At 42.1% G+C, this 72,089-nt stretch overlaps 1 protein-coding gene across 1 annotated transcript; it reads right to left on the bottom strand.

The window, feature by feature from the left end:
- Positions 1–15,336: 15,336 nt before the first annotated feature.
- PARP1 (poly(ADP-ribose) polymerase 2) lies at positions 15,337–59,461 on the bottom strand. The gene is made up of 20 exons (XM_087388152.1): positions 59,080–59,461; positions 58,694–58,743; positions 58,340–58,553; positions 41,771–41,951; positions 41,312–41,687; positions 40,999–41,194; positions 40,427–40,597; positions 40,257–40,317; positions 40,097–40,169; positions 39,769–40,020; positions 38,918–39,155; positions 18,625–18,737; positions 18,434–18,510; positions 18,025–18,179; positions 17,671–17,868; positions 17,478–17,586; positions 16,718–16,800; positions 16,476–16,613; positions 16,062–16,244; positions 15,337–15,757 (listed from the first exon to the last, which is right to left on the bottom strand). Exons 1-20 carry the CDS (start codon positions 59,221–59,223, stop codon positions 15,710–15,712), a joined length of 3,060 nt encoding a protein of 1,019 aa, XP_087244278.1. The 5' UTR covers positions 59,224–59,461; the 3' UTR covers positions 15,337–15,709.
- Positions 59,462–72,089: the final 12,628 nt, after the last annotated feature.

The raw sequence follows: 72,089 nt of genomic DNA, 5'->3' as shown, positions 1-72,089 counted from the left end.
TAACATTGATGGTTGCTGCCGTAGATATAACCATCGACCTAAATACCTTCCAAGGACACAATTCTGCATGACCCTTGTGGTGTTATCTCCACGACCTGAAAAGGGCCCATGAAGATTTCTTAACTTTAAGAACATGAAGCATATCATCAATGATGGAGAAATTTACAACTACTCACAACGATACAGCTTTTGTAGTTTTTTCTAGTTCATTTAGCAAAGGCCTGCTTTGATGGTAATGAGACGACTTCCAATACCAATGAGACAACCCTCAATCCAAGTAATCTAGCCATTGTCATCTTCACCAAGCTAAATACTACGAACAAACCAATATCATCATATCTAGAACTCACAACAAAACTATAGAAACCTTCTACTACCTTACTCAACAAGCAATTCGAGGTCACCCTAGCCTAGTAGACATCTGCCATCGATATTTTATTTTAAAATTTAAGGGGTTTGTATCTTATTCTTTGTTCGTGATTTATGGTGTGCCCTGTAGTTGTGCCCTCTTTACTATTGGGGGATTTTGCACTAAAAAGGGCCTCATAAGGGGAGGATTAGGGAATGCCTAATCTCCTTGATTTGAGGGGGAAATCCGTTGGTAAAATTCATTAAATGGAGGACGTTTATGACTTATGGTTGTCAAAACGTATGTGCCATTGTTTGGATGGTCGAGATGTATCAAAAGATTTGATCCAAGGGATCAAATGCCTAAAAGGTGTGCATGAATGGAGGCCATTCGATCTTTTCAATCTAAGGTCTCCTAAGGAGCACTGGATTAGATCCCTTAAATCAGAGTATTAATCTAAGGGTGGAGAAATGCCACCTTGAATGGGGCACAAGAGGTGGGCAATAGAGTGCAATAATGCATTGCAACATGTGGCACCGCAGTATTGGACCTTCTTGTGTGGAATACACATGTCCATCAAATACAAAATAGATCAATGGTGCATGCATAATGCTCAATTTCCACCATTATATATTTTTTCTTGATCTAATGGTTCATGAATCACATCACATCTCATCCATTAGATCTTTTCTTGATCTAATGGTTGCTATGCTACCACCGGTGCAAACTACCACTTGTACACATGCCATTAAAAGTACCTCATCATGGTCATTAGATCATACATGTCCAATGACCAAAACAATAGATCATATAAGTCCAATTACTAAAACAAGTAACTTACCATGTTAATCGTGTTATTTGTGAGTGGGAGTCAGTGTGACCCCATTTCTCTAGCAAAATGAGGAGGAAAGAAAAAATTTTCATGTTTTTAATGCTCAAGCCTCCTCATTGGCCTAAAGCTTAATCCAGATTCCTAATCCCCCAATGCAAGTGGCTCTTTTTTCCTCCAAAATTCCCTTATAGGATTTTCCTCTCCCTCTTCATATTTCAACATGGTATTAGTACTTCTTCATGCCTTTTGTTGAGACATTCTCATGTGGAGAGTGCAAATCTACTTGTCTTCTTCACTTTGCTTCTTAAATATCCTCATTTTGATAATGAGAGCTCAAGTTATGAGACCTTGAAGCTTTATGTATTTTGTGAGAGCACCTTGTGAGTGAGTGTGAGTGTTATGAGAGAGATAGAGATAGAGACAGAGACAGAGGCAGAGACAGAGACAGAGACAGAGAGAGGAAGAGAAATCTTGTGCAGTTCAAGTGATTAATTTCTTGTAAGTTTACTTTTTCTTGATCGTTCTTTAAGGATTCTTTATTTCCACTCATTTTTGCTTCAATGCTTGCATCCTAAATATCCTATTCTAAGCCTATTCTTCTTTCTTGCCTAAATCCTATCTTCATTAGCCAATAATCAGCCAACATGGTAGAATCAAGTAAGTTCAACTACGATGCACAAAGAAGAAACACCAACAAGACTCAAGGCAAGAAACAAAACACAACTCAATGTAGCCACCTACAAACTACAGTAAGGCAAATGAATCTTACCATGATACCTGAGCAAATTTCAGTGCAAGATAAAAGACAAAAGCACTAGCAATAGGTCAAACATATGCAGCAACATCGACTGCAATGCAAATGCCAATTTCTACAACAACTATGCATTACGCAAAATAGTCAGATCTAGAGCCGTTAAAGATAAGATTCAAGCAAGCACACAATAATAGAAAAGATAGAAAATCTATAGATGCCATGAGATGCAATGATAGATGCAAGTGGCACACAACTAAGGTCCACACCTCATTCACTAGAAGAGGATATGCCACATTGCATCAAGCCACATGGTAGTAGATAACATGTGGTAGATAGACCATAGGGTAAGGCTATTCATAAAAGTCTAACATGTGGGATCAACCCACATAGAAGATTAGGTTCACTTAGTTGTGACACATTGCAAAGGACAAGCAAACACATGATAACAATCACATCACTTTCCATGTTAGCATCCAAGCTAGCAACCTAGTCGACAATCTATTGACTCATCACTATCACATGGCATTGCCACATCATCACTATTGCGTGACAATGCCATAACATTACTATGCCACCTAAGTAGACTTTGTATATACAACACATGACATAGTATGCCACATCAACACGATGCTTCACAAGCACACCCCTCAACTAACATACACATGCATGTGCACATAAATGCCACATCATCATTTTCCATGCATATGGACTTTGCATGCAATTTTCCAATTCATTTGACACCAATTTAGGCCTCTAGGCCAATCCAAAGTACCAACTCCACAAATCACGAATCTCCTAGATGGAATGAGACACCTAGTGTTTGTGACTTTATTTACAAGGACTATCAGGTGCCTCAACTACATTTGCATTTGGAATCACTAGCACTCTTTTTCATACCCTCAATCACAAGATACACAATGCCTTCTTAAATACTAGCATGTGCAAAATTTTAGCCCCACATTATTAACAAGGCACATGCTACTATACTGATTAGAGAAACAACTTAGCTAGATCTTGAATAGGTAAAAGTCTCAACTCCTTGGAATGGAAGAGGTGGATTTGTTGGGTTGAGGAATCTCAAAATTTGGTACACCTCTCTCTCATGAAATAAACCTTATCTTTCCTCAAACAATAATGGTTGAGCCTCCATAAGCCTTGTAGGTCATTCTCTTCCTCATTCTTGCCCCTCTTACTACCTCATATTTCAATGAATCAGATTGGCCAAATGTGTGTGTTCATGGGTTGCTCTCGAGTTTCAATTAGTTTTTCACCTACGAGATGGGAGAACTAAATCCAATAGCCCAAACAAGATGTTCAAATAGAAACATCCGTGCTTACATAAATAAAATGTTTATACCAAGGATTGTAACCACCCATTAATATTATGAAGAATACAATCGTAGATAATCTCTCCCTTCTCATCATATAAGTAGAGGATTCATTGAATTGAGCTACTTTTCTGTGCCATCACAAGCCATGTCAAACTAGGGCATAACCAAACTAGTTTGAGGATGATATTTCTTCTCTCTTTCCCTCTCTTTTCCTCTCTTTCCCTTCTCTTTCTTCTCTTTCCCTCTCTTTTCCCTTCTCATTCCCTTTCTTTTCCCTTCCCTTTTCTTCATCCCTTTTCTTTCCATTTGCCTTCTTTTCCCCTTCTTTTTTCTTCCCTTTTGCTCTCTTTTCTTGTCATTTTCTTCTCTAACATGATCTCTTTTCTTCTCTTTTTTTCATCCCCTCTCTTTTTCCCTTCCCTTTTCTTCCTTTCACTTGTTTTTCCTTCTCTTTTCCCCTCTCTTTATTCATCCCTTCTCTTTCCCCCTTCTCTTTCCACATATCACATTTTCTCTTCTCTTCTTTCCCATATTCCTTCTCTTCTCTTTTCACGTACTGTATTCCATCTCATTTTTCCTCTTTTTCTCATTAATCATTCCTAATCTTTTGCACATTCCACATCCATCTCCTCTTCTCTTTTTCTTCTATTTTATGCATTAGCATTTTGCAACCCGCATTCCCTCTGTTTTTCATATTTTGATTTCCACATTATGCATCCCGCATTCCCTCTTTTTTTTGTATTTCGCTTTCTGCATTCTACATTCCATCTTTGTTATACATTTTCTCTTCTCCATTAGTGTTTTTCATTCCGCATTTTGCATTCTCTCCTCTCTTCTTTTTTTGTATTCCCTCTTCTCCTCACTTTTCGTGTTCCGCATTCGGTATTCCACTTTTTCGCATTCAATGTTGTTAATTTGTTTGTTGTTCAATTTTGTTAATTTAATTTTGTTTTTTTGTTTGTTTGTGTCTTTTTAATGTATTAGTTATGTCTTCAATTCAGTCATCTACATCATAGTTGAGCCATCCGACATGCATCTGGGGATGAGCCCTAAGGAGATTGTCAATAGCATGAGTCCAGACTGGCTAGAGGCATTATAGCGGGCTCTTCAATCTCACATGCCCTCATATTATACCTCTCCAATCTCTCCATATAGCATGCCCCCTCTCCCTAGTGGAGGGGGATTCCCTCTCCCTAGTAGAGGGGGATTTCCTCTCCCTAGTAGAGGGGGGTCACCTCTCCATAGTGAGGTATTGTCGGCTAGGGGGGCCAAAGTTGTTATAGGAAGAGTAGGGGATGTAGTAGTCTAGGGTAGACTCATGATGCATATGGGACACGTTCTAGCTGAGGTAGATATGCTAAGACACAACCCCCATTAGAGCCACCCCTCGCTTTATCCCTCACTCCACCTCCACTCCTCCCACTACCACCACCACTCCTCGCATGACCTCCACCCCTCCCACCAGCATAGTCACCACTACATCTGGCACCCGAGGCCACTTTTATATTCTCAAATAAATACACACACTATCATATCAATCCCTTAAGGGAAATCATTGAGAATGACAAAGGGGTTGTCATAATAGGTCACATGAGGCAGCTTATGGATATCACATTTGTCTCAAATATAATGGATGAGTGGCACAAGCAAGAAGGATAGAAAAACATTATATCATAGACCTGCTCAAGCATAAGTACCCAACCCCAAAAGAACACGAGTTTGATACTCGTTGCATGCTTAGAGGCATGGGCAATGTACTCAAACATTGCAAGTGAGAGGGTAGGCCCAAGCTGCCCCATGAAATAGCTAGATTGAAAGAGGGCAAAAAATGAGCATCAAGACAATCGAGACATGTGGGACAACTAGTAGAACATGACAAGTGTACGTATGTGGATTTGTGGTACTTTACACCTTGAAAGTGGTGGTAGGAAAGGCAAGTATATGTGTGCTATAACATACCTCTTTTGTTATTTTTAGTTTGCTTTGGATACATTGTTTTGCTCATTGCACTTCATTTAATGTTTTTAATTTGGGTTCACAAGCTTGTTGGGATTGGCTGATTGCCTACAAATGAGGAGTATAATAATGCATATAGACATGGACCAAAGGCTTGACAAGGTGGACCAAAAGGGAGTACCCTCAATTGGAATACAGTGGCGAGTCATCATGTAACTCGCCAATCCTCCTTGTTCTCAATCATGTTGGACCTTTCCATTCTTACAATTAGGCTTTATTTATATTTTCTAAATTGTTTCACATAACATTCTTAGGGTGGCATATCCAAACCAAACGATGACATAGGCAAGGAAGGAGGTGAGGGAGGACGCAAATGGGGAGAGCAATATTAGGAGGACAAGTAGTTTAGCTTACATTTAGCCACTGTTCGAGCATTTTACCATTTTGTACCTCTCATTCATTTTTGTGTGACGACCCTGTTTAGAAGGATAATTTTGTAATATTACATGATGTGAGAGTTTCACGCAATTTCACAGCTTGAATGGGATATATTTATTTTTGCTTTATCTTATAATCCTTCAAAATTGCACTACTTGAGCTTCTTCTCAACCAAAGGACACACGTGAATGAGAACATTTGGTATGGTTTAAGGAGCCCCTAATGTTGTGCTAAACTTATTGGTGACACGCTCCATAAATTCTTCTTGACTTGTTGAAAACTAAAAAGGATTGAAACCATGGAATCCACACTTATGGGGTATCCATAGGGTCTTAGATATTTGGTGATATTTGTATCATGATTCACCCTAGAATAGATGAATTAGGAAATATTCAATTCATGTACGTGTAAAGATCTTTGAAAAAATCCAACACCACTTATAATTTTCATTGCTTCATTTTCCATGCACTTCCTTGCTATAAGGATCATAAGCATGTTAAAGGTCATTGCATTTTATAATCCATGCCTCAAACCTGCTAGTATGCCCTTTAGCCTCTCTTTTTTTTGAGACATTTTAGGCAACATTTCACTTGCTTGAGGGTCACCGATATATTCACATCGTTGCCATGTATTACAAGAGGAGGGAAACCCAATTTCACATGACCCCAATGGGTTTGAAACTTCATGCCTCCTACTCTAGGAAACCTTGAATACAGTACATAAAACCTCGTGTCGCACTACAAGTTGCAATAAGTTGGACTCATTGTCTTTCCTTCTTTGTGCTTGCTTTAGATAGCTTGTATCTATTCTAGTGGTTCATTGATAATTGCCATGTCATCATAAATATATGGCAAGTTGTAGTTTGTCATGGCTTGCAAGACAAGGAGATAGAGGCTGTGAGATAGGAAAGCTTTTAAAATTGGTCAAGGCAATAGCAAGCAGACTGTGAGGCATAAGATCAAAAATGGCAACGAAATACATGTTTGTAACTTTTGCAAAGGAAAAAACGTGAGAAAAAAAGAGAGCCTAAGTGAGGAGGTCATTACTATAGTTACATTGTTTTGGCAAAATAGCACGAGAGTTTCTTCAAATAAGGTCATTTGCAAAATGAAAGTAGGATGCAAGTAGTTTGAAGAGCACATCATACACATGCTTCGCACAAGACAAATCAATAAGCTCTACATTCCTAGTGATTGGTTGCAAAAAAATACCATTTAGGAGTTGTGATTATTTGGGTTGGCTTGGACCTCTTGTGGTTTCCCTAAACTAGCTCAGTAGTTGTGTTTGCATTACTTTAATTTTTGTTCTTAGCATGCTTGAAACTTGATTTCCCACTCGGTGGGTCCAAGTCACCTGATTGTCCTAAACCAGCACCTCATGTGCTTATCCTAAACTAGCCTAATGATGCAAATATGGTGCCCAAAACTCGATTTCCCACTGGGCTAGGTTCAAGTCAAACACCTAATTGTCCTACACTTGCACCTCATGTGATTGTCCTAAACTAGCCCATTGATTGCTTGAGTTATGATTGGGCTGGTTCAGGTCAAACTACTAATTTTCTTACACCAGTACCTCATGTGATTATCCGAAACTAGCTCAATGATGATCCTAAACCAGCCCAGTGATTGAAATAGTGGTGCCAAAAACTTGATTTCCTACTAGGTTGGTTCAAGACAAACACCTAATTTTCCCATATAGTACCTCATGTGATTTGCCTTAAACTAGCCTGATGGTTGAAACAATTGTTCTATAATAATTACAAGGATGGTTTAGATCAAGCATCACCCTCTAGAAATACATTAAAATATTTAAAAAAATAGCTACCACTGGGCTTGTTGGGAAAGCATTTTGGGTAGGCTAAGAACATTATTTAACTATAATAGTAACAAAACATAGTACATAGGAAATTAAATTGTAACAATTAAAATGGTGAAACATGTAGATCATGGATTTTTTCATGCTTTCAGACTAAAATTTGCATACCTAAGTGAGATGTGATAGGCATTTACTTGCCAAACTCAGAGTAGAGGGGAGTGCTAACTTGGTGCATGGGTCTCGATGAGATAACTCATCTCCTACAAGGATAGTGCTAGTTTAAAACACAATATATTGTTGTTCCAACCATAGTTCATAATCCTAAAATTGTTTTCTTTCTCTTTGCATCGAAGAGGTAGCTCTTGTAAAATTCATCCCAAATCACTATACCCTTTCTATCAATTTGCAGTAATTTAAGGAGTTTTGCATCCTTAAACCATTAATACTCTAAGATAACATAATACTTGATAAATTTGTTGTACATAGCAATGATCTATGTATGCACACTAGTACATTAGGAAAGATTTGGTAAATTGAAACTAGTAGTTACACTTACAACTACACCAATGTAAAAAATTGCAGACCCTTCTCTACCTTTTATTATGATGAATGTTGTAAAATAATATTGTAGTAGGATCTACATTGAGCTAGGAAGGCCAATTAGATGCCTTTGAAAGTAAGAAACTTGGTAGCTTGCAACATAAGTAGCCCACATGTGAACTTGAGTTTTATGCAATGGTACATGCACTCAAGGTGTGGAGGCATTATTTATATGAGGTTGAGTTTAAGGTTTATAGTGATCATGTCATGTTAAAATATATTTGTATCCAGCTAGATCTAAGAGACTATTAGGCAAGGTTGGTTGAGTTGATGCAAGAGTTTCACATGGAAATCTTGTATTGGTGGGGAAAGATAAATACTATAGTAGATAGATTATTTTGCATAATACATCAAATTACAAACCAGGGGAGGTTTTAGTGCTATTATTATGATAGTGGATTAACTCATTAAGATGGCACACCTTATTTCTTCAAGAAATAGAGTTGAAACTCCTCATGTTATTAACCTTTTATCACTCTTTCATATCTTCACATTACATGGGTTACCAAAATCCATTGCTATCGGATAGAGATCCAAGGTCTTTTGGAAGCATGGTATTAGTAACCAAACATGCAACTTCTTTTGAGTAGTAAGAATCATCCATAGATTGGTCGTCAAATGAAACAAGTCGACCAAATCTTGGAGGATATGTTACAAGTCTATGTAGGTGACCAACAAATAGATTTGGAACTTTCACCATTTGAATTGGATTTTTGGAGTGCTACATGCCAGGTTTGATTGGTTTATTCAAAAGGCACCTAGTGCTACATAATTTTTATCTCAAGTATAGAATATCCGACCAAGGCCTGTGAGAATGTATTCTCCAATGGATAGATCAATCAAGTATGTCAATCCAAAGTGGTCATCCCCTTCTTTTAAAGAGAGGGAGAAAGTGTTTTTGGTCATCCCTCAAAGGGAAACTACCGTTTGTGAAAGAAATTATTTCATTATTAGCAAGATATTTTACAATTTTGAAACAAGTCAAAAATGTGGCACATAAGTTAGGCTTACCATAAGAGTATCGTATCCATCTAATTCTTCATGTTAATCAATTAAAGCAATACGTTCATGATGGAGATAAGTTCTGGATGATATGATCACATCATTCGATCATGGTGTAGAGAATCGTGGTCTAGAATAGATTCTGGAATGAAGAAAGGAGCGTTTAATAAATTGCACTCGTCAAAATTTCCTTGTAAAAGTGGAAAAGACATCCATTGACTAATGCAACTTGGGGAAAAAACACTATTTTAAGTTTATTATCAAGGATGATGATTCATAAAAGGGGAAGAGAATGTTATGCCCTAGACATATGGCAACACATGGTATGACACATGGTCACATGTGGGATGCACAAGTGTGTGTTGGACACATGGTAACCATGGGACAAATGTTAGATGCATGGGAGTAGGTGGAATACCAATGCACACCACTTCTCAAAAGATGGAGTGTGAATGGTATGTTCATGGGAGATGCATGCGAATGCCCAAAGACCAAGCTTTAGCAATATTAGCAATCATGGGGGCATGCGAGCATGGTGTGAACTTACAAGGTTCACACTAGACACCCAAGTTTGTTGACATATACATGGTTGGGTGGATGAGTTAGGCTACCAATAGTTAATACCATTGTGCAAGGGCTTTGGAAGCATCAATGTGTCATGGGGATCAATACATTTCCATTAAAAATCTCACCTCTAACCACGAAAATCCAATGTCATTCATCTCTTTAAAACTGTGATATGATGGCTGTGAGGGTTTTGTAATCAATAGCATAGCTACACCATTTGCTCTAGTGTTGGGGCCACAGTTGAAGTTAAAATCAAGCTCCGATTTCATGTTTTAAAATTGTTCCTCGTTGCTTGGAAGCACTTCATAAGTTAACAAAATTAATAGCTTCAAACGACTGAATCATATAACAAGGACTGCTGGATCTAGAACACTTTGTACTTTGTCACAAACTCATCCATTTTCTTACAAAATCTCAAGGCCATTTTGGACTTTAACTAGATGGAAAAAGTGGGAAAATTGTAGAGCATGCTAGATCCTATTGCAGAAGATGCGTGAAATGAACCCACGACCACCTCCTTTGGAGAGGCATGTATTAGGAAACACGGATGGAGGTTGGCTACTATGTAGACCTTCCAATGTTTTGCATTTTGCAGGTCTGATACCCTCCACCACTATTGAACTCCCATCACTATCTTTGTGATTTATTGTACATCTAGGTCCAAAGTTTTTGCTTCTCCCCTTGTTCTCCATGGCTTATGGACACAATTTCTAGTTCTTTGCATAGACTTAGGCTAGTAGTTTAAGACCTGGTTCTATTTTCATCAAATGGCATCCTCTTCCCCTGCCCAATTGAGAAGTCATGGTTCTGAATAACAAGTGTCAATCAAGATCCAACCACCCCCACTTCTTCGATGTACATAAAAGGTGGTCACACTCTTCCTGCTTGTGTATATCATTGAGTAGTGGCTCATCATTGCTCCCTCCTACCTGACTCGATATAGCCATGTCTAAAAGGATTAAGTGCTAAGTGTGTGCTATGGAGGTGCCATGGGGGTAATTGTAGATGAGTGGGTTAGTTGAACTGTCAGGTTAGTCAGTGGGTCCAGTGTTAGTACTATCAAGTGTAGGTGTGTCATATGTAGTATCTATATCTTGCCCCCATTCCTTTGTGGAGAGTCGTTTCCCCCTAATAAGTCAAAAATAGAATCAAGAAATTATATGTCCTCTATAGTGATATTGCTGGATAGGCCACATATGTATCATCAAAAATTAATTTTGCTAACCCAAGTCTTGGTGGAGTGCTTCAAGGACTCCACTATACATAGTGATTATCTTCATGGGGTGATAAATTGCTGACTCCTTTAGGAACAAAATATCATGGAATTGAGAATCTGATTCTTGGCCATCCATTTCCATCGATGCCCAAGCACTCAATAGGGTATTTGGATTTGATGGAAAATCAAGTAGCAACTTAGGTATAGATAGAGGTATGATATCTTTTTTGTCAAAATTGATAATACTCTATATTATTAGGCTTGGAAATTCAAGATGATTGGATCGATGGAAAATATATTATCTACAGGGTTATTTAAGGTATTCCCCTTGGAAAAATAGCAATGTATAGATTGGATGAGCATGATTCATCATCTTCTCCAACATGATATCAAAATGGTGCGGGAGTATTACCTCTATTAGTTCTACATTGTGCTACACAAGTGATAATGTGTGTGCATTGTCATAGGTGAGAAATGTGGAGAGTGGCGTGCATGCATGGGCTCATTTTAGAAGGGTGGTCACTAGTTACAGACATAACTAGGTCACTGACAAGGCTTCAATGCACTAAGACTTTCATATGGCTGTGAAAGATCCAATATATGATTGCCACTAAACCTAATGCACACAAGATCAGCGGAAGAACTAAGAAGGCTCAAAGCACACTACATAAGACATGAGAGGGAGATAGAAAATGTTTATCTCTATATCAATCAATACAACATAGGCTTCTTATATAGAGAGAGCCCTTTGAATAGTCAACATCTGTGAAATCGTCTAATCCACATCTCTCCTTGTGGATGTCCTCGATCCACATCCTCACACCATGTAGTCCACATCCTAGGGTGGCTACTTTAATACATTACTATACCATACCTTAGCCTCTAATATGTGCTCATGGCACCATATCTCAACACTGCCCCTTGGTGCCATGATCCATTGGCTACCGCAAGGTGGTCAGATGTGAGTACAAATCCATCACCTCCCCTTAGTGCATACATTGCTACTTAAGGTGGTCAAGTGTGGGTATTACAGGATCAAATCCATCCTTGGGTGCTTACATGGCTACTCTCAAGTGGTCAGGTTTGATTACAAGAATATAGGCTAAAGGTGAAAAGGCTTTTGCTTCTCAATACATGTTGTTCTTGTCATTCTGCTCATGGCTTGATGATGACTCCATGTAGTTAACTTGCTGGTTCTTCAATCTACAATCTTCTTCCTTGTGTCCCAGCTTCTTGCAATGGTGACACTTTGGTTTGTTCTTCAGTCTGCAGTCACTTTGATAGTGACCCATCCTTTCGCAAATGGTAACACTTCGTTGATGTTTTACTGAACAATGCTCGTTCTTCATTATTGTTGTTGCGTATTGATGTCGATGTCGATGCCGATGCCTTCAACTCTCTTTCTTTTTCAAGAAGAGAGGATACACATTCCTCAAACTTAGGATCTAGGATATTCTTCAAGGTGATTGTCAGTGCACTATACTCTGCAAGCATGCTTTTAAGAAGGATTGCAAGTGCATCCTTTTTCCCTACTTTTGCATTTATGCCTTCTAGTTAGGTCATAATGCTTTTGATTTTGTTGACAAATTGTGCCATCAATTCATTGAAGCTCATGTGCAAACCATAGAATTCAATCTTAAGATGAATTTCTTGGTTTTTGGCTTTTGCACTAAACACTATGTTCAACTCATCCCATGCATCTTTGGCATGATCCTTGGAGTCTATATGATGAATTATGTTTGGACCCAAATGCAAACCAATAGTATTTCTTCGTCTTTTTCCTTCATGCATCATTTTGTATAGTGTATATGTCTTCTTTTATAGTCTTCCAAATCTTTTGATGCATCAAGAGATACCTCATTTGTGTAGACAAGTGTGAAATCCTTCCCCGGTGAACTTCTTAACAGTTGGGGTACATATTGCCATTGCAAAGGTCTTACCAATTAAAGAAACTTTCAAATCTGGTAGTGTCTAATTGCATACAATGATTCTAACTTGACAGGCACGTAGAGCTCGAAAAGGCAATCACTTTTTCTTTTTGGAGTGCGTGCAAATTCTTCCTGGATTGAAAGTTACGACTTGTCGAAATTTTTGTTAAAAAAGGAAATCATTGATGATGTGGCATATGGATTCACATGATGCATGCAAAGTGTGCTTGTGAAGGAACTGTGTGCTTAGTTGACTGAGGTAGCATAGTTAACTAACCACATAACTTAACCATGGCTATTGTCATTAACTTGACCAGAGATAAGTCATATGCCACGTGGCAAGACTTTGACCCCACTGCCTGACTAACCAAACCCAAGCTTGTGGAAAAACTTGACTGGTGAGTTATCTTAACCAAATGTACTCAACCAAGGTTTAGAAACTAAACCATGGTTGGTTTTAATCCTGCCACGTGTTAGTTAATTATGCTGAGCCTTTCAAAGGACACGGGCGACGAAGATTGAGATGTGGAGCAAGACGCATCGTTGAAGCTAAGCCAAAAGTTTAACCAATTCAACAATGATACAATAGTTTAACCAACAATTTAATAGTTGCATGTAATTTTGCAAATGTTGCAACTAAATAATGGGAACACAACACTAGCATACACTTGTTTAGAGCTCATGCTTTAATCTTTATTGTTCAAACCTTTTGGAGGCTTGTATCGTTGTCAAATTTCTTAATATTTTGGTTTGTACTCTAATGCTTTCCATTCATTTCTTATGCCTTCTCTGTTCTTAACATTAATAGAAATCAATGTTCCACTCTCATGTAAGCCCCCCTTTATGAGAACACGTAGAATCAATGCACAATAAATCCCACTTCAAACATTGGATGGAGGCCGTTCGTGGCATTATGCTCAACCTTTGATGTTTTCATCATTTAATTATTTGATGGTCTTCACCATTTAACCTTGTCCATATGGTGCATAAATGCCAAGAAAGAAGTCATTTCATGTAAAGGAATGCAAATTGTAGGCGCATTGAAATTACACATTGAAATTCATTAAAATTACACGACGTTGAATTTTGTCATAGTAATTTTGGATGTTTTGCCCTTTGAAGAGCCTGGATTACAACATACTTTGAAATTACATCAGACCAAATCGTTCACTCCTCTAGTTAAAATTCATTGTTTTGAGCTCAATATCTTTGATCATTTACTTTCTTTCATCAAAGATTTGGCCAAAGGGGGGCGTAAGTTACTTTAGATTGTATTCTATTTCTTGATCTCTAATAAACCTACATGCTTTAACCTTTTGAGAAGTCATCTGCACGCTGCTTTTTAACTCTTCATATATATCTGTGTTAGTCTTTCAAAATCTGATGAATGAATTTCAAATTGCTTAATTAGGCGATAACACATCACCTGTATTCCTTATCATAAGTTTAAACCTTGTTTACTAGTGAAATTTAAAACTCAATGATGCATCTTTTGATACATGATTTAACTATAAAATGTATAGCTAAATGTACCTCTAAATATTTAATCCACTTCACCAAAACATCTAGGCGGACTAAAACCAATATATAGTGGTAGTATGTCAAAATTTTTACCATATCGAATTCAAGATGGTAAGCCTCACTAAGAGCTTTCAATAGAAATAATTTAGAAAAATATGTAGAAAAATGAGGACCAATTAGAAGCAATCACTTTTTGGGAGGTTGGCAGAGATATCCTGTCATCTCTCAAGGATCTCTTTTTACTCATGCTGGGTCCAGCATTAGGCTACTATAAGCACTTGGGAAGCGGGTTATGGGTTCATGACAAAACTGGAGGCTTCATAAGGTGGAGGTGATTTTGTTGTGTGGTGTGGCAGCTTCTTATTTTGTTCAATCTAAAAGTTTCCTCTTCACACAGGGTTGTTCCATGTTTTGCAGTTATGTTTTCCAATGGAGTGCTTTTTGTGATTGAATAGATACAATAACTAAACAAAAAAGTTTGGATGCATGCGGATGCTGAGAAGGAAAAACTGGCTATCTAAATATTGACGAAATTCACAGAAAAGGCAATAAAGGATTCTTATAGAACTCATGCTGCGGATTCACTTCTTTTAAAAATAGATTAAATTTTCCTGACTAGTGAGCACAGCCTAGTGGTGCCCTAGTTAGGGACTGATGATCGGTTGCGGGGCAGGGGGGGGGATATAAAGATTAAACTTTAAAGAATTTTCAATTACCATAGAAAATGTAGGACCAAGCTTTTAATATGATTGGTCCATTTTCGTTTAAGTGGCTGTGCACCTCACCGTGTGTAACCAGCCTAGGATGGATTGGGCCTTGTTGGAAGGGACCCCCCCTTGCGTGCATGCCCCCGCCCCCCCCGTCCCCGCAGAAAGAAGAAAGAGCAGATGGTTGCATTGGTTGTCCAGAAGTAGCCCTATAGCATAGGCAATAGGAGGGGGGCATTTATAAGGGGAAAAGGGGTTCCAGATAGCTTACACCTTGGATTTTCGTCTCATTAAGCAGATCCAGCATGAAGATATTTGAATATTGGAAACCAGATGAATCTCAAAGGACATAAAATAACGGATAGTCAATAAAACTATAATCCAAAAATATTTACACCACTTCCTACAGGGGCAATGTCCAGCCAAAAAGAACTCCAGGTACTGTTCTAAAATAAAACCACTGTTTACATGAGAGAAAGAAAAACTCTTGCAAACTCCAGCAGAATTATTCTGAACTCAAAAATATATTCCAGCACTTTCACTTTTGATGATGAGTGCTATCAAAACTTGGAAGAAAGTGAAGCCATGCTTGCTGAGGTACTAAAAGAGTTACCGTAATATAGAGCAAACCTGGTTCCCACATCTAATAGAGCATCCTTTGTACAAGATCAAAACGGTGCAGCAGCAGTCACCCTAGTACTTGTGTTTGAATCGTACCTTTAGTAAAAACCGGAGGTTTACCTGTGCATAGTGAACAAAGCCACAATCACATTAATTATTGGAATTACTTTATAGAACACTTCAAATTGTTTGCCCGCTTGTTTATTGGCAAAAATGGTTCTTTGACACTTTTCCAGCATGCCTGTATTGAGCTATTATCTCTGAATGTTCAAATCTGCGAGGTTTGATTTTCTTCTGAAGAAACATTTTTATTTATCTTTTTTGTTTTCATTTAATTTGTTTCTCTATGTCGAACCTGGGCAGGAGCATGAGAAACAAACACTGAAAGACTGAAAATGTCTACATAAGTCACATGCTCACATACCTGGTTTGTATCGTATACAATATACTCATTATACATCAACTGTGTGTTTCGTACTCCAGAAGGGACTGGACGACCACATGGCACAGTCACCTGATCATCCCAGGTCTCAAACTCTGATTCAAGCGGCATATTTTTCCCTAGACCTTTAGTTGAGTTCTTTCCAGGAGGCAGTTTTTCGATGTACTGCATATCAAAAAATGGGTGCAAATATTTCAGATACGATAAGCAAAAGTGTGGCCAGTTATATATAGATAATGCACATAAGGATTGAAAAGGCACTAAATTGAGAATATGATGATAGACCCGATTAAAGACCTCTTTTCAAATTATGCACATGGCCATGGCACTAGGAAAATATCAGAGATACATTGTAAAAAAGAACATTTATCAAAGGCCCAAAGAAGATGTGGTGACCTTAGCTCCTGTCAACTCATACATTTCTCCAAGAGCTACCTCCGAGAGTAACATCAGGCCAACTGGGCTATTCTTTGAGGTGTAACAATACTGGGCACTTTTGCTGACCAAATCTGCGAAGTAAATACCCTTCCCAAACTGTCCCCACAAGAGATAACAAGTCATTATATGTTTGGAAACTGCCTCTCTTATTCTAGCAATCTACACTCACTGGCATCATCAAGTGAAAAGCCAGAAAATACCATGTATCCTGTAACTGGGGCTTCTGGAGGAGCGATTCGCAGGCCCTGGCTAAGAATACCAACAAAATTTGTTGTTCGAGACCCTGTTTTGATACATAGGAATTAGATCCCATGAACCTAAAAATGGACCAAATAACATACAACCCTGTCAAAGCTTGAATCAAAAATAGTAATCATATGATGATGTATTTGTTATAACTTTTACGTACGAGTGAGCACCCATTAGACAACATGATTCTTTATAGCTATGATTTGATCCATATTTCTGCATTATTTCATGATCAAAGGAATGGAAGATTTACTTCATACAAATCCTGTTCGATTATGGGAGAATTGACCAATTCGAGCATATATGGGTATGGGCCTGGCAATGTGCCTCCCCATCTCTTAAAGATGTGCAGTTTTAATTCTGTGCAGACGTTGGCATGGGGACCTGTGGAGGAGGACAGGCAAATGCAGTGTGTGCATTTCAGACCTCCTTAGTCCCTGTGAGCAAGGATTGGTCAAGTATAGCTCAATGGTCTGGCACTTGCAAACATGGGAAGGTTCCTCGTGACATGCTTTTGCAGAACTGAATTATGCTGAAGCATGTGGCCTTAGATGGCTAAGTACAACCCACCTAATCTCAACGCTTTTCAAACCTCATACTATCCTAAAGTAGCATGTGGGAATGATCACATGGAGCATTAGATCCTTCAATTTCTTAGGCAATCAATTAAAGTGCCACCAAACTACTCTGAAGCCCTTTTGAACCTCATACCATGCCAAAGTAGCATGCGATTGGCAAGTTTCTCCTTTTGAGATGCAAACGCGTCATACTCCCCTTCTCTATCAACAGCATACACATCCTCAAGCTCTAGGCTCCAATCCTGCATAATCATGAAAAGCAAGTCTTTTATTATTGACATCCACAGTGCACAAAGGTCTGACCATATAGGAACTAGAAATTCTACCTTGTGAGTAGGAGCATGTGTCCTCTCCAAATATGTTTTCACCAGCTGGAAGTCTGCGCTGTCATGTGGTATCGGGACTATATTACAATGGAGCTTCTTATAGCTTACATCCAATGGGTCTTCGTCAGTGTCTTCTCCAGTAGAGCCAATAATCTTTGAGGCAATTTCAATGTCCCTCAATGCTTCCAACATTTCAATCTGAAAATTGGGAAGATTAATTATAAAACAATTAGCCAGCTAATTTTAACAACTATTAAACTCCATTTACTTAAATTTCCACAGAAATCGTATGGTTAGAGAGATGCAATGTCATTCTTTGATTCCTGTTCTAGGTAAGGAATGGACAATGTATACCTTTATCTTGAGAGCTTGCTCATTATGTATAACCTGAGGATGAACATGGGGAATCAGTGTAAAAAAGCGATTGCTGGCATCTGTAAGGAGGCTATCCATCTTTTCTGAACTATCAGAGCCAATAATATTTTGGATCTCTGTCAGAACCTTAAAACCTGTCACAATATTTTCAGTTAGTTGAAGGCTAGCACTGTAAAAGAAGGCTACTCATCAATAAACCATCTTCTCTTAATACTAAGGCTTCACTAAGGGAAACAAAAAGCATTCAATAGAAAAATAATTTCCTATCCTGCCCCTTCCTAACTTTGTTGGGTTGGTTATTCAAATAAAAATAAGATACTTGAAAATGGTCTATGGTTTCTTGCATTCACTTAAGGAATCGAAAAGCATTCAAGAGACATGAAAGCACCTTGGTCAATGTTGCGTTTGCTCAATTTTCCAAGTGGCATTTCATTCGTGTTGATCTCAAATTCCATCATAGCAGCTCTGATACACAATGTGTAGACCATTCTGGATTAGCATGTAAGACCCTAAAAAATGTTACCATTGCTAAGAAACTTCAGAAAGTGATACAAAGCATTCAAAAATTTGGCATCCCACTTGTATGTCTCAATATCAAAGAGCATCTTCATCAAGCTTGTAACCCGAGGATGGAGCGTGCTTTTAGACCCAAATAACTTCATATCCTGTGGAGACTTCTCAACTCCATAATCCTGATAAAAGTATGAAAAGTCTTTCATTAACAAAAATACTAATGCAACAAATTTTCCCCTCCAGAACATTACAAGCAGGTGACAAATTGTAATTAAAAACACAGCATGTTCAAACGCTTCTCAAGTGTCTTTGACCTTATGCTAAGATAAGGAATTACCTCAACCAGCCAAGAAATACAGAAAAAGGTCAGAAGAACGTATATAAGGTTTCTTAAGGACAAATAGTCTGAACAATTTTTCAAGAAGCTGCATGCAAACAAATTCAGATAGGGGAAGTAAAGTGGGAAGACATGATGGTGTTTTCTTAAGAACTCTGTGAAAGAGAAGGGGGGGGGGAAGATAAAAGCCACAAATTGATTACAGAAGATGACATTGAGAAGGGCCTGAAAAAATAAGGCTAACGGAAAGGCTCCTGGACAAGAGGGCCTCTTAGCAGAAATGCTGAAATATATCAAACAAATGCTAACACTCATAGCGAGAGTGGCAGATCAATTTCAAGGGGGGCCACATCTTGATGGCCAAGCTCTAGAGAAGCCACGTTCAGTTTGTATGAAAATAATTAGCTGGAATAGCAAGGCCGCTAACAGATGGATCAAAAATTATCATAAGCAGTAATATACGAGTCAAACACGACAAAGCAAGGTCGTAAGAGGCACGTAAGGTACGAGACTCTTAAATTTTAGAGGAGTAAAAGGCGTTAGTTATGTTTTTTTTCCCCCCCAAGGAGGGGGAGTAGACTTTAAACCATCACAGATTCACAAGACATGTATATGTACTCATAGGAAACATAACCATCATTTGATCAGCCTGCATCATAAAATTTAAATTGCCTTGATCTGTGAGAGTGGAAGCTAAAGAAGTTTAACTCTCACTACAATTGCATGAGAGGCTTAACATCGATGAGCATCAAGCATGAGATCACAGCCGTGAGCAATAAAGATGTCAACGACTCTATCTCTAGTTCGTCAATCTCTATTCCTTTCTTTGATACAAATCACGGGCGATGGCATTTCTTTTGTTCCACCCAGCCTAACTCTCATGGATCACAGATATTCCAATTTTTTTTCGTTCCTTTGTTTTTTTCATGCTTATCCACGAGACCCTCATTTCCCTAGATAGTTCTCCTTGCCAAATGTCATCATTTTAGCCTCTCCACTTGGTGCACCTTTTTACCCCTCTCTTGGGGCACATTAAAAACCACTTGCCCCTTGGCATTATTGCACATTTAGGTGCACCTAGGCCTTAGCACTCAGAACTACCTAGTCAATGCCATTTCACCCTCACCTAGGACCTTGGCAGTTACTTCTCTTGACCATTTCAATTACGCACATTAACTATTACAAAAGTTAGTCATCTAAGAGAAAATGCCCACCGATCTTTCCGAGGTCATGCTATCTCGGCTAGAGCATAACATTCCTTCCCTCTTCAAGCATCAGCGTCCTCGATGATGAAATCTGGGAACACTCCGTAACTGGTATACGGATTCCCAGCTAGCTTCCGATAGAGGCTGACCATGCCATGCAACCAACACCGTGGGTATCTTCCAATTTCGTATTTGCATTGTCCCCCGATCCAGGATTCTTGTTGGCTTGCGCCTTGCAATATCCTCTATCTCCTGAAACAAAACCACACCTTCGATTAGTGAGTCACCTGTATGCAAAAATTTCTTTAAGCGCAAAACATGAAAAACCGGGTGCACCTTACACCCCTGTGGCAATTCTAATTTATAGGCTACACTGCCTATTCTCTTTAGAATTAACCACGGCCCACAGTATCGAGGTGATAACTTAGCACACTCTCCTGAAGTCAACGACTTCGAGTGCGAAGGAACTCTAAGAAAAACTTTTTCTCCTTCCTTAAATACTCTTATAGACCGATTTTCATCCGCATACACCTTGGCTCTATCCACAGCCTAGCGGATATTAGCTCTCGCAAGTGCTAGCATCTCCCGCATCTGAACTACAAAGTTCGCGGCACTAGGCACTTTCTGAGGTACTCCAACTATAGTTGGATTGGCTGGTCTATAACCATAATTCAGTTCAAACGGACTGAACCCGGTAGATGAATGTTTCCTATCATTGTAGGCAAACTCCAACAATGGCAACCACTTGTCCCATGTATGTTGCCTCAATGACACATATGCCCTCAGCATATCCTCTAAAGTCTGGTTGACTCTCTCCGTCTGACCATCCGTCTCAGGATGATCCCCACTACTCATTCCCAACTCAGTCCTTAGTGTCTCAAATACCGCTGTCCAAAAATGACCGGTAAATCTGACATCTCTGTCTGACACTATGGATCTAGGCAATCCATGCAGACGAAATATATGTCTAATGAACAAATCCGCCACTTGCGGGGCACTAACAGACTCTCTAGTCGGAATGAAGTAAGCCATCTTGGTTAGACGATCAACCACCACAAGGATAGAATCATACCCTCCTTGCGTCGTAGGCAGTCCTACAATAAATTCCATGGAAATGCTCTCCCACTTACTTAGTGGTATTTCCAAGGGCTGTAAAAGTCCGGGTGGCTTCACCCGCTCGGCCTTACTTACCTGACACGAGAAACACCGTGTCACATATTCATGAATATGCTTTTTCATCTTTGGCCAAAAGAAATCTCGCTTCACGAGATCATGTCTTCTCGACTCCTGGATGTCCCGCACACGGGCTATCATGGCACTGTCGAATGACTCTCTGCCTGAGATCATTCTGACTAGGGTCATCCTTTTCATTTTCCCCGGGTTTTAACACATGAGCTTTAGGCCATAAGCTCTGGACAAACTCGTCCACCTTTTGAGTTTCTCTTATCTCGGTCATTAGAGCACTCTCTAATACCGTGAAACTCAGGTTGTGCATAATGCGAGACAACGCATCAGCAACCTTATTGTCTTTTTCTCTTCGGTACCGAATCGTTAGATTAAACTCCTGCATGAGCTCTGCCCACCTAGCTTGGCGGCCCCTCAAGTCAGGTTGTTTACAAAAATGTTTCAGAGTATCATGATCTACATCCACATAAAACTCTGAACCATACAAATAATGCCTCCATGTTTTCAAAGCATGGATGACAGAAAACGACTCCAATTCATGAGTTGGTCAATTCCTTTGAGAGGGAGAAAGCTTCTTGCTTTCAAAGGCTACTGGCCTTCCCTCTTGAAGGAGGACTGCTCCTACCGCAATGCCACTTGCATCGGTTTCTAGGAACAACGGTTTCTGGGGATCAACTATTTTTAACACCGGTCCTGAGACCACAGCTTGTTTTATGGTGTTAAAACTTTCTTGTTGATTCTGTACCCAAATAAAAGGTACTTTATCTGAGGTCAGGTCAGTCAATGGCGATACTATTCCGGAATATCCTTTGATATGCCTTCTATAAAACTGGACAAATCCCAAGAATGATCGCAACGCGGTCAAACTCTAAGGGATTGGCCAAGTTAGTATCGCAGCCACTTTCTTTGGATCCCTTTCTACCCCCTGTGGAGTAATTATGAACCCTAAATATTCAAGCCTAACCATACACAATATAGTTTTCTTTTTATTCACATAAAGACTGGCTTTTCTCAATATCCTTAAGTGTTCACGATGCTCAGTAACACTTTTACTGAATATCAAGATATCGTCAATAAAATGTACTACGAACTTTCCGATATACGGACGTAGTAAATCGTTCATAAGCATAACGAATGTCGTTGGAGCATTGGTAAGCCCGAAGGGCATCACCAAAAACTCATAATGACCAAACCTGCTTCTGAAAGCGGTTTTATGCACATCCTCGGCTCTAATCCGGATTTGATGGTAGCCACACTTAAGATCTATCTTGCTGAAAATCACGGCTCCATGTAATGCATCTAGCAAATCATCAATCCGAGCCATCCGATACCTGTGCTTAACAGTGATATTATTCAATGCTCTGTAATCTATACATAGGCGAAACGTATCATCCTTTTTCTTCTTTAATATCACTAGCGAAGCAAAAGGTGAGAAACTTGGTTGAATCTGCCCCAACTTGAGGTATTCTTCCAGTTGTCTACGCACCTCCGCCTCTTCAGCAAAACTCATTCTATAGGGAGGTCTATTTACAGGTTCTGCCCCCGGGATCAGTTCAATCTTATGTTGAACTTTCCGCTCTGGAGGTAACCCATAAGGTAGTTCATCCCTAAAGCATTCAGAGAACTCCTCTGTTATAAGATTAGCCAGCTTGGCCATCTCATCACTTTGCGTAGCGTCAGTGCTAGCCGAAGAATCATCCACCGGCTCTACCGATGCTGTGCAAAGGAATAAAAACTCCACTTGAGCTTTCCTGATTTCCATTACTAAAACCAACGGTCCCTGAGGTATATCTTTTTCACCTCGCAAGACATAAAGCACATCATTCATCTTGAATTGATATACGTGCTTTTTCCAATCAATGGCTGGATTCTTACTAGAATGCCACGCCATACCCAGGGCTATATCTGCATGAGCAAGCTTGGTCATTTCAAAATCAAGCTTCTTAGCATAGTCCTGAATCCGAAGCTCCAACTGGGTAACCCTTTGGTCCCATACTTCAGTTGAACTTCCATCTGCCATTCTGACCGTATACGCATAGTCAGATGGACTTGTCTTTAATTTCAGCCTCTTCACGAGCTTGGAGTTAATCACATTGTGAGTTGACGCTGAGTCAAACAACACAATGACATCATGACTGGCCACTTGCTCTTTCATTTTAATTAATCATTAAAGGCCGTATACCCCGTTGCTGCGGGCTTAGATAGGATGTTATCAGGTGCACTCGTCACTAACTTATCAACAGATACACATAACAAACAAGGTACTAACCTCTGAGAAGGTCCCGCCAGTTGCATCTACATATGTTCCACATTGGGACTCTCCTGCATTTCCACATCGCATTCAGATATTATCATATTACCCGTGCGACGGTCTTTATTCAGTGGACAATCCTTCCATTGATGTCGCTGAAGGCAGCCGAAGCACAATCTTTCTTTTCTAGCTTTCTCTTTTTGTTCAGGGGTCAACGAGGACTTTGACCAAGCCCGGGCTGCCATTGGAGTTATTTTCCTTTTCACCCCAATAGTGGTACTTGTTTTTACTAGTCCCTCAACCGGCTTCACCTGCTTGGTTTGGCCACTTGGCTGCGAGACACTTGTCTTTGAAATCCATTTCCTCTGAAATCCCCCTTTTTTCAGGTACTCATACTGAGTCCCTACCTGCACAAATCCACCAAATCTGCCTCTGACATCCTCATAGTTCAGGGCTACTGCAATAGATTCATCTAATGTAGTCACATATTTAGCCCGAACTTCCATTTTGATCTTGTCGTTCAGTCCATAGATATAGTCTTTTAACTGAACCGACATAGGGAGAGGGTCTGTTATTTTCATGACACATTCCCTGAATTTGTCGGTGTACTCTGCCACTGACTGACTCCTCTGACGAAGATTTCTATAAGCATCCCAAGCTCGGGACTCTTCATCAGGTGGGAGAAAGTGTTTCTTAAATTCAGCTTTAAACCCTTCCCAGGTGGTTGGAGCAACTTGATCCTTCTGTTGCTTTATCCACCATCTGTCCGCTGCCTCAATAAACAGGTGTGTGGCCTCCCGGATTTTCTTTAGATCGGATCTAATTTCACAAATGGCAAAGGCTTCTTCCCACTTGTGTAACCAAACCTCGATCACATCAGAGCTGCGCTTGGTCATCCGACCAGCGTACTTCTCCGGTCTATAATTAGCGATATTGGGCACTTTGACCCTTGCGCGCTCTAATGAATGGATACTGGGCTCTGGCTCTGCTGGAGCTTTGCCCTTATCAATTCTCGACGGTCTAGCCGACAAGGCTTGTACCATCTCCCTTATCTCATTTTGACCAACATTCACTTGAAGCTGCTGGTTCATAATCTGCTGTAAAGCATCTTCTAATATCGAAATCCTACCAATCAAAGTAGGTGCTGCATGATGTGACATCTGTTGTGTAGACTGCACTCTAGACTCGCTAGGATTCACCCTAGAATTTTGCCCTTCTGCCTCCATAGTTTCACAATGGAAGATGGTTTTTTTTTTTTTAAAGTCTTTTCTAGAACCCAAATAAAAAATATATATACCCTTCTTTTCTACTCTGCTTTCATGTTTTTTTCTTTCTCCTATGTCCTAAACTCTCAGTTATAAAACACTCTGAACGTCCCTTTTTTTCGGTGCAGAAATAACAGGACCATATTTTAAAAAAAAATTGTATGGAAAGAAGGGGCTCCCTGATTTCTCCTCGAAATCTCGATTGGTCCTCTTTTCATCCACCGTTAAAGATACCAAAGCGCTCCTAATGCGCGTCGGTTCACCTGCTACCTTCTGGACCTGTAATATCAATTAAGTACGACAAACTGGCAGATAATGTCGATGACGACTCTTCCTGTTTTTCTTGTTACCCCGTCGACCACTCAAGATCACGTCCCGTACAGTCTTCGTTACGTTCCACCTCCTAAATCTGCACGCAGTCATCCATCAACACCCCACGAGGTAGAATATGCGCTGACTAGAGGAGGTCCCGCAACTCTTTGATTTACGATCCTACGCCTTCGCCGACGAATGTCCACGTCACGACTAGTTGATTCACTTCTTGCATCACTTCTGCGCTCAACCTGCCACCAGCCGCTACCTTGCATGACTCCTAAGTTCCAGCCACGAAACAGAAGCCTCGTGCGTCGAAGGTCAATTACCCGTCGTCACCACGTTGCCCCCTCAGTCAATTCGTCAATTTGACGCTAAGGTCACTCGACGATCCCGCTTCCATCTCCTTCATAGCCTCCGCTCTGATACCAACTGTCAACAACTCTATCTCTAGTTCCTGAATCTCTATTCCTTTCTTTGATACAAATCACGGGCGATGGCATTTCTTTTGTTCCACCCAGCCTAACTCTCATGGATCACAGATATTCCAATTTTTTTTCGTTCCTTTGTTTTTTTCATGCTTATCCACGAGACCCTCATTTCCCTAGATAGTTCTCCTTGCCAAATGTCATCATTTTAGCCTCTCCACTTGGTGCACCTTTTTACCCCTATCTTGGGGCACATTAAAAACCACTTGCCCCTTGGCATTATTACACATTTAGGTGCACCTAGGCCTTAGCACTCAGAACTACCTAGTCAATGCCATTTCACCCTCACCTAGGACCTTGGCAGTTACTTCTCTTGACCATTTCAATTACGCACATTAACTATTACAAAAGTTGGTCATCTAAGAGAAAATGCCCACCGATCTTTCCGAGGTCATGCTATCTCGGCTAGAGCATAACAAGAGAGGCTTTGCCTAAGGGCCATTGAGATCACGGCATAGACAGAGAAGGTAGACTGACTAAGGGCATAAGCATATCAATGTACAAGCAGTGTGCATGTTTCGAAAGATTGGAAGTCTTGACAATGCAAGGTATGAAATGCTTTGACCTAAGCTCTTATAACTGGTAAATGCAACTTACAAACATCGATACCCTACGTCCCAAATCCCACCAACCCAATCCCCTACCCCCACACCACAAAAAAATTAAAAACCAAAAACTTTTTTTTTGTTTTTTTTGCAAGCCTCTTACGGGTAAGAGGCATCATGAGATGCCCTTTAGCCTACTATGCTACAAAGACACTTGGATGCACTAAGTCACTTTATAAGTACTAAAAAATACAAGTAAACATTACATAGACAAAGATCATGATCATTGGAACTGAGACAAGCAAATATCTTTTACTTTTGAAGGGAAAAAATTGAAAGGTGTTTCATCATAGAATTGGGTCTAGAGTTTCAAAACAATTATAAAGGGAGCACACGTAGACCAAGAGATGGGTGATGGGAATACTTCGACTAGTGGCTGGAAGTCACAAACAGCACAGTGGTTGTGAACTGCATGCAAGCTTTTTTATTTTGATTAAAAGTGCTTTTCGATGATAAATACCAGACATCTCAAGGAGGGGCTATACTTACCCTTGTCAGATGAATCAGTATCAAGGTCACAAGAGGCTACGTCAGGCACTTAATAAAAAGAACAATGCAAAAAAAAAGAGGTTGGTTTTGAAGAGTAATCAATAGCTATCAAGGAAGATGAATGAAGTTTAGATGTGGTGTCTTCATTGCCTTGTCCATCTTGGGACACCTACGGACAATCTATAACAAAAGACATAAGCTCCATTGGCGATTTCACATCTTTTGTTTTACTCCCTAAATGCAAGTTTTTCATCTGACTACATAACAAATATCTAGCCTGGTGATTGCCTCCCTATGTATCCTCTACACATCCTCGTGCAGGCATTGTGCAAAACAAATCTGTAACTCTGACATTGGAAAGCCCCCTTTTTTCAGAACATATCAAATATCTTAATATACCTTGAGCTTCTCACATGTTTGATATTTTCTCACCCTGATATTTTCTTTGACTTTAGCTCCTTGGTCCTTGCAAGTTCGGAAGGCAACAGCAGGCGAGGTTCTTCAATTTAAGTGGTCTTGTACAGGTTCAAAAGCAGTTGCAGGTGACACTGAGGCTGCTACAGCAGCTCCTATGACCTGGGATAGGCCCAGACATAGAGAGTACTTGTTCAGGATACAGAGGCGGGGTCAGGGCGCACAGCCACACTCTACCCAGAGTATGATCACTGAGTTTTTTCAGCCAGATCCTACGGACCAACAGAACCTACGGCCAAGATGTGTCTGGTGCTTGTCTTTCCTCCTTGGTGCATCTTGAGTATTCTTACTTCCTTGGGGATGTTCATTTTCCATTTGCTTGTCTCCATCTCAAGATCATGTGAGCTGGTCCTTATCTTGCATATGAACTGCCTTTTGAAGACAAAGATGTCCTGCTAAGGTGGCTTGTATGAGTTACTTCTTGGACTGTAGGCCCGCGAGGCCTCCCGCAGACATTGATATATCTTTCTTTCTTTCTGTTCAGAGTTGGGGCTCCACCAACAGGGGTTACTGTAGCCCTTATCAGACATAGAGCCACAACCAGGAGACGACACAGGACCACGTCGGGAGCCAGCCGCCAGCACTCTATCTCTGACTTTATGCCCTCACTACCTCGTCCCCCTTGACACTCTGATGATGATGATGAGGATGTTAGTGTTATGTAGACAATCATCATTCTGACATGACTATGTAGTACCCAGCATTTATTATTTTGCATTCTGTATTGGAGTGGATACTTGTTTAGTAGCTCCACCCACACAGCTTGTTGTATCAAGTTTTTTTAACAGTCTCGTTGAAGACTTTAATAAAGTCTCTCTCTCTCTCTCTCTCTCTCTCTCTCTCTCTCTCTCTCTCTCTCTGTATTGGAGTGGATATTGCATTCTGTATTGGAGTGGATACTCGTTTAGTAGCTCTACCCACACAGCTTGTTGTCTCAAGTTTTTTTAACAGTCTCGTTGAAGACTTTAATAAACTCTCTCTCTCTCTCTCTCTCTCTCTCTCTCTCTCACTCTCACTCTCACTCTCACTCTCACTCTCACTCTCACTCTCACTCTCACTCTCACTCTCACGGCCCCATCTCTCTCTCTCTCTGTCTCTCTGTCTCTCTCTCTCTCTCTCTCTCTCTCTCTCTCTCTCACGGCCCCATGTCAAGTTGTAGGTGATAGCCCCATGTCAGATACCAAAATCCTCTTCGACAAGATGGGAGTAAACCTCACTTGTGAATCAGCCTGGAGAGTGGGTAAAACAGATGCACCAATGAGGCCTTTTGTTGTAAAGCTGCGAACAGCCACAGATAGATCCACCCTTATGAGTACACAGACAGCACTGAAGGGGACCAGGATCTTTCTAGATGAAGATCTCACTCCTACAGCAGGAGCATAGAAGGGAAGGAATGGTACGGGTGATGGCTGCAAGACAAGAGGGGAAATGGGCAGTTTACAGAGATGGTAGGGTGATCATTCGAGAGAGGGCAGAAAAAAAAGTACGAGATGCAGCAGGAGAAGGGAACAGCACATGACGGTGTCTGAACGACGGGGCGAGTATGGAAAACAAATTGAGGATGGCAGTGTGGAATTGTAATGGCACCCTATGGTCCAACCCAAGGGGGTTCTTGGAGACATACCATAACAGAGATGTGATCTTCTACACCGATACACATGAGAGCCGAGAGAGAGGGCTACCCACAGTGACAGGATACACATGGGAGTCTACCCACAGGAGGGAATTCAGGAGGGATAGTGGGGTACGAGGATCCAAAGGCGTGGCTGTCCTTTTCAGATCACATCTGAGGCCACTCCTCTCTATGATACGAAGGGAGGAGCATGCACAACACATGTGGATTCGGGTCCAGTTACCAGACACACAGCCGACCTTCATTGTAGTATGCTACTTTCTCCCAGATACATCATCCTATGAGCAAGAGGTCACCACTGACGGGCACAGCCCATATGAGACTATTCATGATGATATCACGTAGTTCTCCAGACATGGGGACACTCTCCTCCTTGGTGACTTCAATGCACGTACTGGGAACAAACAGGTGGGCCTGTTAGATTTTGATGAGGATTCCCTCATAGTACCGGAGATGGATGCAGCAGAGCTGCGGATTGTGAGGCAGTCGGCAGATGCAGATGCACCAGTGAAAACGTATGGGAGACATTTTACTCGAGCTGGGTGCTATACATGACTTGATCATATATAGCAGTCTTCGAAGATGGCCATCATCTGGCAGACTCACCTATTTCCCACATGGAGGGGGGAGTAGTACGGTAGACTACCTACTCGGTCCACTAGCATTGGCCCCACGGATACATGATTTTATTGTGCCGCCTCCTCCACTCGGAGCTGACCACTCATATCTCACTTTTTGTATATCGGTCGCCACACCTGCCATGAGGAGGGCCCCCACCACCCACTCGTGTTCAGATCCATTTTGACCGTGCTCTTGACCCGGTGTGCGTGAGCTTCTGAGCTTCCAGTATGACTTGGCGATGGGATGGACCTCACACATGCATCAAACACTCTAATATCGGTGATACAGGATGTTGCAGCCAGATCCTTTCCCACGACACGATCTGCACGTGTTTCAGATGGGGGGATGCCCCAAAATCCCTGGTTTGATGATGAGTGCAGAGAGATGAGAGCCCACCTTACACATGAGATAGCACTGGGACATGTGACTTCACCAGAGGTGCAACGAATCTCACGCTGAGTGACACAACGTAAGAAGCGGGCTTTCCTCATGCACAGAATGGATGAGGTGATTAGTTCCTTTGGCGGAGGAGATCCTACTATGGGATGGGGACTCTTATCAAAAGGAAAGTCACCCATTCCCATCACAGATCCTGTAGTCTGGCACACATATGCTTGCTCTCTATATGATGTCACAGGTCAAGCACCACTTGATATGTCCTCTATGCCCAGGCCCACCACATGTCATTTGTTTACTTCGCAGAATGTACGAGCTGCCCTTCTCCGGCTTCATAACCGACGATCACCAGATCATGAGGGATTACTCACTGACATTTTGCGCATGGGCAAAAGATCTTGACCCCGATATTAGCACAGCTATTCAACCATGCCGTATACCATAGGCCTGGGGATAACTCTAAGGGTCTCCTGTTTGTCTTATGCGGAGCCTTGAATAGTGTAGGACCCGCCCTTCCGACGGCCGGAAAAGATGTGTGCGCTTATGAACAAAAGTCTATAGACATTTAGGGATCGAACCCACGACCTGTCCTCAACCATTCATGAGCTCTACCACCAGGATACACATTCGCTTATGCACATATGTTGCGTAATCATACACATATGTTTATATGCAGTTTTCCCGATCACACCGGCACCAGAAAAGAGCTCCGGCAACGTCATGCCCCACCACATCCGCTACGGACAAACCACACCCCCCTAAATCTATCTTCATCCCCACCATAGTACCGATACACAAGGCAGGTGATCCCATGGACACTGGGAAGTACCATACTCTTATGATTGGCCATACTTTGGCTAAGATATATGGGTCGATACTAGAGAGGGAGATCAGCAACCACACAGAGGGTCACGGACAGCGGGCACTTGGGCAAGCAACATTTCGGAAACAACACTCCACCCTGGATCACATTTTCACCCTGAGGGCTATTATTGAGGAGGCGAAGTCGAGGCATCAAAAAGTCTACACTTGCTTCGTAGATTTTCGTAAGACATTTGACACTGTCCCACGCTCTCGCCGGATCAGGAGGTTACAAGAGCTACAGCTTCCAGATATCATGATTTGGGGGATCATGAGTCTATATTAGTCTGTCAGAAGGAAGATACGCACCCCAGGAGGCTTATCAGACTGGATTGAGAGCACCGTCGGAGTAAAGCAAGGCTGCCCCCTATCACCAACTCTCTTCGGGCTCTATATCGACGAGATCACTTCTTTTGTCGATCGACTAGGCGGAGAGGGTTCGCTCTTGGCTGACCTGATGGTGCAGATACTGATGTATGTCGATGACATAGTCCTCATATCATCCTCAACAGAGGGGCTGCAAAAACATCTAGAGGCTCTAGAGATGTTCTGAAGGGAGAGAGACTTCACTTGGGAAGACCAAGGTTATGATCTTCAACACCTCGCTAGCAACAGTGTCTCGTCACCATAGTTTTCACATACCGTAACGAGCCTATGGAGATAGTGCAATCCTACACATATTTGGGGGTAGTGTTCACTGAACCAGGTTTCACGATGATTCATGCGGGTACGGCACGACTCACACGAGGACGAAGTGCCATCTGGCCCGACTAGAGAGGCGATCCTTCCAGGCACACTTCCAAGACCCCCGACGAAGGGCTCGCTCTTTGACACGCTGGTGAGACCGTCTGCCATGTACGGAGCACCTTTTTAGAGGAGTGATATTTCAGCGACGGAGTGGGAGAAATTTGAGAGACTACAGGTGACCATGGGATCCAGGATGATTCGGAGTAAACCCTTAGTCCCTCATCAGATTATACACGCAGAGTTCGCCATGACCCCTCTCCAGGTTGATGCCATCTTTCAGACGGTGATGTTCCTCTACAGAGTTTGGTCTTTACCCCAGTGGAGACTACCGAGGTTAGCATTAGAGTCCTCCAGGCGACTAGCAGAGAGTGGTGTTGATACGGCATGGTACGCACAGATATCCACGTGGTTTGGTAGTCACGGCATTCAGATGGATAGACTTCCCCCCTTTCGAGATGATCCCACGAGATGAGATCAACCGTATCATACGGTTGGACCTCCTCCAGCTCCATATATCTAGGGCTTGGGGGGGAGAGGAGCTCTCCACCAAGATCAAATTCTACCATGATCACTTCCTGAGGATCTCAGAGCACGGTCTTGTCATCAGACCTCAGTATCTTGAGGATAGGAGAGTTTCACATGCATTGAGGATCGTCATTGGTCAGTTACGAGTCTCATCACATCAACTGCAGATTGAGGCAGGGAGAGCTGCAAGCATACCCAGAGAGCACAGGACTTGCACACTATGCCAGATGGGGGAGATCGAGACGGAGGAGCATTTTCTCTGTGTCTGCCCAGTCTACTATGAGATCCGAGGACGATATCAATCCCTCTTTTAAGAAGGACATGGCTTTGGCCCACTCACACGGTTGATACATTTTCACGATCAGGTCTGTGTTGGGCTCTCCCTGCTTCAGATGCACCGACAGAGAGACACACTGATGCGACACGCCAGAGAGCAGCATGGACTGATGTCACAGGTCACCATCGACAAATCACAGACTCTTGTTACATACTTTTATGCATCTGAGTCAGCTGCCAGTGTAGCTGAGGGAGAGAAGCTTGATGAGATGAGAGCATCGTGGATCTGTGGTAGGAGTGTCCACCACGATACGGCCAAACGAGGGGCACACACTCCACATGTGACACGGAGAGAGCCCAGAGTACGCGCACGATCGAGGTCCGATCTATCTCATTCCTTCTCAGAGGTGACCGCCAGATACGAGGCATCACCCTTGACGTAGCCCATCGAATCCCGAGATCAAAAAGACCACGCCCTCCCCCACATCACAAGACAGCTCGACAAAAACAAATACGAGAGCTTCTCACATCTCATCAGAGTGCCACCAAGTTACTTCGATATATGGAACCTGAGCATGTACTAGGAGTGCTAGCCCTGAGCGCATGACACGCTTCAGTTACTTTGCTACTCTAGTATTTTGTTCACTAGCTGAGCATGTTAGCATTTTAGCTTTTACTTTCAGTTTTCAGTTCTCAGCAAGGGTCTTAGTAAACCCTCTGCCTCTGTTACGCTCAAGTTGAGGCAACATGACCTCGGAAGGGTCAGTCGACATTTTCCTTTAAAGGATCAATGTTTGTATTATATTTGTTTGGGCTTCACGTAAATGATCAAAAAGGAATCAAGGTCAAGGTCCTTGGTAAGGGTGACATGACACAAGACTAGGTGGATCTAAGGCTAAGGGGTCTAAATGCATTAAATATGCAAAGGGGAAAATGATTTCAATGATATCCCAAGAGAGGGATAAATGATGCATTGAGGAGATGCCCTCAAATGTAGACATGTGGCATACTAGATCCATCTAGGGAATTGTGGGCTTTGGTATTCAGCATGCAGGTATTTCTCACGTGTAAGATTTTTGGATGGGCTTGCTGAACAAGAGAAATGGCTGGGCGGTTATTCATCGTGCCATCATCTGTTATTTTGTATTCGTCAAATTCGTGGTCTTGGTTGGACTTGTAGTTTTTCGGTGTATCAGAGCGATCAGGCTAGATCGCAAGTTCATCGTAAGATGGCGTTGAATGCAATCGATACACTAATATGTGATGCGCCGGCGAAATTGATTGGAAAAGGGCGATGAAGGTGTGGACGAACGATTGGCGGAGCATCGGGCTGTGCTAAATTCTGGCAGATCGTTCGCGTCGTCTGGTTCATGCCATCGAGTAGTTCGTCAGCGTTGGGTGTGCGTTGACATCAAAGTGGCGCACGCATGGGTTTACGGGTTGTTGCCTTCAGGACTCCTTGACATCGCGGGAGCTAGCTATTGCACATAAAGCACACAGCCTATTAGCTGGCGTCGTGACTGGCTAGCGAAATTTTGGTTAACACCAAAGGCTGGAGCCACAACATCATATGCTTGTGAGAGGAAAGGGATGGCGAAGCTAGCCGGTAGGAGTGGATAACGCTGAGCGTTGACGAGCAGCACACTACGGATCCTTGTTGGCGAGATTGCTAGAGTTTATGACTACATGCAAAGGGCTATTGTGCCGTCACAGGACTTGCTTGTGTTATTTGGAGGTCTTGGTTATCGGCGAGTGCTATGCAGATAGCAGACAATAACTTCTGAAGGCTTAGTCATAGATATTGTGAACGCACGTAGGAATCATACGTTGACGTCTCATTGGAGAAAGCCCTGGAGTATAGAGCTCGTTCACTTTGATGGTGATATGACTGGCGGCTGCAAGTAACTAGAGGATTGTTCAAGGTTTACGTGTGTTTCCTTGCGCACAGTTGGTTGGACCAGGAACTAATTTGGTACTTAACTGTGTTTTAGAGAGGCACTACGCGTGCTTTGTTTTGTTGGTGCGCGAGCTCGTGGGAAGGAGTAGACAGTCCCGCATGTTCGTGGTCACAAGGCAGGTCATAAATACGTATTGGAGTGGCTTGCAAGGACAAATTAATCTCTCCATGCAGCATGAATGACCAAGGAGTTTTCTATGCTTTATAAAATCAATTTTCATATAGGTTCATTTTGCCTTAGGATTTGTGAGATTGCAGGAGTTTCCCTAGCATAGGGAAAAGCGGTTTTGGTTTGCAGTTTGATGTATGCCTGGTTAGCTGTAATTTTGGAAGTTCGACTTTCGATTGTAGATACAATTCAGGTGTGTTTAAAATGATAAAAAACACCCCCCCCCCCCCCCTCAACCTAAATGGAAGTAGAAGAAGAAGCTTCTAAAGTGGATCCCGTAGAGTCGGGAGTCTGGCCGACCCCGTAGGTGTCGCGCCCAGCAGGCCATACACTATCTGGTAGAATTGCATTATTAGAGGATGCCTTGCAACAGATTTTAGCGCAACAATTACAAGCAAATGTAGGGCAATCCGAGCTCAGGAAAATGATTCATAGTATGTCTACTAGACCATCTCGTGAAGAGAAAGGTAAAGCTCCAATGGACCCTGAATACAGTGTTCATACAGTCGAGCCTAGGAGGGCTAAGGTGCCTAATATTACCAATTATAGGCCAGAAAAGTATTCTGCTCGGATGTATGACCGTAGTTCCGATATCATAGAGACCTGGTTACACAAATGGGACGAAGCTCTCGCCATTTGTGAAATCAGGAATGATATGAAGAAAATCCGCAAGGCCACCCATATGTTTAATGAGGCAGCGGATAGGTGGTGGATAAAACAGCAGAAAGATAGAGTGGCATCCACTACTTGGGAGGGTTTTTAAAAAGAATTTAGAAAGCACTTCTTACCTCCTGACGAAGCATCCCGAGCTTGGGATCAGTATCGAAACCTTCGTCAGAGAAAATTATCAGTGGCGGAATACACTGATAAGTTCAGAGAAAGTGTAATGAAAGTTTATGAACCTCTACCTCAGTCAATCTAGGTAAAAGATTTTATCTTTGGACTGAATGATCGGATCAAGATGGAAGTTCAGGCTAAGTATGCGAACACACTAGATGAAGCAATTGCCATGGCCCTGAACTATGAAGATGCCAAAGGGAACAGACCAAGTGGGTTTGTGCAGGTTGGGACTCGGTATGAGTACCCAAAGAAAATTGGGTTTAAGAAGAAGTGGATTAGTAAAGGGAGTGCCTCATAGCCTAGTGGTCAAGCCAAGCAGGTGAAGCCAGTTGAGACTCCTAAACCAAGTACCACCATTGGAATGAAAAGAAAAGTAACACCGATGGCAGTCCGGGCTTGGTCGAAGCCTTCTTTGAACCCAGAGCAAAGAGAAAAAGCGAGGAGAGAAGGCTTGTGTTTTGGATGCCTTCAACCTCATCAGTGGAAAGATTGTCCACGAAACAAGGATCCTCAGATGGCTGAGATGGTGATCTCAGAATGTGACGTGGAAATGGAGGGAAGTCCCAAAGCAGAACAGATGCAGATTCAGCTAGCGGAATCTTCTCAAAGGTCAGTACATGTTTTGTTATGTGTCTGTTGCTAAGCTAGTAACTAGTGCACCTGATAATGTCCTGTCAAAGCCCGCAGCAACGGGGTATACGAGGCCAAACTTATGCAAGATATACCATAAGAGATGGTATGCTGAAAAGAAATGGCAAGGTAGTAGTACCTAATCAGAATGATCTCAGGCAGAGAGTCATTCAACAATGCCATGATAGCCCATGTGCGGGACATCCAAGAGTTAAGAAAACGTATGATCTCGTGAAGCGAGATTTATTTTGGCCGAAAATGAAAAAACATATTCATGAATATGTGACACGTTGTTTTTAGTGTCATGTAAGTAAGACAGAGCGGGTGAAGCCACCCGGACTTTTACAACCTTGAAATACCACTAGGTAGGTGGGAGAGCATTTCCATGGACTTTATTGTAGGTCTGCCTACGACACAAGGTGGATATGATTCTATCCTTGTAGTAGTTGATCGTCTTAACAAGATGGCTCGCTTCATTCCAACTAGAGAGTCTGTTAGTGTCCCGCAAGTGGCGGATTTGTTTATTAAACATATATTTCGTTTGGATGGATTACCCAAATCCATAGTGTCAAACAGGGATGTCAAATTTACCAGTCATTTTTGGACTGCAGTGTTTGAGATACTAAGGACTGAGTTGGGAATGAGTAGTGGGGATCATCCAGAAACGGATGGTCAGACGGAAAGAATCAACCAAATTTTAGAGGATATGCTTAGAGCATATGTGTCATTGAGGCAACATACATGGGACAAGTGGTTGCCACTGTTAGAATTTGCCTACAATAATAGAAAACATTCCTCTACAAGATTCAGTCCGTTTGAGCTGAACTATGGTTATAGACCACCGAATCCAACTACAGTTGGAGTACCTCGGAAAGTGCCTAGTGCCGCGAACTTTGTGGTTCAAATGCGGGAGATGCTAGCACTTGCGAGAGCTAACATCTGCCAAGCTATGGATAAAGCTAAGGCATATGCGGATGAAAACATATCCGTTAGAGAATTTAAGGAAGGAGAAAAAGTTTTTCTCAGAGTTCCTTCGCACTAAGTCTTTGACTGCAGGAGAATGTGCTAAGTTATCACCCCGAGATTGTGGGCCATGGTTAATTCTAAAAAGAATAGGCAAGGTGGCCTATAAATTAGAATTACCACAGGGTTGTAAGGTGCACCCAGTGTTTCATGTTTCTCATTTAAAGAAATTTTTGCATACAGGTGACTCACTAATCGAGGGTGTTGTTTTGTTTCAAGAGATAAAGGATAATGTAGGACGCAAACCAACAAGAACCCTGGACCCCAAGGAACAATGTTGGTTACATGGCATGGTTTACCTCTATCAAAAGCTACCTGGGAATCCGTATACCAGTTATGGAGAGTGTTCCCAGACTTTATCATCGAGGACGTTGATCCCTGAAGAGAGAAGGAATGTTGACCTCGGAAGGGTCAGTCGACATTTTTCTTTAAAGGATTTATATTTGTTTGGGCTTCACGTAAATGATCAAAAAGGAATCAAGATCAAGGTCCTTGGTGAGGATGACATGGCACAAGACTAGGTGGATCTAAGGCTAAGGGGTCTAAATGCATTAAATGTGCCAAGGGATAAATGATTTCAATGATATCCCAAGAGAGGGGTAAATGATGCATTGAGGAGATGCCCTCAAATGTAGACATGTGACATACTAGATCCATCTATGGAATTGTGGGCTTTGGTATTCAGCATGCAGGTACTTCTCACGTGTAAGATTTTTGGATGGGCTTCCTGAACCACAGAAATGGCGGGGCGGTTATTCATCGTGCCATCATTTGTTATTTTGTATTCGTCAAATTCGTGGTCTTGGTTGGGCTTGTAGTTTTTGGGTGTGACAATTTGCTTCAGCCCTCAATATCTTGTATGAGGTACTTCTTGGATTCACACTTTGTCTCATAGGCCCGCGCGGCCTCTTGCAAACATTAATCTCTGTGTGTGTGTGTGTGTGTGTGTGTGTTTGATGTATCAGGTTTTTTTCACAATCTCATAGACCCATCGGTCTTTCGAAGCATTTATCAATTTGCATTCTGCATTGGAGTGGATGCTTGTTTAGTAGCTCCACCCATTGGAGTTTAGTACCCACACAGCTTGTTGTATCAGGTTTTTTTCAGTCTCATAGACTCATCGGTCTTTCGAAGACTTTAATAATCTCTCTCTCTCTCTCTCTCTCTCACGCGCACGCGTCGCGCGCGCGGGAGAGCCACATATGCACCTTATATGGTTGCCATGAGATTGAGAGAGAGAGCCACATATGCACCCTATGTGCTTGCCATGAGATCTAGTAAGAGGAGCATTTCACTTTCAGTGTACTATGAGATTCGAGGTCGTTATCATTGTCTATTCAGAGATAACCTCGGTCCCCTCTTCAGCTTCCTCTCCTACCCAAATCAGATATGCCTCGCTGCGTTTATCCATGATATCATCAGACATAGAGAGTACTTGTTCAGGATACAGAGGTGGGGTCAGGGCGCACGGCCACACTCTACCCAAAGTATGATCACTAAGTTTTTTCAGCCAGATCCTACGGACCAACAGATCACAGGTAGTCAGATTCGGAACCAGTGACACAACAGACTCAACATGTTAGCACACGGATCATGCTTGGGGATCTTCCCTCCATGCTCACTAGATCGAGGGCACGACCGACGGGGGTTACGGTGGCTCTTGTCAGATGTGTGGCTGCTACTAGGAGACCACAGTGACTACACACACGGACCACCGTTCAAGTTCTATCATAGACCCTTGGGTCTTTCGAAGACCTCTCTCTCTCTCTCTCTCTCTCTCTCTCTCTCTCTCTCTCTCACCATGCATGTATCAGTCAGACTCAAACTTTAAGGAATCACATATTTTTTGGCAACATACACATATTTATTTCATCTCTATTATTATTGGACTTGTAAGGTTTTCCACAATCACTAAATGCAAGTGGACCTGTGCACATGCAACCCACCCCAATAAAAGAGACGAAAACCCATTTCACCTCCTACTCAAAGATCGCCCATTTCTACCAATAAGTCCTACATATCCCATTTTAAAGAAAGAACACTCAGGACATTTGGGAGAAGGAGTCTTACAATCTCCAATGGGAAGAACTTGTTGGGCTGCTTCTGAAACCCCACTTTGCTTTCCCAGGCCTGCCACTCGTTCCCTGTCTTTTCTCGAAAAAGCCTTTTGAACTCAGCAATTGCAGCTCCTTTTGACAACTGTTCTATTTTAGATCCACCAATTTTGGAATTGCCAACACGTCCCCATCTACGAAAAAGATGGTGAACATTTTGGATGTCGTGCTCAATAATTTGCAAGACGTAATAGCTGCAAAATGAGAAAAGGGACATTTCACTACTTGACGAGAGGGAAAACTCAATTTAATATGTACCTTCATAAGACTAGAATATATCCAATCTTACAAATTCAATTTTTTTAAATCAAACAAACGAAAGAAAAACTTAAATACTTGTTCATTATTGATAGAGGTTTTCCAAAACAGACAGGACATATCCCACTTATCATCTTTTCAGGTGTATATATCTAGATGAATCCAGGAACATGCCCAAACTCATCCTCTAAAAACACAACAAAGTGCAATTTCAATCTCATGATAGTCACTCATATAAGGTTGAAAACCATAAACTCCATCACGCATAGCAGGGACTAGCTACTATGACATCCCCACTGACATCATCAGCGCCCAACAGTGGGTACAGTATGCCCAACAAGGATGGGACTACATGGCATTTAACTTCAGTCGACTCTCTCAACCTTTACGAACCTGTCATTCCTCAATTAGTATTCTAAAAGCTTACAAATCCTGGTAAGACACACTTTCACAGCAAGACACTTGAAAGTTCAAGGAGAATGTCTGCTTCTGTACTGAAAGATTTTCAAGGTAGCTAAATTAAATGTCAAAGATGCACCACGAGCGTACCTGTTGATGCCAGTTGAAAGATCAGAGAGATTCAATGTAGTGTTGAAAATTGTCTTGCCTTCCTCCAAGATGTGCCCACTATCTTGCAGTTCACTCTCTTCATGAACTGCACTTCTCCCCTTTACTTTCACCTTCACAATAGATGCAAGCTTGCTAGTAGTCTCAAGAATATACTGATCAACAGGCACATGAGCTCCTCTTTTTATGCAATCTGCAAGAAACTGCTCTTTCACAACAGGTATCCTTAATTGCCTGTAAAAGAGGTCCTAGTTAGCACCCAGATGACACAAGAGTAACACCAAGATTTATCTTTGACATCCACACTTACTGTGCATGCTGTAGCTTTGTTTTGTTTTCTTCGCGCTCAAGTTCAGTTTCACTAGTAACCACATAATCTATTTCTGCAGCAAGACGTAAATCTGGTGTGAAAATACTCCAAGAAACGAATTACAGGATTAAATAGCTTATAACTTTAGCCAAGGCATTACCATGAGTGATTTTGGTGAATATCTGTCCACCTACAGGCTCAATCAACAGTTTCCACTTTTCCTGCACAATAACACCGTCAAAAGCAATACCTTGAAGTAGAGACAGGAAACCAAACAGAGGACTTTTTGACAAAATACGATGTATTAAGACAAAGAGCCAAGAGACAAACCTTAGTATCTCCAACAATGACAATCCTCATCCCTTTCAAGGCACCATCTCCGGCATTGCCTTTAACATCCTTCTTTTCAGAAGTTTCAACCTGCTTGTTCATAGCAGGTTTTGCTAGAGACTTGGTCAGCAGCAGCCTTTCCTCCTTTTTAGTTTTCTGTGTTTTAAACCACTGTTGCAATCAACATAGTAGGCTCAGAAATTAAGGTTCTCGATTGAGCTGATAAAGAAACCTGTAAGACTAAGTCTATACTCAACCTAAAGTACAAAATCAGTTCACATGCCACTCTGTGCCAGCCATTTTGGCATACTATACATTTAGAAGCAAGTCACAAAATAGCGAGAGCACATATCCATACAGCATATATTCAGACACTCAAATGTCAGTTAGTGATTTCTAAGCAATGCATTGTAGCTCAGCATCATGACACAGGAATAAGAGTTTATCTATCTAGCAATGCATTGACCCACAGCATCATGACACAGGAATAATAACCAATTAAATATCTAGCACGCCACATACACAGTTTATCAACACAATCCAGATGTGTCTAATCTGCATGAAACGCAAACCTTTGCTAGAAAGGCATTCTTCAAGTCTTCAGGAATCTTCCATTTACTCTTCAGCCGCTTAGGAGAGAGAGTCGTATATGTACATTTGCTCCACTCTGACAAATTCCCTCTGCACCTATATTTCCCTCCATGGAATTCCAGATGACCACCACATGTGGGGCAATCACCAAGAGGACCAAATAGCATACCATCCGCACTAATTGATCACAAAACAAAACCATCAAAACCTGCCTGAGCAAAGTCAAGAATCACATCCTCAGGAAATATACAAAATTCTTTGTGTATTACAAGAGGGGATTATCAAGCATCTTACCAGCGCTCCCTCAAATCATACTCAGAACCACTTGAATCTTGTCCATTCTCTTCTAGCATCATTCGCAACACAGATGTGTCAACATTCTTCTGTAAATTGTCTTTAATTTCCCAAAGTGCCTTACTTTGTTTCTCAAGCTTCTTCTCAAATACATCACTTTCCTCCTTGCTTACAGTTCCTTGAGCGACTAATGCAGTTGGCTGATCTTGCCCTTTCCGAGCTCTCTTATTCCGGCTGCCTGATTCCTCCCTTGAGCCTGCATTCTTCTCCAGAAGTGGTTCATCTTGTCCCTTTTTCTTTCTCTTTTTATTGTCCTGTTTTGAGACTGACTGAGGTTCTCCAGTTTTCTTGCTTGCTCCCTTGACTTTTGAGGGGCCTACAAATAAACCATTTAAGTATTAAGTGTAGAGACTTCAGCCCCAAATTGTATCTTTACATTGTCATCTAAAATCCAAGTACCTGATTTTAGCAACTTCTTTACAATATCTTGGTCTTCAGTACTGAGATCTTTCCAGCCAGGCATTTCTGTTATAGGCTGTAGCCAGCAACCCATGTCAAGAAAGCACTTAGCATGGCGCCACATTGGCACTTTTCCACGATATTTTCCAGTGTCTGCACTGGCCATTGTAGATATGCGAGCCTGCAAAAAAGAGATCACCAAAAGCGCATCAGCTTTTCCATTGCAACCCATACTGGTTCTTCTTCTTAACCTTAATACACATCTTAAGTATATGTGTAAACATAAAAGCGCATTGTGAAATAAGAGATTGACAGTTGTACATATGTGAAGTTGAAAAGCTCAGAGATCGGATGCTGGAAACAATCATCCAAAACAATTCATGGAAATACATGCTAATTTAATGACTATCTGACCTTTAGAAACTATGTGAGCCGTCATCATCATAAATGATACATTTCAGGATATAATCTTTAAATACTGTCACGATCTGTGACGTATTCCTTTCTCTATTTCTAGACTTATGGATGGTTTGATGAATGGACACTTGTGGAAGGGTATGCCCTTTCGACCGGACACTTGCCCTTTCGACGGGACACTTCCTAATGAGGCACAACCCTTCACAAGAGACATCCTATTGAAAAGACATTTCTATTGTAATGTACCCTCTCATCAAGGGTCACACCCTTCACAAGGGGTACATACCTCTTCATGCACATACCCTTTGGAGTACACACCTTTTCATGTGTGACTCTTCACTCTCTATATAAGAGAGGCCCAATTGTATAGATGACAACAACATCCACCCTACAGACATTCAAGCAATACAATTATTCCTTGTTCTCTGCTATCTCAGTCTCCTTTCTGTTCCTTAGCACATTTCTAAATATAGTAAATCTAGGATTTCTTACAGTGGTATCAAAGCAAAATTCGCTCCTGCCTGTAGGAAATGCCCCCCACCTTCTAGCGCTGATCTGATACATTTTTGCCGCTAGAAGGACATCCGTGCACATGTGCATGGAAGAGATGGAGAGGATGAGCGTAAAATTTTTAAACGCCTACCCGGCCTAAAGTCATCCTGGCCTCTCCATCTCCCTCACATCACAAGTTGATGTGAATTGACACGACCAAAATTGTGTCTTTTCAGGTGCTTGGGCTGTCCCAAAACCAAGGGACGCACCTTTTCCACCATGGGACACACCTTTTGGTGACGAGTCTCGACTCCTCACTCATGGGACATATCCCATCGTGGACAAAAGGACATACCTATTCATGCAGGGTCACACCCCTTTTAACAATAGGGACATATCCCCTCATGAACAGGTGCACCTATTCCAAGGGTCACACCCCTTCGAATAGGCACACCTTCTAGGCCCCAAGTACCTACAAAAGGGTACCTAGAGGGGTAAAAAAGGAAAAAAAATAAACCCATCCCCTACCCCTAGGTTTACCCTAGCTACCTAGGGTTAACTAAACCCCCCATTTAATTTTTGGGGCAACTAACCCACTAGGCAGCCTCAACAAAAAGTCGCCAGCCTTCCCGTACGGCCTGCACCGTACGGATTCCTGGCACCCCTGCGCAGCACCCGCCTGCACCGTACGGACCAGCCTGTACCGTACGGACTTACCTGCAGCCTGTGCCAGCCATCACCTGTGCCGTACAGTCCTGCGCAGCCTACGCCGTACCATCCGCCAGCCTGCACGTACAGTTTGCGCAGCCCTGCACCAGCCCTGCGCCATACCATCTGCAGCCAGCCCTTGCCCTCGCCGTACAGTTCTGCCTTGTCCTTGCCGTACAGCCTGTGCCGTACAGTCAGCCAGCCTGCGCTGTCCTGCCCGCAGCCCTGCGCCATACTGCACGACCAGCCCTGCACACATCGTTGGCCTCGCCAGCCCCCCCTCCTGCGCAGTCCTTGACCAGCCAGGCCTTTCGCTCCTGCCTTTTCCTGCGCAGTCCAGCCCCCAGCCCCCTTGTTTCGCCATCCTTGTCCTGCCAAATCAGCACCAGTTGCAGCCTCCTCGCAATGAAGACCGCCTGTTAACAGCCCAGACCAGACAAGCCTCGATCTCTCCTCGCAAACCATTGCACCATGGATCTCCGGACACCGACTTGCAGCCTTCTTCTACGCAATAACTTGGCAGATTAAAGTATTGCCAGGTGGAGTCTTTCCAATCTGCTTTTTAAGGATTCTCTTTAACAAATTACAGCAAATGAAAGAATCCACATTAAAGCATGGAAACCCCTGGTAATTCACCCGGCCTTTCAAGGACACTTCAGGCATCAGCTACCACACAATATCGTGTTCAAATTGCACAGCCAGCCCATTTTGGAGCCTTCGCATCTTGAGTCTTCTGTGTCACGTGCCCTCCGAGTGACTCGGACCACATCCTCTACCTTCTGCGTGAGGCACCTCATTTACATTATTTCCTCAGCACAGTACAGGTTGTGTTCCACGAGACACGAAGATATCCAGAACACGATATTCCTCAGGAGTTTGCTGTTCATTTTTGGAGAGAATTTTACCCTTCACCTTCGGCATCTCCAGGGTACTCTCCACCTCCTTCAGCTCCCAGATATCCTCCTCTACAGGTTGTACCTTCTCCAAGTCAGTATTTACACTCTGAAGGCACTCCCTCTCCTGGATATCCTCCACTTCCGACAGCAGCTCCTTATCCCTTTTCAGATCCGTGGACTCTGCTACCTACCCCTGTCCTCTCACGAGCAGTAACACCACTTTCGGCATCTCCAGTGTTACCTCAGACAGGACCTCCCTTACCAGATTTCCACGGGTGGTTCCATCCTACCTCGCCTGCCCCCTCCAACATGAGCAACCTCAGGGAGCAGCCCGAACCCTCTTCCAGGAATGGTACAAACTAGAGCGTAAGTTCGCGTTTTTCTCAAAGGGATCTCCGACATGTCGCACCGCTCGCGTGAAGCCTCTCCAGAGATTAAAGAATCAAGTCCCAACTGAAGGCAACGTCCAAGGCGAATCCCTATTGCAACTTCAAATATCTCAGCTTCAGGACAGCATCTCCGACTTGGTTCAAAAAAGTTCAACAACTTCAAGATTCTCGAAGTCCCGCACATACACAGGATGACGTGACGCAACCAGACAACGATGCGGACTCTTTCCCACCAGAGGTAGAAAACATTGAACTACGTGCCCTCTACCGATTACTTCAAGCTTCCAAAACTAAAAGACTTGACGTCAAACTTCCGGAAGCCTACACTGGTCAACGCAATCGCCGAACAGTTGACCAATGGCTCGCTAAAATGCGCATGTATTTTGACACTGTTGACCTCACTGAAGGCAAAAAGATCGCCTTGGCAGCCTCCCTCCTGAAGGATACAGCATTTCTATGGTGGCAAAGACGCTTAAAGGACGGAAAAAGTGTGTTAACATAGGAACATTTTGAACACGTGCTCCGTAAGCAGTTTGTACCTGCCAATGCGGACTTCCAAGCACGTTCAAAACTCCGACAGTTGGAGCAAACGGGTTCCCTGTCTTCCTATATCTCTCAGTTCACCACATTGGTGCTGGAGATTGATGGTTTAACTGAGGATGATCGCCTTCATGCTTTCATCTCAGGCCTAAATCCCTCGTTATGCATTGATGTTCTTAAAGCAAACATCACCACCACAGATGGCGCTATTGCTTACACAGAGCGCATTACAGATTTCCTAAACACAAGGAAGCAGAGTGCTAATCACACACAGAACTCTCCTATGGCCAAAGGTGCTCGCCCTCAAGATAATACCAGGTTTCGAAAAAACTTCGGTAATCAAGGTCAACGACAGTCTCAAGATCCCCAGAAGCCTCAGAAATCATTTGCTGGATTCCAACAGAAGCACTCCCCCAAGGATCGTGTTTCTTCTTCTTCACAAAGTCATTACCGACATCCCCAACATAAAGGTGCGGCCACTGACAAGAAGAACAACTCCAACACAAAAGGACTTTGTACCATCTGTACAGGCGACCATAGATGGTTCGATTGTCCCAAGCGACCAAAGCAAAATTCCAATATGGAACCTAGCACCTCCCAAAAAGAAGATGCTACCTCAGCACAAGACAAGAAAGACAAAGCTGTTCGAATGGCGAATACCATCCACCTGAGCCTTGCCAGCAACCCCGAACCTTCCCTGGCCACTCAAGTACTTTGTGTTCAAGGATCGATTCGTGGAACAACGGTCACCATCCTCATCGACAGTGGCTGTTCTCATAATTTCCTAGCCAGTTCTGTGGTCGATAAACTTCGGTTGACCACCAGTCCTAGTCTCATGGACTATCAGATTGAACTCGCAAATGGAACAACTTTCTTGTGCAACACCAGGATCAAAAACTTGTCTTTTCGCATCCAACATTATACGGACAAGTTAAACTTCGACATTATGCCTCTTTCTCGGTACGATGTCATACTCGGACAACAGTGGCTCTACGACTATGATCCATCAATCAGTTTTCGCAGCCATACTATCCAGTTTGTCCACCAGGGAAAACTTATTGAGCTAACTGGTTCTAGGGACTCCCCTTCAACCCCAGTTGCCTCTGCCCTACAAGTAAAGAAGTGGGTTCATAAACGCCAAGCAAAGACTTCACTTCTGTTGGTTACGGCAGTAGAGGAGACACTAACAAAGGATCCTCCTGAATACCTCAACCAACCTTTTTTCCAGCCCTACCTGGATCTTTTTCCACAGGAATTGCCAAAGCAGTTACCACCTCGACGACCAGTGGATCACCCAATCGAACTCATTCCCGACAGTAATCCACCGTCGAAACCTCCTTATCGGGTTTCTCACACTCAACATGAAGAAATCCAAAGACAGGTCACCGAGCTACTCGACAAAGGTCACATTCGGCCCAGTCGCAGCCCTTTCGGATCTCCTATACTACTTGTGGAAAAAAAGAACAAGTCTATGCGCCTCTGCATCGACTACCGAGCCCTCAACAAGCTCACTATCAAAAACAAGTATCCATTGCCTCGCATCGATGACCTCTTCGATCAACTTCTACATGCAACACAATTCTCAAATATTGATCTTCATTCAGGTTATCATCAAATTCGCATACGAGAAGGCGATGAGTACAAGACAGCTTTTCGCACAAAGTATGGACACTATGAATGTTTGGTCATGCCTTTTGGTTAAACAATGCCCCGGCCACATTCATGACACTCATGAACGACATCTTCAGGCCTTTCCTCGATAAGTTCGTCATCGTTTACCTCGATGACATCCTCGTTTTCAGCAGATCCCTACTTGAGCACAAACAACATCTTCACCAAGTTTTTGAAGTTCTCCGCACAAATTCTCTCTACATCAACATTGAGAAGAGTGAGTTCTTCAAGACCCAACTTGAATATTTGGGACATGTTATTTCCGCTCAAGGCATCTCTGTGAATCCCACTCTTTTCTCGGATTGGCAAACTTCTACCATACAAAGGTCTCAGTTTTCCGAAATTGCAGCTCCTATGTCCGAATTATTGAAAAGCATAGCGATTTTTCAGTGGCTTCCCGAAACAAAGTATAGTTTCCAACAACTCAAGCAAGCACTCACTACCACACCAGTTATGGCTATTGCTGATCCAAACCTTCCATTTGAGGTCATGACCGACGCTTCCACATCGCTACAGGAGCAGTCTTGATGCAAGAAGGCAGAGTTATTGCTTTTGACAGCCATAAACATTCTGATATCCAAACCCGATATCCGGTTTATGATAAGGAGTTTCTTGCCGTTGTACATGCTTATCGCTCTTGGAAACATTATCTCATGGGAGCCGACTCTGTGGTCAAAACAGACCATCACTCTTTAAAGTACATCTTTACTCAGCCAGTCATGAACGCTCGACAAGCACGCTGGGTTGAGTTTCTGGCCAACTTTCACATGACCATTGAGTACATACCAGGACTACGCAATGTAGATGCAGATGCTCTCAGCAGGTTACCTCTAGCATCAGCCATGGTAATCTCTACATTATCTGTGGATGTTCCGAATTCATTCAAAGGAAAGTATTTCAATGATAAAGACTTCGGCACAGCAGTACAGGTTCTTTCAAAAGATCAACCTTCGACTTCCGAACAAAAGATTTTCTCTTCCTATTCTTATACGGACGACCTTTAGTATTATCAAGATCGCGTCTGTGTACCACATGACAAGGATGTTCGATGTCTTTTGTTAAAAGAGCATCATGTAGTTCCTTATGCTGCCCATCCAGGCATCAATAAGACTTATCGGTTACTCAGTGCAACATACTACTGGCCTCAGATGAAAAGCGATGTCATCAAAATGGTTACATCTTGCTTATCATGTCAACAAATGAAAGCAAGCCGACGACTTCCAACAGGACTTCTTCAGCCTCTTCCAATTCCAACTGAAAGGTGGGAAAGTATCTCCATGGATTTGATTACAACACTACCACGATCCTCCAGAGGTAACACTCAGATTATGGTAATTGTTGACCGATTGTCCAAAATGGCACACTTTGTTGCTTGCAAAAGCAGTGCACAGGGTCCAGACATAGCCAAACTCTTTATACAACACATCTTCCGACACCATGGATTACCCAAGAATATCATATCCGACAAAGATCCTTAGTTTACCAGTCACTTCTGGATTTCACTATTCGAATCTTTGGGTACTACTCTACTGTTCAGTTCAGCCTACCACCCAGAATCAGATGGCCAGAGTGAAAGAGTCAACCAAGTTCTGGAAGAAATGCTTCGACATTATGTTCAGTCACGCCTCGCAGCCTGGGAAGAGTATCTACCACTCCTTGAGTTTGCTTATAATAACTCTTTCCATAGTGCCATCAGCATGACTCCGTTCCAAGCAGCTTATGGACACACTCCGATTGTATCAACAAATTTTGTACTTCAACATTGAGTGGCCCTAGCTGATCAACTGGTTCAAGAAATGCAAGACATTCTACTGCAAGTCAGGGATCATATGCGAAAAGCGCAAGAGCGGTATCAACGGTCTGCCAACAAACATAGACGTCACCTGGAATTTAACACTGGTGACATGGTGCTATTATTTGTAGCCCCACATCGCTATAAGACGGTTAAGTCTGTGTTTCCTAAGTTGCGACCAAGATACTATGAACCTTTCCGGATCGTCAAGAAAAATTCACCTTTAAGTTACAAATTGGAATTACCACCATCATGGGGTAAAATCCATCCAACATTTCATATTTCTTGGCTAAAGACATACATTCCAGGCGATGAAGCAGTTCCTCCTGCAGGTGATTATGTCCCAGAAATCAAAGACGATTATTTTCTCCTTATTCCTGAGCGTATTCTGGACCATCGACAGCGAGAGACTCGACATCGACTTATCACGGAATTCCTTGTTCTTTGGGGAGATCTGGACGACTCCGACGCTACTTGGCAGTCTGATGAAGACTTACAGCAGTACCCTGACATTTTACAGCAGTATTTTCAGAATTTACCGTGATATTTTCTACATCAGTTCATTATCTCCACCAGGGTCTTCTTTTGAGTCGGAGGGGATGTCACGATCTGTGACGTATTCCTTTCTCTATTTCTAGACTTATGGATGGTTTGATGAATGGACACTTGTGGAAGGGTATGCCCTTTCGACGGGACACTTGCCCTTTCGACGGGACACTTCCTAATGAGGCACAACCCTTCACAAGAGACATCCTATTAAAGAGACATTTCTATTGTAATGTACCCTCTCATCAAGGGTCACACCCTTCACAAGGGGTACACACCTCTTCATGCACATACCCTTTGGAGTACACACCTTTTCATGTGTGACTCTTCACTCTCTATATAAGAGAGGCCCAATTGTATGGATGACAACAACATCCACCCTACAGACATTCAAGCAATACAATTATTCCTTGTTCTCTGCTATCTCAGTCTCCTTTCTGTTCCTTAGCACATTTCTAAATATAGTAAATCTAGGATTTCTTACAAATACAATATCCGTCAAGAAACATATAGTTGATATTCGGCATGATTTCCAAGCACTATGTGGCACTAAGAAGAAATACAAATGAAAGACTACATAAATGAGTAGTACAGTAATATACCTAGATGAATCCAAGAACATTCCCAAACTCATCCTCTAAAAACACAACATAGTGCAGTTTCAATCTCACGAGTCACTCATAAGATTGAAAACCATAAACTCCATCACGCATAGCAGGGACTAGCTACTATGACATCCCCACTAACGTCATCAACGCCCAAAAGTGGGTGTAGACCATAGTATAAAAGTATGCTCTCACACATACAAATCCTTACACCCACACATACTTGAGCATCCATTTATACAAAGTCTTCGTACAGTAATATCCCTTTGATAGATCCCCAATGTCTACTTCAAAACCCTAGTGGGTGGTATAATTTTATGTTAAGAAACTATGCTTTCTTATTCTTGTCCCAACTTTTCACACCAATCACTTGAACATGGAATGGGAGCTTAAATTTGATGTGCATCTAAGAAGATGAGCCAGAAAGATCAAGCCCACCTAGTAAACACTGTGAAAGGGGGAGGTGAATTATAGGACCCCTCTGGCCGTAGCTAGAGGTTAGCACCTCTATGATGGCATGTGTGCAAGAAGGAGCCTTGTGGAAGAGGTCAATATCAGAGAGGCATAGCCCCCCACCTAATGCTCTAGTCTCTTGCTTATATGGCCAAGGTGCCAACATTGTTGTAATTGAAGGCTTGTAAATAGGGCCTTTGCCATAGGGTTTTAACGTATTTAACCTAGATGACGAATGTGAAATTGTTGTTCATAAGCCCCCGCTTTGGGAATGGCAAGCGCATCCCCGCGTAAAAGGGAAAGGGGAGAGGAGGTGGGCGGGAGGCAACCTCAATAAGTCCTTGTGTCTATAACAGACATGTAACCTCCTCTCACAAATCATATATGTGCTAATTGCCGAGTGCATAAGCGTAAAGAAAGACTGAAATGAAGAGAGAATGACATTGCATGCACACAAGCATGTGAGGGTTCAAGAATGCAAAATACTCGATGCAACTGCCCCCTATTTGCACAATATTTATATAATACTACGCCGATAGGCGACTGAATACAGTTGACGAGGCTGACTACTTCAAGACATGATGGCATAGGCCTTCCTGAAGAATGGGAACTTCTTGCTGAACTGGAGCCGGTGATGTTAATGAGATGAGGACGTTAAGGGCTGCTTTTATGGGTTGACCCCCGATCTACACAAATAGAGGTAGGTTTGTACAATCAGCTGGTCCTCTATGTATAAACAGTCAAGAGGTTCCTCCTCTGCCTATACATGGACCTGCAAGTTCCAAGCCTTCCTAGGGGACTATTCATACTGTTGGCCTTGCAATCCCAAGTGCATTGCTATTGCTGCTGCTGTACACTACTATGCTGCTTGTTGTTTCCCAGCACTTGAGCTGCTCTAGGTAGACTTAGATGGCCACAGCTGTTATGTCCACATCTAGACATAACACGGCTAGTGTTATGGAGGTCACCTTCTAAAGTTCAAAGGACTCCCATCCACAGATGCCAAATGGATGGACAAAGCTATGTTTTAGGAGTTTCCTAAAATCCCGGATGCTTATGAGGAAGCATTTCAATTGAGGACAACAGAATAAAAGACGGAGGGAATGTCACTCTGCTTCAACAATATGTATCCACTTGCTTGGTAATTCTTCTTTTTGTATTTCAATAAGCATGCTTGTAAAATAAACAAGGATTGTTTTTCTTACTGTGTCAATAAGGTTAATGAGAACTAGGTCTAGCATTTGAGGGTGGACCCCCCTGCTTGGGGTTATGGGCATTAGTGACCCGCAAGAGTGATGACCCCTCTTTGAAAGGAACATCAAGAAACCACACCCCACCTGAGTACCCAATTACGGGACCAATCAAATGCACAGATTGCATACCAACCTAGGACTCATTCAAGAGAATGTTCCCTAAGCTTTGGATGTGGGCCTGGAAGCATGCCAAGAGATATGGAGATACAAGATAAGATGACAAACTAATGAGCTCAATTATGGCTCAATTGTGACTTTAGAGTACGTCATTGGATAGTACAAACTGTTAGGTACCTGACAGTGCAATCTTGAATTCCGACCACTTTGTATTTTTAGGGTTTTTGGCTGACGTGGCATGCTGACATGGAAACCTTGACATGTGGCATAGCCACATGGCAGCACATGAGACACATGGCAGCCTGTGGGGACATGTGGAGGGCCATGCATGGAACATGGCACCACTTGTCACTAGAGAAAGGTTGCCACTCTCCCTTGAATCCATTGCATGTATTACATAGCGTCTATCTTCACATTTGTGGCACCATGGTATCCAATATGAAATTCTATGCTACACCCAAGTACACCTCCAACATATTCGGCCAAACTTGGAAGACCCTAGACAAAGCAACAAACAATAAGATCAACTTTGCTAGCAACAAGAAGCAATAACCGTTGACCTTAAGTAATGGGTTCCTTGTGTATAACTTTTGCAATCGGAGCTCGTAGCAATCTTAATTAAAGAGAGATTCAAGGTGGGGAACACCTTCTCTAGACTAATAGCCAAAAGGGCACGCTTATTCTTAGGTTGCTGTTTGACTAACATAGGTTGCTAGCCTTGCTCAAGAGTAAGTAGGTGGTATTTTACTAGTCCATCTCTTTGACTAACATAGGTTGCTAATCCACTTCAAGAGTAAGAAGGTAGAATTTTACTAAGATAACCAATGTAGACAACATGCCTCTGGCGTCCCTAGGTAGGTACTTGCAGGAACTACAGCCCCCATGCAGCCCACCAAAATCCAAGGGGGGCCAACCCCCTTTCTTAATTGGGCAGAGGGTGGGGCTGAGCCTATAAAAGGCGGCCTCCCCCCCCCTCATTTTCACACAAAATCCAACATCCAATTCAGTCCCTCCTCCTCTCCCTTGATGCAGCAGCCCTCCTTCACCCTTTGGCACAGTTCTATGTTGATATTCACCTCTTCCTAAATAACTAGTGCTTGCAACTAATGTTGGATGGAAGTGGTGATTGTTGCAGGTTTCTTCAAGTTTTGCAAATTGCAATTGTGTATATCTCTTTATTGCTATTCATCTCCAACAAATTGTCAAGCTTTGCAAGATCTCACACTCTCATGCAATCTCTTCCAGTATGCATCCATGAGCACCTTTTAAAATTCTGAATAAAACGTTTGTAACTCCCTATCTTCAAGTTGTCAGAAATCACTGAGTAGTTTACACCGGTCGAAGTAGGGCTATGATTGAAGAAGCTTTCGTCCTATAAGTCCTCCATCAAAGTAATATTGAGTTTTTGATGTGAATCGTTCGAGGGACTCGTTGGTAGCACATCATATTTTATCTTTTTTCCCTCCCAATATGGTACCTGAGGCTCGTTGCAACACAAGCTGTTGAAAGCTTTTAAGTCTACATCAATGCTAATGAAGGGATTCCTCTCAAGCAATCTCAGTGTTCAATTAAGTTGTGCAATATGTTCGCTCACAAAAAGTTTATCCCAAGATGACTAGCCGACGCCCATCCCCAACTTCAAGGAGACTATCAAGCTCAATGAGTCAAGATGAAGCTCCAGGTCATTCATTGTGAAAGGTGGCTGACAAATTACTACCGGAGCAGAGTTGGACATCAAGAAAGCCGTCGAACCTATGATCACAGCAACAGATCTAGTTGCAGTGCGAAATTAGGCAAAGAGACCTCACCAACACCATTGCAAACGATGTCCTTCCACGTATACAACCTTGGTGATATGATTTTAAGACTGCTATACATCCACGAAATCATCTTTGTTGTTTTGTACACAAGGATGAAAACGTACGGATCGTAGGGGATTGAGAAATTTATCCCATCTCTTTAATTATCCCTAGTTAATGTTGCTTAGACATACAAATATGTCAACCCAAAACATTCCTACAGTGCTACTCAAAGTCCAAACGCAATTTTTTGAACTCCTCTATTTGGAGCACAAGAACCTACCATCTGGTATCAACATTAGCATGACATAGACTTTCTGGGATCTCAATCTTGCCTCCTCGATGGCTGCCCATAGGTTGAAAATATGATCAAGAGTGGAATGTTGTCTCCGACGGTACCCAGCCTTCCCCAATGCCCCCCGCATGTGTATGTAGGAGCTGACCTCTCTCTCTAGTATTGACCCATAAATCTTGGCTAGTGTATGACCAATCATAAGAGTGTGGTAGTTCCCAATATCCATGGGATCCCCTGCTTTGTGTATTGGCACAATGGTGGTGGTACTCTGAGCAAGGGGAGCCATGGCATACAACATGATTGAACATATGTGCTAGGATTGGGGCCAAGAACTCATGTCCATGTGTGAAGTGCTCAGTCTATAGCCCCTCGTGGTCATGGGCTCTCTTGTTGTGGAACCGACCTAATGCAGCTCGCACGTTTCGTGTGGTGAGCAAAATGCATGTGCTGGGTCTAGGAAGGCGTGTGGTGAGCAAAATGCATGTGCTGGGTCTGGGAAGGGTGGACATATCAGGTGGTGCTTGAACTAGGACGTCATAGAGGGATGTCGCATAGGTGTTCCACATCTGGATCTGTGATGGGAATATGTTGCTTCCCCTCACATAGGAGTCCCCACGCAAAGGTGGGATCATCTCCTTGAAAAAATCATCCATCCTATGTGAGAGGAATACTTGCCTCTTACGTCGTGAGGTCTGTTGTGCTTCAGACCTTGTCAAATATCCCAAAGCTTGCTCCCGTATGATGTAAGATCTTGATGGTTGGCACATAAGCAAAAGATGAATATGGTAAGCTTGAAAATGCTCCTTTCTCATTTATGGCCTGTGCATCAAATCATATGAATTAAGAAGGTGATAGATAGCTTGGATCATATGCTTAATGGAGTCAAGAATTTGAAGCATGCAGTCACCACGCGCCCATGTTGCATATCGTGGATCCTAGTAAACCTTTTGTGGTTGAAATGCACGCCAGCGATTGTGCCATTGGACCAGCCTTATTCCAGGATACATAGCTTTTATTACAGGTGAGATATCCTACGCATGAGAAAGAGCTTTATGCTATGACCTGTGCATTGAAGAAGTGGCGGCATTATCTATAGGGCACCACTTTTGTGGTGTGTGGAGATAATACATCCTTAAGTATTTATGTAATGCTTCCCGATGCAAGACTGTGACTTTGAAATAGGTTATAGAAGGGGAGCTACTAACGCAGTAGCAGATGCCTTACAGTCACATCGGAACATGTGAACATGATTAGCTTCACAAAAAATCCAGTCTGATCTGATCAGAGTTTCAGCCAATATGGCAACAGATCCAAGGTGTGTGCACGCCCAAATGAACCAAAGGGTTCTAGTTCTGCGGGGAAGGAGAAAATGGATCAGTACTTTATTCAGAGTGGACTTTAATTCCGAAAAGGCAAAGTCTGCATACCAGGTGTTCTAGGCATGAGGAAGAAAGTTCAAGACATGCAGAACACAACTCAAAGACATGCGCTTTGCTGAAATGTAAGAGGGCAATTCAGATCTGAAAGAGTACTCAGATGTATAGCCAAACAGAAAGATATATCGATGAATCTCAAGTACAAAAACTTGCAAACATATGTCACACCAACTCTAAAAACAATCCCTGAGGTAAGGTACCATAACAAGGCTTTGTTTTGCTAGGAACTCTTCCTCTCTAGGCTTCAATGGCTGCTCAACACTGAGCACTCCTGCAAAAGTTCTGCCCCAAAGGTGTACTGCAGACAAAGCTCCCTTTGCACCCTACTGTGAGAAGGTCTGCACCCTAGGTGTGCTGGACTTCTGCCATGCAAGTAATGGTGGCTGGTTCCCCTCCTCACGCTGAATAGTGACCCGCAGGTGAGGCTCCAAGAATATACCTAGATGAATCCAGGAACATTCCCAAACTCATCCTCTAAAAACACAACATAGCGCAGTTTCAATCTCATCTCCAAGAATGTCTGGACCCTGCATATGGAGCCCTATTTATAGGGCTGGTCTGGCGGACTGAGTCTCTGTTGGTACAGACTGCCAACCCAGTCTGTGGATCCACAAACAGCCGACAGCCAGCCCCATAGCCAACCCACGTGGGCATTCTTTGGTCTGCCGGAAATAAACTCTAACAGGGACTATGGTCTGGTGCCTATGTGGCAGCGGCAGCCATGTTGCTATCCACATTCCTCACACCTTCCTACAGCCATAGGTATGCTAAGGTGTCAACCCCCTGACCTCTCCTCATTTGGGGGCCTTCTCTCTATAGTCATTCAAACGAATCGCTTACAGGAGGGGCAGCATGGTATACCACGTCTTTCCAAAAAAAGTGAAGTGTGCTACACCAAACATGTAGTAGAACCATGAAAGTTCCACACCACTCTCACCACTTTGGCACACAACTTCCACAGTTTTGGGAAAGGCCAAAAAGGAATGAGCCATAACTAACCTAGTTTCCACATTTTTAGAGAAAGGTGAAAGTGAGCTACTTTCCATCTTTAGCAAAGTCAAAGGGTATGCAGCTGACACTAGGCCTTGCATGTCAGTGCATGTCCACACAAGCCCCACAATTCAAGGCATGCAAGCCTACCAAAGAGCATGCATGACGACTCCTTTTATACATGACACTTCTAGTCTCCCATGTCACTGCTATCACACATGCAAGGCTTGTGCGTGTGGACCACATGCACACTTCTGCATGTTCATGTCATATGCATGGCTGCCATGTCTCGACATGAAAAATGGATCAGCCATGCAATACTTGCATGTTATATGCAAAGCTGCCAAGTGGCTCGCATGCACCTCCATCCTCTTCCCCAGGCTGGGCATAGCTAAACATAGCAGGTTAGTACCAAAATCGGCCAGCTTCCACCAGCAATCAGTCTGGAGTGCCCGAGCAAGCAGATATGGCTCATCGCTGCCCAGCCAAAGAGGCTCATCCAGCAATTCAATTGACTGCTGTTCAGCTTAGGAGGCCCACCATCTGCAGCTAAGAACATGCGGGGCTGCTGTTTAGCAAGGAAAGCTAGAGGCAACCACAATTGGCACATTGTATGGCTCCAAGGGCTAGAGCCAGACCCAAAATCAGCACCGATCTGTCCAGTTAGGCATCCTCCAGCTCGGTCACCCAGCTCTCAACGATGCAAGGCAAATCTCGAAGAGGTAATCGGTCAGCACTTGCACTCGATTTCCCCTTGCTATCCAGCACAGGACAACGTGCAGCAAAGCAACCAAAACAGAGGTCTGAGAACATCACCAATCCCACGCTCAACTCCATAGGTGCAAAAGCTCAGACTCGACACCGGGGAAACCGCCTCACAAGGAGACAAGACGAGAAACTGGCAAGCTTTGCACAAATTTCAAAACCTCCTCTCCTGGGACGAATCAGGGTCTTGTAACCCGCAGGCAACCATTAACCACCAAGTGATTCACAAATCGAAATTAAAGTGATCAAAAGCATGGTACCAGCTGAAACATGCACAAATCAGAAATTAAAGCAGAGAGTCAGAGTGGCTCTGATATCATCTGAAACATGCACTCAAGCACAGGTTAGCTAGGCCTATATCTGAGTGTATCCAAGATCACATACTCCGAGCACTCCATATCTGCAAATCACCGCACAGTTAGCAAGGATCGCATAGGAAGACCTGGCGACCACCCAACCGTAGATCCTGTACGTCAGATCTCTCACCGAGCCTGAGGCTATACCAGCACCAAGCCCACATCCTCTCCCAAGCATCTGCATCCCACATCACCAATACCCACGAGTCCAGGTTGGGGATTGACTAGGCTAGGTCCTAGTGTCTAAAGGAGTCCATCCCCATGAATATGAGCCATGGCTAATCAGGTACACGCACACTGGGTGTAATATAAACTTAGCCTTAGAGTTAACTAAGGCTAAAGGACCCCTTTAAATGGGTCATGTGCTAGGACCTAACCTCATTCGTCATGTGCTAGGACCTAACCTCATTCCAGTGCCGACCTTTGTCCTACGTCATCGCGGGCATAGTGAGTCACAAAAATAGACTTAAATGGGGGGACTGAAGGGAGTAGACAGGTGTGAGAAGGAACGGCACATTGTATTGAAGTAGGAGACAAGAGCAAGGAGTGGTTGGAAAGGAAGACAGGAAGGGGCAGGAAAGCAGAAGCGCATTTGGGTCCTTTAGCTTGGAAGAGTATGAACGTCTTCAAAATCATAGATAGTTTGGAGATCCCAAAATAAAGGTTCTACACATGGGAGACACCGCACTTATTCCCACCTAATTTGGGGTCAAATGGGCTAATGATGTTATTTTGAATTCAATGCTCCCTGATGCACATCAGAATTGAAGCGGCAACCCATATAGGACGAGGGATAGGCGTTGGGAGAGAGATCTCGAGTACACAATCAGAATCATCTTGCGTACCCAGTGCCATCTTGTACGCTGGATTCTTGCAAAGGTCTTCTATTAGCAAGGCTCCTATTAATAACGAGCTGCTATACATTCAAACTCACGTATAAAGGCACAAAAACTGGAATCGATCTATCTGACCTGGCAGAAACATGCATTACGTCATTCTCCAAAATGAACTCATTAAAATCTGTGGCAGTGAAATGGTGAAACGTTTACCTGCCCTTTCTCTATCTTCTCATTACAACTCTTGCAGGTCGCTCTTGAACTTTTTGCACTCTCAATTGCGTACTCACCGTCTACACCAGCAGTAGCTGAACCACTGTCCTCAGTTTTACTAGTACTTGTATCTGAAGCTCTGCCTTCAACATAGTTGCGAAGCTTTTGCTGATCCTCCCATCTAAGACTGTCAACCCCTTCTACATCGTCTAGACTGCAGTGGAGGATGAGAACCAGCATATCAGAAAGCATGAGGCACATGCATTCCTTCTTGCAGCCGAAGTACGTCTGCTTATAACCGCGATTGAACTCAAAGAAATAATTTATTCATAACGAAAGCAGCATGCTACTCACCTCCCAATCTGCCCTGGCTTCTTCAATATACAGGAAGCGTGATGCCAAACCTACAGCACGATAGAAATTAGCATCGCAGAATTCTTAAGGGGACAATATATGAGCATTGAAGCGTGCAAAACTTTGGCCTGCTTTTCGCTCTACGGCATTTTCTCGCATCTATCTTTTCCCTTCAGCTCTCAGGTCCTAGTTGACGATCCGCATTTAGCGTACAGTACTGCGATTGAATTTGTTGTATGCATTTAAAGTCAATAACATTTTCACAGACTTGCGGCAGCACGTAAAGCGAAGACAGCATAAACGGCAAGCAGTAAGAATTAGATTCAATATCAGGACAACATTCCATTGCGATCAAAGAGCAAGCAGAGCTGGGAACGAAGACTTACGGGCATATAGCCATCAAACTGTGTAGCTGGCACGACTTTAGCGATGCGGAGCGTGTCCTGGCTGATAAGGCTTTGACACTTCTTGCATGTGGAACGGTTGGACTTGGCGTATTCGGTTCTGAAAGGCTTGGGGGGGGAAGCCATGGCGAGCAAAGCTAGGATGGGGGGGGAGGCAAGGGATGGGTCATGAAGGAAGAGAAAACGATGCAATGGATGGAGCAGAAGGGAAGAAAGGTACTGGCAAGAAAAAGAGGCAGAGCAAAATCTGCGAGGAACAAGAAGCAATGGAGGAAAGCTATAGATTGGGGGCTATGGAGATGGATATGGCGATTGCTTGCTATGGCGATGCTCGAAATCCTGATACACAGAAGCTTGTGAGTGAAGACGGGTGACAATTTTACAGACGCCTATATATATATATATATATATATATATATCATTCGTACTCAGCCCATTAGCTCTTAATGACCCTCTTAACCTGTCATTAAGCCCGCTTTTAATTCTCCCTTCGTTGTCCTCATCTCCTTAAACCATAGCTTGCTCTTACTTCGGTGCCATGGCTCCGATCCGCGACACACTAGACTCTCGTCGACGAGAGCGGATTTCAATTGGTTCCTAGACATGGCCCGCAGATATTATGTCTATCACGCAGTACCCCCGCCCCAGTAAATCTCGCCATGTTGCCTCTTATCAATGAAAATCGTTGGCTCATTACAACAATCAAGAATTGAACCTGGTGCCCCGGTGCAGCCACCAAACGTTCTGCATGATAATGCGGCGATGAAATAACCTGTGTGGACAAGGCACAATAGCAGCCATCCTCCAAACTGTGTTTTGGCATCTAAACCGAGCCTAAAGGTGTTTACAAACTTAGTCATGCCCGAGGAGATCCTGAATGAGCAAGATTGCTCGCCCACATCTTGCATTCAACATTCAATGCGCCGTGGTCGGGGCAATGGTGGACATAGTCTGTAAACACCCTAATCTCTTGGAACATCAATCGACTGCTGCTACTTGCTTGAACAGGGCTAATTCGGTATCTTAAGGCACATTAAAAGTGAGTCAATCCCAGTTTCATACATGTCATAGCAAGTTGGATTCTTCCTTCCATACATGTATGCTTATAAATGCTATTAGAGATCCTTAACCATCTTAATGCTAATAATTCTCCAATGAAGCTCATTAATATACTAAAGGACCTTGACTATGCTCTATTGTGCTTTATGCCACCCTAATTATTATCATTCTAGTTCATCATCACTAAGGTTGTTGTTGGTGGGGGCCTTCCTCTTAGGCTAGGTTCACAACACCCAATAGCCATCTTCCAAAAGGTGGTGTAAAGGGTTGCTATCCTAGTTGGCCCAATACGAGGGACCTGCCCGGACACTGACACAAAAGACTTGTGTCTAACCCATGAAGGCCACCCACTCCATGGCCAACTGCTACATGATCGGCCCATTCCATCTCCACCAACAACCGCTACACCAATCGCAGGTTGGTGACATAAATTAGCAACTTGATGACTGCCGGCTGATTATTCACTCTCTCTTCCAATCTATTTGCCCTATTTAAGCATTTATCCCTCTTTTGGATAAGAGGCGTATTAGTCACTATGTTTTTGTATAGATCTATTCAAGTCAGGAATTAGATAGAATACAATTTTGAGTATGTTTTAAAATCCACGTGAGAATATGGAAGCTAAATGTCATATATCCCACCTTTGATAGTTATTGCTCCTATCCCCTTCTTAGAGCAAGGGACAAAGTGAGTGCATATGCATGTTTCTTTCACTACGTTGGCATCCTTACATTTGCCCCTCTGAAGAGCAAAGGACAAAATTAGTGCATACACCTTTTCTTTCACTACTTCTAGCATCCTCATATACCCAAAAGTTCCAAACACGTCATGATTTTTTAAGGCACTTATTATATATGCCAACAAGTTGGAAAATGTGGAGACAAAGCTTTTTTAATTCCCAACCACATGGAATGTATGGGCCTACTATTCAATGTCCATTCTCATTAACATGATGTGGCATCACATCCATTGTTGCCAATTCACCCATAAACCACAAATATTTGCGGGAGGCCCACATACTTTTTATGGTCTCCCTCTTCATTAAAAAATCATGTGTGCCTCGTTCTCTTGGCAAAACCAATAACAATGTCGACTTCATGGACCCCTCTCCATTGACATAAGAAGAAGATGAAGAAGCTTCTTCTATGCCTAATGTTACTCTAACATGTGCATATGATTACCGCTTTTACATTTAAAGTTTTCTAAATGTAGGGATCTTATTTAATACTAGCATTTACAATCTGTTTAACTCCCCCTCATGTAGTTTCATTGTTGTGATGTTAGTGCAACGTGTGTCGTTATTGTTATTATTTTCTCCAATTTAGGATCGTTACTATCCCGCAAATCATAAATTGTTGGGAGTGGGCATCCACCTTCTTAATGTGGGATGTTGTGCTCGAGACGTGTTCCTTAAGTTAAGGATGGTGTAGATGGGGATGAGGAGACTATCAGCTCCCACTTCCATTCATATTGGCCATGCCCCTCCCATCCCTTAGACCTTAGACGAAAGAACAATGACTTATGGTCATATGTTGAAAATGGTTATATGAAAAAGCAATGACGGTATAGTAATTTGTTAAAAATAGGGGTAAGATGATTGAGGAAGGACAAGCATTCTCCATCTTTTTACCTTAGGCCCCGAGCTCAAGGAGGTGTTACTCCCATGTTGAGAAGATGAATGGCCACTCCCTTTTAATATAATTATACCAACATGAATGTACCTCCAATTGGACCCTAGCGACTCTTGTTTAATCCCATTAGTAGTTTGCTCACCCCCCACCTCAAACTATACAAACCAATTGACAATACACCATAAACCCTTCAACCCTTCCTCACTCCACCATACTTTTAAAATATAAATTTAGCAATTTAAAATTTGACATTTAGCAATATAGCACAATCATTTCCAAAAACCCCCAATTGTTGAATTTTATGAGGTCAATGCACCTATTCTCCATTACACAGACAATCAAGATGCCTAATATGAGATGTCTAATATGACTAAAGTATTTAGGGTCAAAGTTCCTAGCATGATATTCCAAGGTGTACGAGGAGAATGCAACCTTTATTTTGCTAACATTTTAATAGTTTGTATGCTTGCACAAGAATATGCACAACACATGCACACATATATGCATGCACACAAATATAGTCTACCATATACCTTGATTTGGACTATGGATACTAATTGCCTTTCCAAATTCCATTGAAAATCTATTGGCTTTAGGTAAAATGCACTCACACACACACACAAAAAAGTTCATTCTTTAAGAACCTAGATATGAAATCCCCTTCTCCAATCCCATTAAAAACCACTCCTTTTAACACTTTTAAGACAATAGTTGTAATCCTTGTCCCCTAGTGATGTTGTCTCATGCCTTTAAGATATATATTTTGTTCATTCTTTTTTTACCTTGAAAAGGGGCAAACCCATTAAAATATTTGTGCACTTTCTTTGAGTTGCAAATTAGCCTATGGCATAAGAGCAAATAACTAGACTGTTGCAAGGAACCTTTAGCATACTTGGCCTTTCTTATCCTTAACTATTAAAACATGATATTTACCCATGTCAAAATTTGCTACTCAATAAGTGCTAATCCATCTCCCTTCAATTAGATTTTTATCAATACTAAATGATTTGGACAGCTTTCTTCATGGAGGCATTGAACACTAACCAATGCACATGTATGAGAAGCGATTGCCCTAAGCATAATCATGAGAGAAACTATACATGGCCATGTTTGTGAAAGAAGGTACCATGAAACTCTCATGTGAGGGGTTTCTTGGAGTGATAGTGATGGCAGTGACATAGCTACCCCGATGTATGACAAGGTAAGATCACCATTCTCCCGACTTTCTTCTATGCTACTTCGTCAAAAGTATTGTTTCTCCTAAATGGGGGGATGTCATCACCTCTGCTAGTTAACCATGTATCATGATATATTGTCAAGCTTGTAACGATAATATGGTTCTACCCATTGTTGGATTCATTAGATTTGGTTTGGTTTTTGTGTATATGGGGTGTCTCTGTGCGGTATGTCTTGTAGGTCATTTATTGCAATATAAACTATGTGTATTGGATCTGCATGCTGGGTGTTTTTTTGTGTGGGATAACTCTAATTTGGGTGTTTTTTTGTGTCGGATAACTCTGATCTTGTCATCATTCTAGCTTTGCTTTTTCGTATATGCTTGCTTCCCTTACTATAAACACACACACACACACTTACTACTCCCTTTTTCTCTTGCATCCACTTAATTTCTTAAAATTTTCATTTTAATTTTGCTTCTTAACTTCCCTTAATTTCTTCCGCTTTTACTGTATTTTATCTTAACTTCCCTAAAATTTCATCTTATTTTTCCTGAACTCACCTTATCTTCCCTTAAATTTTCCCCTTAATTTTCATAATTTCCCCCTCTCAAAACTCCCTTATTTTCCTTTTAATTTGTCTCTAATTTTTCTCCGTATTCCCTTTCCCCCCTTTTTATTCTTTCAACCTTGCAGAGTACTTTTTTCCCTTAAAAAATCCTTTGATAACCCTTTTTAAACTACCTTTCCCCTCCCCTCTCTCAAAATCCCCCCCCCCCCAATTCTCTCTACACCCTTCTTCCTCGTCTTTTTCCTAATTTCTTCTTAAAACCTCTCCCTTTCCCATTTTATTCCCCCTCTTCTTCCTACTCTAGTCCTGTACATTCTCCTTAATTGTTTCTTAATTTTCTCTTAATTTTTCATACTCTAACCTTTTTTTCCTTTTTCACTCCCTACCTTGCTACTCTCCCTCTAATATTTTCCTAATTATTTCTCCCTATTTTTTGCCTATTTATCCTTAAATAATATTTCCTAAAAATTCTCCTAATTTTTTGCTGACCTTTCTTTCCCCTACTTCTCTTTATTTTCCTAATCCTCCTATTTTCCCTCTAATTTTTAGTTTATTTTAGTTTGCTCGATTACTCGAATTTATTATCCTAACCCTCCTAAACCCACCTAACCTTACCACCCCCCCAAACCCGTCCGACTTCTACTATCTCCAAACTCTCTCACTCCTATAACATTCTCTCTCCCGACTCCCTCGACTACATACCCTATTTAAACCACCTTACAATCCTCCATACTCACCCATCTACTCACCCTTACCACCTCCCACAATGCCTACTGCTCATGCCCCTCTCGCCCGAATGCGGCTCTTAACTCCTTGTTGTAGTCGTTGCACCTTGTACGGCATCTCTGGTGCATTGCCTTTGGCCCCTTCTACTTTGCCCCTCTCCAGTTTGTATAGCCTCTCCTCCTTGTCCTTCGTGCTACTGTCTCAACCTTTGCACACCACTGTTGCAGTGACTACTGCTACTCATGGGCCTCGAGCTATGCACGCCTTGCCTCATTGTGTGCTTTTACTCCAAGACCATAGTAAGTTGGTAATCCGCCATCCAATTTGCATTGCCTTCAATTCTTGCACGCCTCCTCCGAGCGATGGACTCACAGGTCCCTCTGTCTCAATGTTCACTGAAAACCTGCAAACCATATAGAATGAACCTGCAACATCTTAGTCTCCACCTGTAAAAAATGTTTTCTCAATTTTATAAAATCTTTTAAAATTTAGGCAATTTAGTTATATTTTAGCTTGAAAATCTGCAAATTCTCAAGGAAAACCTTCAAAATTTGAAAACCCAAGTTTTGTGATTTGTTGAGAAAAATGTTTTCTCTGAACATTGCTTTGTCTTAAATGTATTTTCCGTTGCATTTTATTTACACCCCCCCCCTTTTCTTCGTTCTTTCTTTTTCCTCCTTTTAATTGCCTAACACCCCCCCCTCTCTCCTAATCTCTCCCTCCTCTATATTCATACATTCTCTCCCCTCTCCCCCCTCCTTTCTCCTCCTAATTTTTGTTGTTCTTTTTCCCCCCTTTCCTTTTTTCCTCCCCCTTCTCTACCTATATCATTTACCCTTTATTGTCCCTTTACTTTTTCCCTTTTAATTCCCCTTACATTGTCCCCTTCTAAATTCCCCTTATACCCCCCTTTTAATTCCACTTATATTTTCCCTCCCCCCCCCCCCCCTTTCCTTTATTACCCTTCCATCTCTAGCTTGTCTATAGCTTTTCACCTTTCTTAAAACCTTTGCATTATCTCATTCCCTCCTATGGTCCTTTTTCCCTCTATGATCTTAAAACTACATTCTCTTAATTATTCCACCAACTTATCCCCCCTTCTTTCCTTACACAATTTCACCCTTTAAACACAAAACTCATTCATAGTTGCTCCAATTTACTTGATTTTCCTAAATAGTAATAACTCGCTTGATAGGTTTGTGGTTATGAGTTATTTTTATTGTGACCCCGATAACAAGGGAGGGGTGTTTATGACACCTGTCTTCCCAACTAATGTTTAAGCAGGTTCTCACCACGTTTTTCTTGTTGGATGGTGGCAGGTAGGCAGCTTCCCCTCTTCAATAAAAATGATGCCACCCAATGACTTATCAACACTTGACTTCTCACATTTCCTTTTTTCATAATAAAAATGTTCACCCTCTAGTGATGCTACTTCATTCATAGTGGATTTTCTATTTATTTTAAATTTTGTCATTAAACATTTCTCATTCCTACTTTAAATTGTCTTCTCTTCAGTATGGAAAGGGGTGTTGTAACGTCACAACACACATGCATGCATGCAGGCACTTTCCACCCATATCCATCTCTCTTTCTCTCTCTGTCTCTGTCTCTCTCTCTCTTCATGTATATATAGTCACATCAGGGCCAACATTTATGCCACCGTGGTGAGCAAAGTTGTTGGTTATGGTAGTGACTCTTGTTGTTGGGTGTGTTAAGTTCGATCCCTAAGATCAACGTTTGATGAACCCTGAGAGCCCTAACTTGTGACTTGATGTTAAAAAAATTGTTCTTATTCTTCTTCTCCGCTCTCTCTTCATGACAAGGGGATTCATGTGAGAAGGGGCGGGATGAGACAAACTATAACTTTGCAATTGTTATGTCTTTTCCTTGTGTATCTAATGACTCAAATCATCCCACTTCTTTGTAGGCTCTACAAATTTCTCCTACACTAGGGAAATGAGGTTTTCAAGTGTTGGTTGTATTACGAGCCTTCTTGAGGATTTCTATATCTTTCATCAAATGTCTGATAAAAGTTTGTGATCATGTCCACTTTGTTAAGCGAGCTATCGTATAGAACCATGGTGTATAGCTATTATGGGTATCAAATTACAAGGTTCACTATGGTGAGAAACACTAGTGTGGGAGCTAGAGTAGGAATTACAATCAAATTGTCATCTTCTCCTTCTCTCCATCACAAATTCAAATGATGTTTTACTATCGAGCTCACTTTGCTAGGGGTAGATCTTTGCTAATTAAACATTTAAACTTGTCTCATAAAGGAACCATATAGAAGACCAAGAAGGGAAACTCATAATATAGGAAGATCCATGTACTCGAGTATGTCCATTTAGCAATTCAAACAATGTCATCTAAGGGGTATGTCCATTTAGCAAAGTCATCTAAAGGAGCTCAAACTAGGAATTGAGGAGAAACCTTGCATCATGAGGCCTTTGATATTTATCAACACCATATTCCCTTAGCACTCGAAACCAACTTAGTTCAATAGTAAAGGTACATTGTGAATCCTAACTATACAATTAGATTAACTACTAGAGCAAGATTCATTAATTCTATGGATACAAGTGATTCACTCTTTCAAATGACCTAAAGCTTTAAGTCTTTTATAGGCTAAGTGCTAAAGCTATACCAAACCCATTCCCTAATCCTTTCATTATTGGGATACCAAATTAAGGCAAAAGGCATGAGCTAAATTCAATAGGAAAGGTACACATTGAATCCCAACTATGTGAAATAAGTGAAGGGAGAACTAATAAACTAGATTCATTTATGTCATGGATACAAGTGATTCACTGTTTCTAGTGACCTAAAGCTTCAATTCTACGTGAACTTTCACAGGCTAAGTGTAAGAACCATCATACCAAACCCATTGACTATTCCTTTAATTGATGGGATACTAGATTACATTAGGAGACATGAGCTATATTCCTTCATGTTGGATGGGTATACTGGATAGGCATATAAGCCTAAGTTGAAACAACTCAATCCATCACCCTTTCGAGTGTGGATGGTAGATCAACGCCATGTGATGCCAAGCGGAATGCTATAGGATATCTGCTTCAATGTACTACATTGTAAATTTTATAGGAATAAAATACCATTACTATCAAATTGACAAGGTAGTAAATACCATTGATGTTAAAGTTTATATCCTATAGTTATTCCTGCTTCCAGTCAAACCCTACTACTAGAAAATAGTTATCCTTACTACTAGATAGACCGTCTTTGAAAAGCAAGAGTGGTTCATGATTAGGATACCAAGCCTCACCACTTGCACTAAGGAAAGAGAGATACATGCTCCCACTGGCCCTTGATGAGTGCCAAGGATTCAGAGTCCCAAGGAGTAATAAGTGGAAGGATAGTTTCCCAAGGTATCAAAGTAAATTAATGGAGATGAACATTATTGAAGTCAATGTGATTGAGTGGCTCGAAATAGTGGTTGAGCTTAGAGAGACGCAATGGGCCAAGAAAATATAAAAGCAAGCCAATCTAATTGAAGATTACATGCTATGAAGCGATAGCTGTGCACCAACTATATCACATGGGCAACTATATAATCCAGCTCCCAAGCTAGTGCAAGACGTCAACTTAGAAATCAAAGAGAGACCTTGCATAGTGAAGATACGACATGCATTGAACCTCCAAATCAAAATTATCAATGTTGAAACCTTGCATAGTGAAGGTACAACATACATTGAGCCTCAAGCTCAAAAATGTCAACATTGAATTCGTTTGGTACTATATATGCAAAGTTCATTTTAACAAGTAGTGATATATAATGAATCCCAACCATACCAAGCTAGTAATGGAGGTATTGGGGAAAAGGTGTCATGAGTGAGATTCATTCATATGATGGATGGGAGTGATTGGCTCAAGACTAGCTTTGTCCAATCATGGTGGCTCAAGACTAGCTTTGTGCAATCATGGTGTCTCCCATGAAGGATGATAAAGTATGACTCTAAATGCACAAACCCATTCTTGGTCCCATTCACTAGTGGGGTTTTGGATCAAATCATGGGACATTAGCGATACTCCTTTTGATCGTGCCAAGTATTTTTTATAAGTTAAGGTCATTCTTTCATTTCATGTGCTTTTATAAGATATTTATTAAAGTTCAAACGATGGTCATTGATTCTTTGGGCAATTGAGGTGGAATATTAGTTTTCATGTTCATGTGGATGGCTCATAATTTGCTATGAGTACCATACTTGTACAATTAGAAGGATTCGTTGATTGCCCTATTTACTATGCAAGAAGGATAAGGCCACCACTAGTGTAGCTGTAGCACCATTGCTTATGAAGCACTTGGTATCGTGGTATAAATTGAGATAGGTTTGTTAGTGGCATTACTAGGTACATCCTTGTCCAAAGTTCAAATACTAGACCTTGTGGGGTAAATAGCAGTTTCAAATAGTGATAGCTATAATACTGGCAAAAAGATTGAGTTATCAATAGTAATAATGTATATATCACCATTATTATGATAACGATCAGGGGTATTATGGCATTTGCAAGTGGTAATAATTACTAGGTGGGGTAAGGTGACCACAATCAAGTCATGATAGGAAGAGGTTGAAGGAGAGAATGGTCATTGTGGTTGTAGAAGTGGTTGATTGGGTATTGGGGTAGGGGTCAACCACAATTGTAAGTCAATGAGTGTGATAGACATTATGTAAGGTGATGAGATTTCCAAGCGGTTATTTTCACAGAATTTTTATTTGAAAAACTATAACTATGTTTTACCTGAACCAACACCCAAGGCGTGGGCTAGAATAAATCCATCAAGTTCAATCCTTAAGATGTTTCTTTATATTTTATTGAAAAAAAAGTTGTAGGGGTTGAACCAAGTGGCTATCTTAAGGTCAATGCCCCGAAATGTGTTTCAAGTAAACGATTCATTAAGTAGCATGAGTAAAGAACCCATGCACTACTGCAATGTTATATTGAATGAATGTGTGTATATACACGTGTGTGTCTTGCGTAAATCTATGTATATGTATACACGTGTGGTGTGTGTGTATGTACTTGTGTCTATATGCATGTCAATGCATCTATGTGTGTGTGCGCGAGCACGTGCGTGCACGTGCACACACGTGCATGTACGAGTCCTGTGCACATGCATTCACACATGTGTGTGCGTGTCTGTGTGCGCACACTTGTTTGCACACATGCATTATTTGCATGTGTGACAATATGTGTTTGCACACACTTACATGTGTGTATGCGTATGAGTGTCCGTGCTTGTGTGTACGAGTGTGTGTGTGCATGCGTGTGTGAACCCCCCCACCTATCCATGTGTTGTGTAAACCTATGCATATGCATATCTATGTGCATGTGTGTAGATGTGTGCACCTTGTGCTTATATGTACATGTGCATATGTGTAAGTTTGCGTGTGTGTGTGTGTGTGTGTTGTAGACTCGACAAGACCCCTTTCCATAGTGAAATGAAAACAATGTAGCTCAAAAGAGAGAGCAATTGTCATTAATGAAAAATATTGAACGCTAATGTTTTGTCAAAAGGTCAATGAGAGGTGGGCATTTAAAAAATAATAATAATAATTGTATAATGCACAATTGTTCAAAAGGTTGCACTTTGATAAGTCGTAGCAAGCATCACTTTTATTGAAGAGGGGAGTCTGCATACCTGCCACCATCCAAGAAAACATGATAAGAACCATGTTAACTTAAGTTGGGAAGACAGGTGTCATAGACACTCTTCCCTTGTTATTGGGTTCTCAATAGATTAGAAGCTTAGCCAAAAAGCTTCACCAGCATGATGTAGAAAATTAAATGAAAAAATATGGGTCTGTTCATGAGTGTATAAGGCAAATGAGTGGTTAGGTGTGGAATTGTATAGGAAAATGAAAATTTACTTAAATATAACCAAATGGAGGGTAAGAGCAATTACTTGGGGTAATAAATAAACGAAAACAATTTTTACAGTGGGGATATATAAAGGGGAGAACGAGATAAACCAAGTTTAGAAGGGCCCCTTACTTTTGGAAAGCAGAGATTGGAGAAAAAGGGCCAGTTACACAAATTGCCCCAAACCATTTAACTTATGTAAAAAATTACATACATGACATTGGACTCATACGTCAAGCAGCTAGCCTTATTTTGTAGAGAATAGGATAATCTAGAGGAAATTAAAGTACAAACAAAATTAAGAAATAACATTTACAACCTGTAGAGAGGAGAAGTTAAAAAGGGAAACAACCATAGGTTCGAGGCATACCCATAGGTTTGAGAAAGGGAGAGACTAATAGTAGTAGCAAAAGGTAAGACGGGTTTTCACCAAAAGGGACTAACATAGGTTAAGAAGGGTAGAAGAAAAAACCTATTGACAGGTAATTTAATGGATAAGTGATTAAAGAATGTTTCAATAGAGAGGGGGGGTTTATAGAAAATGAAAAATAAAAAAACAAAAAATCAATAAAAGCAATCATATAGAAGACCTGATAGTCTTTTAGTGGGTGTGGACGTGGCGTCGCAAGTCGACATCGTGTGTTTAGAGGCTTGAGCCTTGTAGCTGAGCTTTGAAGGCTGGAGCCTTGAAGTAGGGCGGGAGTTACAGTTGAAGTATGGAGGCACATACGTGGGGCTGTGGAGAAGGATATTAATTAAGGAAGTGGAGCATGGACCAAGCTGCAGTATTGTAGGTCCTGGATTCAGGGAGCACGCACATGAGTGGGATGAGGGAGCTTGTATTGCGCAGCATGGAGTCCAAAAAAGACGGCCTATAACCAAGGCTAATGGAGCGCGGGGGTTGACCATAGCTAGCGAACATTTTACAGGGCTGATCAGAAGAACAAGGCACATCGGAGCTTTAGGAATGGATTCTTGAAGGGCATAGGTCGCCACTCGACTGGGCTATAAGATAGTTAGAAGAAAAGGAACTGAGCGTCGGCATAGGGCACTGAATGTAGCAAGGCTGAGCGTGTTGTGAGGAGGGCACTCAGGGTAGCATAGTTTATATAAATAGGGATAGGAAGGGTCAGTCGGGGAGATAGTTGGGGCACGGGAGTCGGAAGATTGGGAAAAATTCAAGAGGCAGGGGGATATATACTAATGCCATATGTTGTATTAATAACTAGAGGGATACAATTTTAAGGGTAAACTTAGGAGTAAATTAGGCCTTGTATTAGGAGAAAATAGCGGGATAAAATTTAGGGTAAAAAAGAGAGAGAGAAGGGGGGGTTGTTTGAGAGAGAGAAAAAGAGTTAGAGAGAGATAAAAAAGGAAGAAATTGGGAAATTTTAGGGGGAATTTAGGGGGAAATAAAGGAGAAAACTAGGGAAAAAAAATTAGAGAGGGGGGTGGGGGGAAGGAAGGGAAAAAGGAAGGGGTGGGGGGGAAATTAAACATGGAAATAAATAGGGGAAAGGGATAAAAAGTAAATTGAATGTAAAGTGGGAAAGGGATAGTAAGTGTGTGTGTGTGTGTGTGTGTGTGTACCCAACTTAACCCCAGTAGGATACAACACACTAGGCAAGACAGTAAGTGGTCACACTAGCACCTAGTGTGATGACCTACTGTCTACCCGAAGAGGAATAGAAGTGTTGTTTAAGGAGTGGAAAGGATGCATTAGAGTATGGTGAGTTTGAAATTCGACAAGTGAAGGCAATTGTTTAAGAAGAGGTCTATGGTAGGTAGAAAGTTAAGCAATACCTAGGAATTAATTGGGATAGAAGACTTTTTTGCGGCTACTATGGGAATTGTTTGGGCTAGAAGAGCAATATTAAAAAGGTAAGTGGGGAAGAGAGAATTGCTCAGCGAGCAAAGAAGTGAGTCGAGAGGCAAGAAGGCCTTAAT

The sequence above is a fragment of the Dipteris shenzhenensis genome, chromosome 17 (genome assembly GCF_047967505.1).
Source record: "Dipteris shenzhenensis isolate YYH24624 ecotype China chromosome 17, Dip_SZ_1.0, whole genome shotgun sequence".
NCBI lineage: Eukaryota > Viridiplantae > Streptophyta > Polypodiopsida > Gleicheniales > Dipteridaceae > Dipteris > Dipteris shenzhenensis.
This window is presented reverse-complemented; position numbering and strand designations above follow the sequence as displayed.

Coding starts and splice junctions, on each gene's coding strand:
- PARP1 (XM_087388152.1), bottom strand. CDS start 59,223: ATGGCTTCCCCCCCCAAGCCTTTCAGAACCGAATACGCCAAGTCCAAC. Junction 17,869..18,024: donor AGCAAGCTCTCAAGATAAAG/GTATACATTGTC, acceptor CCCAATTTTCAG/ATTGAAATGTTGGAAGCATT. Junction 17,587..17,670: donor CACATGCTCCTACTCACAAG/GTAGAATTTCTA, acceptor ATGATTATGCAG/GATTGGAGCCTAGAGCTTGA.